Source organism: Rhinopithecus bieti, unplaced genomic scaffold (genome assembly GCF_001698545.2).
Source record: "Rhinopithecus bieti isolate Rb0 unplaced genomic scaffold, ASM169854v2 scaffold_13349, whole genome shotgun sequence".
In the NCBI taxonomy this organism is placed as follows: domain Eukaryota; kingdom Metazoa; phylum Chordata; class Mammalia; order Primates; family Cercopithecidae; genus Rhinopithecus; species Rhinopithecus bieti.
This window is the reverse complement of record NW_016807772.1, coordinates 2,325,277-2,396,430: the sequence shown is the minus strand read 5'-3', so window position 1 is coordinate 2,396,430 and position 71,154 is coordinate 2,325,277. Positions and strand designations below refer to the sequence as shown.

General features: G+C 40.2%; 2 protein-coding genes across 3 annotated transcripts; both read left to right on the top strand.

Moving 5' to 3' along the window:
• Nucleotides 1-11,370: 11,370 nt before the first annotated feature.
• Nucleotides 11,371-41,653, top strand: TLR6 (toll like receptor 6). 2 transcript variants are annotated; one of them, XR_001887619.1, is made up of 3 exons: nucleotides 11,371-11,445; nucleotides 30,507-33,342; nucleotides 41,195-41,653. XR_001887619.1 is itself a non-coding variant. In XM_017883779.1 (2 exons), the coding sequence occupies exon 2, from the start codon at nucleotides 30,571-30,573 to the stop codon at nucleotides 33,022-33,024; it is 2,454 nt and encodes an 817-aa protein (XP_017739268.1). In that variant the 5' UTR covers nucleotides 11,371-11,445; nucleotides 30,507-30,570; the 3' UTR covers nucleotides 33,025-34,075. The 2 variants fall into 2 exon arrangements, 1 of the variants encoding a protein (XP_017739268.1); XM_017883779.1 differs by lacking the exon at nucleotides 41,195-41,653 and having other exon boundaries at nucleotides 30,507-34,075.
• Nucleotides 41,654-53,255: 11,602 nt separating this feature from the next.
• TLR1 (toll like receptor 1) lies at nucleotides 53,256-62,318 on the top strand. Its single transcript, XM_017883780.1, is given in 11 exon segments — nucleotides 53,256-53,437; nucleotides 53,725-53,797; nucleotides 57,642-57,733; nucleotides 59,674-61,117; nucleotides 61,119-61,187; nucleotides 61,189-61,227; nucleotides 61,229-61,258; nucleotides 61,260-61,340; nucleotides 61,343-61,465; nucleotides 61,468-61,623; nucleotides 61,625-62,318. Coding segments are annotated over 8 exon segments (2,376 nt in total). The 5' UTR covers nucleotides 53,256-53,437; nucleotides 53,725-53,797; nucleotides 57,642-57,733; nucleotides 59,674-59,740; the 3' UTR covers nucleotides 62,126-62,318.
• Nucleotides 62,319-71,154: the final 8,836 nt, after the last annotated feature.

Genomic DNA, 71,154 nt, shown 5'->3' with positions numbered 1-71,154 from the left:
CAGAGCGCCCCCTGTCCAACCGAGGGCGGGTGGGTCTCGGGGTTCGCCAGATCCCTTTCCTTTCCTTAAAAGCGCTTGGAAAACCGCCGCCGTGTCACTGGGAAGAGGTCGCCCAAGTTCAGCTAAAGTTTGAGCTTCTGATTCTGCGTTAAGCAGCACTCCCTTGCCCTGTCGGTGGGAGTGTGATAGATTTAAAACAAACAAACAAACCCCAAAGAAACAGCGAAAACCCACTTTCCAGAAGGCCAGTTTGGAGCTGTGGGTCAAAGTTCCGATGTATTAGCTTTGGCCTAGGAATTCCACATTTGCTAATTTGTCCTAAGTAGGCAGTCAAATGGGCAAACATGTATATACAAGGATGTTTGTTGTAGTTGCTTCTGCGGGGGGAAGCTGGAGACAATCTAAATGTCCCCCAGTAAGACTGGTGAAGTAAGCTACAGTAGCTTCAGACATGGAATATGTTGTAGCCCTTAAAAATGAGAATTCGTTGACATGGAAGGAAGGCCATATATTAAGGCCTTCCTCAAATATGGCTTAATATGAACTCAGATGCAGAGGAAGTGCAGTGTTTACAGTATTAACTAGTTTTGTAAACAATTTTGTGTTTTATATAAAAGTCGGGGGAAATACAATTAAAAAACAGTGATTCTTTGTGAGCGATGTGTTTAAGGCAGATTTTCTCTTCTTTCTCCCACTCCATACCCTCTTGTTTTTAAAAAATTATGAATTCAAAGTTAAAGAAAATATAGCCTCACCCTCTCCCCTTCAATATCACTACCATTTTTTATAGTGTGTGGATCCTACCATAGCTTTTCTAAGCGTATATAAATACAAGTGTGCATAAACAGCTTTTGTTTGCTTTTTTATAAAAATGGTGAGATGTTGACATATTTTGTAAATTTTCCCCTATTACATATTATACATATTGTAATCATCGTAAATTTTCCCCTATTACATATTATACATATTGTAATCATCTTTCTTGGTCAATACATATCAACCAAAACCACTCTTCTAAGACTTGTCTTACGTATTGCTATATGTTTGTAATTATATTTCATTCAATCATTCTCTTTTTGACAGACAATTAAGTTGTTACTTATATTCCAGTTTCTTCCATATATATTAATTAATTAATTAATTAATTAATTTTTTGAGACAGAATCTTGCTCTGTCGTTCAGGCGGGAATGCAGTGGCATGATCTCAGTTCACTGCAGCCTCTGCCTCCCGGGTTCAAGCAATTCTCCTGCCTCAGCCTCCCCAGTAGCTGGGATTACAGGTGTGTGCCACCACACCCGGCTAATTTTTGTATTTTTTAGTAGAAACGGGGTTTTACCATGTTGGCCAGGCTGGTCTCGAACTCCTAATCTCAGGTGATCCACCCACCTCAGCCTCCCAAAGTGCTGGGATTACAGGCATGAGCCACCGTGCCCAATTATATTTTTTCTTTAATTTTTCATTAAATATTTTCATATTAATAATTTTTTAAGCTACTGAATATTTATTTTGTTATGTTTTTTAGGGTGACAGAGTCTTGATTTGTGGCCCAGGCTGCAGTTCAGAGGCACCATCTCCATCTCCTGGGTTCAAGCGATTCTTCTGCCTCCCGAGTAGCTGGGATTACAGGCACCCGCCACCATGCCTGGCTAATGTTCATGTTTTCAGTAGAGACGGGGTTTTGCCATGTTGGCAAGGCTGGTCTTGAGCTCCTGACCTCAAGTGATCTGCCCACCTCGGCCTCCCAAAGTGTTGAGATTACAGGCGTGAGCCACCACGCCCAGCCTGTTATTTTTAAATTCACAGAAAAACTAGAAAGTTGTCTTAATGTGAGAATGGGTGGAAACTGCTTTAATTGAGATCAATAGCCTTTTTGAATTGAGCAAGACTTTGAACGTTAACTAACACTTGGCTTCTGTAACTCAGTTTTTCCACCTCTAAAATCAATAGCATTGCTCTACACCATCCCTTCCAGTTCTGGCTTTGTGAGTGTTATCAAATTACGTTCCACTTGCAACAGGTGTGTTTTGGTGTAGCATATACACAAACGTCTGTGACTGGCACTTCTGCTCCTGCCCAGAGACAGCAAGCACCTTTGCTAACTTGCCTTCCCCGCCCTGCTGAGCTGTAACAGCCCAATCAGATGTTCTCCTTTTAGAGGGCTGAGTTTGTCTTCTCCTTTGACCCAAACCACACCTATCCAATGAAGAAAATAAACCAAACTATCCTGGCAACAAGTTTGTTTTTTGTTTTACCAACTGCAAATTTCGCCCTTTTACTCATGTAGCTGCTTCCAGGACTACCAGATTTTATTTCAGATATTTTATTTGTATTGTAAAACATTTTAAGTTCATTTAAAATTTTCTGGACATATAGAAAAGAAAATAATAATATGACAGAGCGCAAAAAAATGTAGGGAATACTATAACATCTAGATTTAACAAATTTTTTGCAGCATTTTAGAATTTTCTTTGCAAAGAAAAAAATGCTAGATATGTTTGAAACCCTATCCATTCCATCTCTGCAGGTAGCCATATACCCCTCCCACCCATATTTCTTTCTTTTTTAGGGATAAGTTCTTACTCTGTCACCCAGGCTGGAGTGCAGTGGTGTGATCCCGGCTCAGTGTGGCCTCAAACTCCTGGACTCCAGCAATACTTCTGCCTCAGCCTCACGATGAGCTAAGGACCACAGGATGCCACTGCACCCTGCTAATTTATAAATTTATAATTTATAAATTTTTTGCAGTGTCGTAGTCTTGCTGTATTGCCCCCGCTGGTTTCAAACTCCTGACTTCAAGCAATCCTCCTGCCTCAAACCCAAAGGGCTAAGACTACACGTGTGAGCCACCATGCACAGACCCCCTTCAACTCATGTTTCTAAACATTTGCTGCATACGTCCTCACCCATAAATGCATATATAATTGCTTTTCAGTGTTTTAGAATATTAAGGACATCCTGTACACTTGTTAACTTGCATTACATTTTTGAGAATCACTCATATTCACACATGTAGCTCTAGCATATTTATTTCAAAGTCTTAACAGTGTGTCCAAAATTGGTTCCTTCTGGTGGGTTCTTAGTCTCACTGACTTCAAGAATGAAGCTGCGGACCCTTGCGATGAGTGTTACAGGTCTTAAAGATTGTGTGTCCAGAGTTTGTTCCTTCCAATGTTCAGATGTGTCCAGAGTTTCCTCCTTCCGGTGGGCTCATGGTCTCTCTGACTTCAGGAGTGATGCTGCATACCTCCCAAGTGAGTGTTACACCTCTTAAAGGTGGTGCCTCAGGAGTTGTTTGCTCCTCTCAGTGGGGTTCCCGGTCTCAAACTCCAGGAATGCAGCGGCAGACCCTTGTGATGTCACAGCTCATAAAGGTAGTAGGGACTCAGCCAGCAGCAGCAAAATTTATTGTGAACAGCAAAAGAACCAATGTTTCCATACCCTGGAAGGGCACCCTAGTGGATCGTGGCTGTTGGCGGGTGGCCTGCTTTTATTTCCTTGTTTAGCCCCACCCACATCCTGCTGATTGGTCCATTTTACAGAGAGCTGATTGGTCCATTTTACAGAGAACCAATTGGTCCATTTTACAGAGTGCTAATTGGTCCGTTTTTACAGAGTGCTGATTGGTGCATTTACAAACCTTTAGCTAGACACAGAGCACTGATTGGTGCATTTACAATCCCTTAGGTAGACAGAAAAGTTCTCCAAGTCCCCACCTGACCCAGAAGCCCAGCTAGCTTCACGTGTCAATAGGAGGGTATGAATATGCCACAATTTATTTCCCGATTGATCTACTTTAATGTGTTTCATATGTCACTCAATTACATATAATGCTACTATTGCCATTTTTGAATGTATTTTCTAGTATCCTAGGCAAGAAATGGAAGAGCTGGTTCCCCTTTACCAGACATTGCTGAATTGCCCTTCATTATGGGTCAACCATTTATTCAACACAACTTTTCTGAAAGCATGCACTGTGTACCAAATACTGCTGTAGGTGCTCGGAATACATAAGAAGCAAAGCAAACTCCTGGTATTCAAGAACTTAGACTCCATAGAAAGGGAGATAGATCCTAACTAGAGGGTCTATATGAGGTGGTGGAGTAAAGCAGGCTATAGAATCTACAGAGTTTAGGGAATGATGGGTAGGACCAACTGTGGTCAAGGAAGTCTTTACAGATAAAGTGACATTGCAATGTAGACTTTAAGGAAGTAAGGAAAGGAACAGTGGCCATATCTGTAGACAGTCTCAGGCAGAGGGGATTACATGAGCAGTTTGGGAGCATGGAGGATGCATTCACAGAAAGGTAAGGTGACCAGTGTGCCTGGAGCAGAGGGAGGATGGGGGAGAGTAGAAGAAAATGAGGCCATAGAGGTAGTGGAGCCTGAGAGATGGGCAGAGGGATTTTGGTTTATACTTTGAGTGAGAAGGGGGCATCCTTATGGCTTTGAGTATGATTCTGGTATCTGACTCTAGTCATATTGGGATGGGGTGAAGGTGGGAGGGGAGAGAAGGATGGAGGCTGGAATACCAGTTAGGAGGCCATTGCAGTTATCCAGGTGAGAGATGATGATGCCTTTGACCACCATGGGAGTAGTGGGGGACATGAGAGGTGTTTGCTTATGGACATATTTCAGAGAAAAATCCAACAAAATTTGCCTATGGATTGAATGTAGAGTTTGAGCAAAGGAGAAAGTAATCATTAATCACTCTAAGGATTTTAGTCTGCACTACTGGAAGAGTAGAAATATCATTTATTGATATGAGGAAGGATGCAAGAGGGAGCAGGTTGGGAGTTAGAGGCAGTAAAGATTCAGGCATTTGGCTTGCAACAATAATGGTTTATCAAGCATTTTTCAGGCTATTGAATGTGAAAGTCTGAAGTTCAGGGAAGTCTAGGCTGGAGATAGTAAGCGAGGAGATACCAGCAAACAGATAGTTTTGAAGGACCAGGATAAGAGTGCATGGAGTTAGAGAAGTGGTCCAAGACTATCTTGGGTATTCCATGCCAGAGATATAAAGAGGACCCAGAAGGAGACTGGGAAGGAATGCCAGTGAGCTAGCAGGAAATTCAGGGAATGGAGACTGGGGAGTGGGAGTATGGGGTCTAAGAAGTCAGGCAAGAAAACATTTCAGGATCTTTCAACTGTGTTAAATGCTGCTAATAGTTCAATTAAGCCAAAAATTGAGAATTGACCATGGATTTGGCAATGTGGTGATCATTGGTGACCTTGAAAAGAGCTATTTCTCCTGACTGGTGGGGAAGGAAACCTGATTGAAGTAGAATTGAGAGAATGAGAGGAGAACAATTACAGACAGTCAGTAAACAGCTCTTGCAAGGAGTTCTGGTATATAGAGGAGCAAGGAGGGGAAGGTTGTGGATTCAAAGGGAGAGTTTTTGTTTTGTTTTGTTTTGTTTTGTTTTCTTAGATGGGAGAAATTATTGCTGTAAAAGGTGATTGGGGGCCGGGTGCGGTGGCTCATGCCTGTAATCCTAGCACTTTGGGAGACTGAGAACAGCAGATCACGAGGTCAGGAGATCGAGACCATCCTGGTTAACAAGGTGAAACCCTGTCTCTACTAAAAATACAAAAAATTAACCAGGCATGGTGGCACGTGCCTGTAGTCACAGCTACTTGGGAGGCTGAGGCAGGAGAATCGCTTGAACCTGGGAGGCGGAGGTTGCAGTGAGCCGAGATTGCACCACTGCCTGAACTCCAGCCTGGGCGACAGAGCGAAATTCCGTCTCAAAAAAAAAAAAAAAAAAAAAGTGATTGGGGCCAGGCGTGGTGGCACAAGTCTGTAATCCTAGCACTTTGGGAGGCTAAGGCGCACAGATCACTTGAGGCCAGGAGTTCAAAACCAGCCTGGCCAACGTGGCAAAATCCCGTCTGTATTAAAATTACAAAAATTAGCTGGGAGTGGTGGCATACACCTGTAATCCAGGCTACTCAGAAGGCTGAGGCATGAGAATCCCTTGAACCTGGGAGGTGAAGGTTGCAGTGAGCCAAAGATCGTGCCACTGCACTCCAGCCTGGGTGATGGGAGTGAAACCTTACCTAAAAGAAAAGAAAAAAAAGATGATTGGAATAATATATCAGAGCAGAAAAATGTTGATGCAATAGAGAGAAGATCATTGCAAGAGTTACTTCCTTGAGTAGATGAGCAGGAAGGGGACCCAGTGCTCAGTGGGAAGGGGATCTTGGCACAGAGTTCATTCCGAAGGACAGGGAGAGTTCATGTAGAACTCGTGCAGGGGAGGCTTGTAGAATTTCAGGGGAAGATGTGGAAATGCTCCTCTGCTAACATCTATTTTCATTGTGAAAATGAAGCATCATTGCATGAGAATGTTGGTTTTCAACAAGAATGTTTTAGCAACTATTTAGTAGGCTATTGAATGTGAGAGTCTGGAGTTCAGGGAAGTCTGGGCCGGAGCTGGTAATTGAGGATACATCAGTAAGCAGATGGTTTTGAAGCCATGGACCCGGATGAGAATGCATGGATTTAGAAGAGAAGTGGTCCAAAACTGAGCCTTGGGTATTCCATACCAGAGAGATAACGAGGACCTAGACACAAGAAGGAGATTTTGGAAGTGTAAGAGACAAGAGGAGGTGTGAAAGAGGAGAGTAGGAGAGTGAAGGGGCTAGGGAAGGGTAGTAAGGAGGGTAGGAGGATTGCTGCTCTCTCTTGAGGCTGGGACCTAGTCATAAATTTCAAGTAAGCCAGTCAGTATGAGTGGGTATATTCTCCAACTGTATTCAGCCACTCAAGCTCAGTGTAGTCCAATGGAGAGCTGGATTTAAACTGGGTTGAGAAAAGAGGAGTAGGTAGCTACAGAAGAATAATGAAGAGGATGGAGCATGATCTTTCAATCCAGTGCAGTGGGGCTGGGGAATCATTGGCATCAGAGGAAGAGTTGGAGGTGACAGATGGAAAGTGGGATTCAGGCAGCTGAGATTATGGAGGGGGTGCAGCCACTGCTAATGATGATATCTAGGATATCATAAGGGAATGCATGACTGAAGTAGGGTGCAGGACAAGATTATTAGAAGAGAAAATTTCCAAGAACTCAGAGGCCAGGTGAATGGAAGAGTCTCTATGTAGCTATGGAAATCACTAAAATTATGAAAAGGATGGTATCGGACTGAAACAGTGAGTGAGTAGTGCTAGAATACTTGATGAAGCAATGGGGCTCAGTAGATGACTGCAACGAGAAGGGGTGGGTTTGGAGGAAGAAAAGTAATCTGGAAGTAGCAGTGAGGGCCTGCACCACCTCCCAAGCCCTGGGATGTGAAGGGTGCGCCCGAGAAAATATAGACCACTAGAGGGCGTTGTGCTCAGGCCAGCCTGTAGGTCTCAGTCCCCTGATCTTCATGCGGTTAGAATGAAACCGACTCACCTAAAGAGCTTTCAAAATGAAACGTATGCCTGGCTCCTCCCAGACCACTTACATCAGAATCTCTGGACATGTACGTGTGCTCCTGTTTCTTCATGTTCTGGCCACCATTTGGTATTACGAGATGTTTTAAATTTTGTCCACTTAGGGGTGTGCAGTAGTGTCTCCTGGTTGTCTTAATTTGTATTTTCCCATGTTCTAATGAGGATGCATACCTTTCCATGTGTTTGAGCTACTTCTGTTTCCTTTTCTGTTATCCATCTGCTGATCTCCTTTGCTCATTTCCGCCCATTGGGGTCGTTAGTCATTTTAAAATTGATTTGTAGGAAATCTTTATATATTTTGTATATTAACCCTTTTGTGATTACACATGTTGCAGATACCTTCTCCCAGTCTGTGGCTTTTTTTTTTTTTTTTTTTTTTTTAATTCAGCAGAGAAGTTTAGGTTTATTACCAATACTTACTATATAAATTATCAATTTTCTTTGTGTGTGTGTGGGGACGGAGTCTCATTCTGTTGCCCAGGCTGGAGTGCAGTGGCGTGATCTCAGCTTGCTGCAACCTCCCCCTCCTGGGTTCAAGTGATTCTCATGCCTCAGGCTCCTGAGTAGCTGGAACTACAGGCGCCAGCCACCACATCCAGCTAATTTTTGTATTTTTAGTAGAGACAGGGTTTCACCGTGTTGACCAGGCTGGTTTTGAACTCTTGACCTCAGGTGATCTGCCTGCCTCGGTCTGCCAAAGTGCTGAGATTACAGGTGTGAGCCACTGCACCCAGCCAAAATTATCAGTCTTATCTCTGTCATATGTGTATCTTATGATATTGATAACTGTCACATAACTTACTTTAAAGCTGTTGGTAGACACTAATATTTATTTATTAATTATCTGGAGAAAGGCAAAGAACATTTTTTAAAAGTAAAATCATCAAAATAATGTTTTGCCTGTGTCTGTATTGGGACAGTATATTTGGTGGCCTTAGATTATATTTATAATACTTATCCCAGTGTGACACTATTTTTTAAAAAATTAAGATATATATACATATATATAGTGAAGAATCCAAACAGGACAAAAAGCATAAAATGGTGAAGAGGCCAGGTGGGGTGGCTCAAGCCTGTAATTTCAGCACTTTAGGAGGCTGAGGTGGGTGGATTGTTTGAGTCCAGGAATTCCAGACCAGCCTGAGCAACATGGCAAAACCCTGTCTCTGCAAAAAAATATAAAAATTAGCCGTGCATGGTGGTGGATGCCTGTGGTCTCAGATCCTTGGGAGACTGAGGTGGGAAGATTACCTGAGCAGAGAAAGTCAAGGCTGCAATGAGCTGTGATCATACCACTCTATTCCACCCTAGGCAACAGAGCAAGACCCTGTCTCAAAAAAAAAAAAAAAAAGCCATTAATCTATTTCTCTTAGTTCTTCTGCTCAAAGGTGAACATCTCTTATGTATCCTTTGAGAGAAAAAGATTCATATGCCTCTATCAACATATGTATGTAGACCCTTGTATTAAGTTTCTTGTGGCTACCATGACAAATCACCACAGACTGTGTGGCTTAAAACAACAAAAATTTATTCTCTCAGCGTTCTGGAGGCCAGAAGTTCAAAATCAAGGTGTTCATAGGGTGATGCTCTCTCTGGCCTCTGGCAGCTCCAGGCATCCCTTGCCTTGCGACTGCAACACCGCAGTCTCTGCCTCTGTTTGCAAATGCTCCGCTTCTCTGTGTCTCTCTTCTCTGTGTGTCTTATGAAGACACAGGGTGTCTTATAAGGCAGTGTGCATGGTGTGATGCTGAAGTGCATAGGCACTGGGGCCAAACTGCTTGGGTTCGAACCCCAGTCCCACCACTGACCAGCAGTGCAAGCTGGAACCATTACCCAGCTGCTCCTGCCCGGGTGCTAAGTGGAGATGATGTAACAGTACTTATCTCACAGCACCTTAATACGTTCATACTTGGAAAGTAGTCACAGCAATGCCTGGCAAGAAGATAACCTGTGTAAATGTATAATAGGCTAGATTTTGTATAATTGATGTCATACTCTTCTTACAGTTCTGCACCTTGATTTTCTTTCTTTCTTTTTTTTTCTTTTGAGCCAGAGTCTCACTCTTTTGCCCAGGCTGGAGTGCAGTGAGGCAATCTTGGCTCACTGCAACCTGCGCCTTCTGGGTTCCAGTGATTCTTCTGCCTCATCTTCCTGAGTAGCTGGGAGTACAGGTACCTGCCACTACACCCAGCTAATTTTTGTGATTTTAGTAGAGATGGGGTTTCGCCATGTTGGCCAAGCCAGTCTCGAACTCCTGGCCTCTGGCAATCTACTCACCTCAGCCTCCCAAAGTGCTGAGATTACAGGCATGAGCCACTGTGCCCAGCCTGCACCTTGATTTTCTTCACTTCATAGTATATCCTGAAATCTTTACCCCTCAGCGTACAAAAAACCGTATGATTTACACCAGACTCCTTACTATTATGACTTCTCTTCTATGTCAGCCACTATTCCAGCCACTTTAAATTCAGCATCTTTCCTAAAAGTACTCCCATTTTGTGGATGAATAAATGGAGGTTAAGGAACTTGTCCCAAGCCTCACAGTAAGTGGCCAAGTGGGGAGTTCGGCCCAGTACTGTCTGTTTCTTTGTTTGCTTAACTGTCATTGCTGTCTTCGCTATTACTTGATTTTTGTGTTTTTGTCATCCCCTTGCAGACGTTTCTGAGTTATGACAGCCTCGACAAGAATGGTCTCCTTGTTCCTGAACGTTGGTGTTGTGATGCAGTCTCCTAATGAGACATGTCAATGTGCCCAGATCTGCAGTGATGGTTGTGTGTTTTCTTAAGACGTTAGTCCACGGTTACTTGAAATTCCCTCAAAGCCACAGCCAGCCCTTTCCTTTGGCTTGTTTCACAAATCTGGTTTCCCAGGGTCACAGATACCTGCTGCTTTCTGGCTGTCTCCTTTTGTCAGTGGAGCAGAGATCCATCCACTTCCTACTGAGCCTCCCCAGAGACTTCCTGTTATGTTTGATGAGTAAGGATGAATCGTAAGAAGTCAGCCTTTCTCTTCCTCCTGAAAGCAGAAGTGATTCTTACCGAGATGTCCAACTTTGTCATTAGCCGAATTGTAAGGTCTTACCTTGTTGTCTTTTTTTTTTTTTAAATAAAGATGAGATCGTGCCACACAGTGAGATAAATTATGGAATGATTGTTTTACTCATGCCTTCTGTTCTTTTCAGAACTCAGTTAAGTGAGAAGTATGGGGAAAAGGGTTTACAGTCCACCGGAAGTCTCTGCTTAACCAGAGACTTCTGGTAATCAGCCTTTGTTGATGTCATTCTGAAATTCTTCTAAATGGTCTTTAGAAAATTGCTTTTTAAATGAGTCCTGTAGGATTTCAGTGTTATTTATTATTCCTAAATTAAAATCTAAACCATTTAATAACACCAAATGTTGATCAGAATGTGGGTATGAGTCCTTCTAGATATGGCTAAATATGTCATCATAAATGTGTATCAACCAGTAAATGGTCCTTAGAAGTTGATTTTTAAAAGCCCCAAATTGTGGAACTATACTTATTTTATTTTATAATATCTCATCCAGCTAAAATAATGCTCAAAATCACTTGGTAAGGGAAACTGCAATTGTTCTTGAAATGTTAAATATGGTGATAATAGAAAACTGGCTGTTTAAAATAACTTTCCACTCGGGTGACAAATGTAATATCCAGGCTGCAAACTCTTACAGAGAAATATTACCTTAGAAAAATATTTTTCTTCACATTGAAATGTTTGTAAGTTGCTTCCTCACACGAATTAGAAAATTTGATCACTGGTTTAGTCTGTAGCCCAGAAAAGGCTGCTAACTCACATACCTTCTGACCTTTCAAAGGGAAATATATACGTAGGAGTAATTCCAGTATGCGCCAATAGATGGCACCAACCTGTTTCTAAGGTATTGCTTTACTCAATTTTAAACTAAGAGCTTGTGTTTGTCAAGCATTTGCAATTGTATTTCTGTTCATTTGCAAGTTATTTTCTCTTCTTCTGAAAAAGAGAACCTGGTAAGTAAAAGACTTATGTGACTTTTTCACATTATGGCACAAGTAAGCAAGTTTGCTAACCATTCATTATATAGGAAATAGGTCGTTTCCTTAAAATTTTTGCAAAATGATTTGAAGTGTTTTTTTCGTAAATGTTGCAGATGTCCTTTGAATTTCACAAGCAGGATAAAGAGCAGTGTCTTTACAGCTGTCTTAAAAAGATGGAAAACAACTAGCGCTTGCGGTGATAAGGAAAAAAATAATGTTATTTCTTTCTTCTGCTTTGACCTAGTGAATTTTCTCTTTTCATCTTTCTCTAGTTTATTGTTTTCAGTAACATTTAACAGTAATTTATATATACCACTGATATGGCACCTATGTATTATATGCTTTTACAGCAGAAGTGTGTTTGATCTCCCTTGTCGTTTGGTACTGTAATAGTTTGCTAGTCTGTGTCTGTCCCTGATTCATAAGCTTTTTGAAAGCAGGAATTATGTCAGTCCGATTCATATTTATATCCCTGGTGCCTAGTGCGTAGCATGGCACTGGCAGAAAAATAGACTCTGAATAAACATTTATTAAATGGAGGAAGTGACCGGGACCAAGCCCTTCACAACCTTGAATCTGGCACAGTCTAGCAATTGCCTTCCTCCAAGTCCCTCCACCTTCAGTTTGACAAATGAAACAATGTTTTTCTTGCCTATTTGTTGACTTGATTATGTGATCTTTCCTCCTCTTATCTCACTTAATTTTTTTTTTTTCTGGTGTCTTCTTCCTTGTAGTTTTAATTTTCACAGGTCTTGTCTACCCTTTTTTTCTGAAATATAGCTTATTTCATCTATTTCCTCACCCTTCTTATTTGATGCATTTAAAAAATCAAGAGCATTTACCTGTTTATTTATTTTTACTTTCTTTAAAAAAAACTGTGAACTCTCTAATCTTCCACTCTCATCTTCCCGTTTTTCCCTCCTTTTTTCCCAATAAATATAAAAGTTACTATCTTGTTCGTTTAGTGTATACCCTAGGAACTGCCTCAGGGTATGAATGCCTCTGGAGGAGTATTGCGTTTTTGTGGCAGGATACTATAGGGACAGCTGACCAGCTTTCCCATCCGGTGGCTGATTTTCAGTCTCGTGAACCCAGACACCATGGGTCTGGTTGCCAGGGACCTGTAGGGTGGGTCCTCATCTACGAATGTCAGTTGTCTACTATTATCTGAAAGTTCTCCATCTTTATATTTTAATATTGCAAATAAAACAAGCATGTTTCTTTAAATATAAAACATTTTTACACAACTATAAAGACAACTCTTAAATTGTCTTATGATAACTTTTTTGGTTTATAAAGTGTGTTCAAAATGAGACATTTTAGGGATATCTGAAAGTATAAGAAAGAAAATTAAATTCATCTATAATTCAGAGATTCAGAGAACCATTATTATTAGTATTTGGTATATTTCATCACATTTTTTGTCCTCTAGCTTTTATGTATATGTCAGGTTTTAATCATATTTTCCAAAATTAGAGTCCTACTACACACATTTTTTTTTATTTTTTTATTTTTTGAGACAGAGTCTCACTCTGTCACCCAGGCTGGAGTGCGGTGGCGCGATCTCAGCTCACTGCAAGCTCTGCCTCCCGGGTTTACGCCATTCTCCTGCCTCAGCCTCCCGAGTAGCTGGGACTACAGGCGCCTGCCACCACGTCCAGCTAATTGTTTTTTGTATTTTTTAGTAGAGACGGGATTTCACCGTGTTAGCCAGGATGATCTCAATCTCCTGACCTCGTGTCCACCCGCCTCAGTCTCCCAAATGCTGGGATTATAAGCGTGAGCCACCATGCCTGGCCATAATTTTCTATTACTGTATTCATTTAACATTATCATTTTTTCAAAGTACAGTATTTGAGGCTGCATGTTATTTAATTATATATAACTGATTTAACCATTTTCTACATTAGACATTTTGATTTTTTCAGTATTTCATTATGTCATGAGTATCCTTATAGTCATATCTTTTGTGTGTTATTTTTGACTATTTCTTTAGAAAATTCCTTGTAGTGGAATTGCTAAAATAAAGGGAGGTATATTTTTAAGAAATTTATATAAATTACCAAATTGCCCTTTAGAAAGGTTGTACTAATTTTTCATTCCTGCCTAAGTGGTGAATGAGGGTTCTTATTTTAGTTCCCACCTACCAACCCAGATATTGTATTTTTAAATTTTCCCTATTTGATAGGTGAAAAAAACATCTTGCCTTTTAAAAAATCTTTTAAGAAACAAGAATCCTTCTTTGACCCCTTTATCTTTTATGCTTAAATGTCTTATAGTAAAATAACAGGCATTCTGGTAACCTATTTCTAAATGCTTTATTGTCTATCTCTAAAAAAATTACATTTTCCTAAAATAGCCAAATAACATTATAAAAAATTAAAATTTATTTCTTAATAGCATCTAATAGCTGGTCCATCATAGAACCTACCCCTCCTCTTGTTACTGAATATGTTTTGTAGCAAGTCTGTCTTAACTGAGATCTAATTCAAGATCATGAGTTTCATCTAGATGTTATGTGCTTTTTTGATTTAATATGCAGTTTTATTTTTTGTGAGATTGGACGTTATTCATATTATTGGCAATTGATTTTTGGCAAATTATTCAGTAAATAGTACAGTAAACTTATTTTTGAATGTTAAAAGTTTGAAAATATAGATAAAATTAAGAGGAAAATAAAATTCCATTATAATCTTACTGTGCAAAGATAATCACTGTTCGTATCTTGATATGTATCTTATTAATTTTTTACTTGCATAGGTACATATTTACTTTGGTACTTTTAAATAAACTGCTTTTGTTACATATAGTGAAAATATTTTCATGCAATTTGATTTTTATTATTTGTAAAGGGTACATAGTACTATTTAATTATACAGAGATACTAAAATTCATTTGACAACCTGCTATTTTTGGATAATTGAGGGATTTTTTTTCAAAATATAATTTATTTTTGCCAGGAGGAGTGGCTTGTACCTGTAACTCCAGCTCTGTGGGAGGCTGAGGTGAGAGGATGGCATAAGCCCAGGATCTTAAGCTATGATTGTGCCACTGCACTCCAGCCTGGGCAGTGGCACAAAACCCTATCTCTTAAAAAGAAAGTATTTAAGAAAATAGTAATGATAATAATTTATTTTGTGCCGGGCACTTTATTGTATTCTTTTATTGGTGCTAACATTTTTTTCAATGACTTCTCTTTGGTTTTCCACATTGACAGTCTTATAATCTAAAAATAATAATGATTTTCTTTCTTCATTTCAGTATTTCTTCCTGTCATTTTTTTCCTTTATTACAGGGTTAAAACTTCCGGAAAGAACAATGTGTGCACTCTTGATGTTGACTTTAACAGGAAGGCCTTGGGGTGGGATATTGATTAAAGTTAGATATTTGAGGTATTCTTTATCAGGTTTTCAAAGTATCTTTTAAATGTCTAAAGTTGTATTTTAATCAAAGATGAGAACTGAATTTTATCAAGTGAATTTTCACCTTTATAGAGATGCTCACCTATTTTTGTTGTTTGACCTACTCATGTGAATTATTGTTACAGACTTGTTAATGATAGACCATTTCTACAATCCCAGAAACATCCTAATTACTCATTGTGTTATTTCTTCAGGACACAGCTAGATTGATTGGGGTTTCTTCATTCTGAGCTCTATCCCTTCCCCACAAATGACTGAAATTTATCCCTTTCATGTGTATTTTCTCATAATTACTCTTAATTTTATAATATATATACTTACAAATATTTTTCTAACAACATCAGGAGTTAATTGGAATCTATAGCTTCCTTTCAATCAGACAAGTATCTTACATGGTTTTAGTGCACTCTCTCCCTTCCTACCCCACCTTCAGCCAACTCCCTTCTTATCATTGGCAGTTTTTAGCTTGAGATTTTCATGAAGATTTTTGTCATCAATGCTTTTGGTACTTAGCACTCAATTTTACTACTTTTCTTTGCTAAATAATCCTTCTTGTATTTTATTATTTTGGAGTCAATTTCTTTTTAAACTCTCCATCCTCTGTGAATTCAGATATGGATCTGTCTTCCATGTCTTTTAGCATTTTAGTATGTTTTCTATCTCTTTAGCCTCCTGTGCTGAGGTTTGGAAAAATTCTCCTTGGTCTTCTCTATCATTAATTTTCTCATTAGAGGTGCTATTTGCAACTCAACTCATTCAATGAGTTTTTCGTTTCAATAGTTGTCTTTGGTTTCCATGGTTCTTACTCTGTTTTTGAAAGAATCTTGCCTCTTTCTGAGGATATCTATTATAAATGCCTATTCTGCTCTTTTATTTCTGTTTTGTTGGATATTAACTTCTTTCATATCTTGAGTTTGGCTCCTTTCTATTATGGTGTTTGCTTTCTGCAGTATCATGCTTCTTGATTGTGCAACTGTATTTAGGGCTTCTTGCGAAAGTGCTTGTTGATCTATTTTCATAGCCTGCTTGTTGGGATGCTGGATCAAACCAGTCTCTACTAATTTTCTCTCTCTCTCTCTCTCTCTCTCTCCCTCCTGAGACGTCTCGCTCTGTGGCCCAGCCTGGAGTACAGTGGCACAATCTCAGCTCACTGCAACCTCCACCTCCCGGGTTCAAGTGATTTTCCTGCCTCAGCCTCCTGAGTAGCTGGGACTACAGGCATCCACCACCACGCCGGGCTAATTTTTGTATTTTTGGTGGAGACAGGGTTTCACCATGTTGGCCGGGCTGGTCTTGAACTCCTGACCTAAGGTGATCCATCCACCTCGGCCTTCCAAAGTGCTGGGATTACAGAGGTGAGCCACCATGCCCGGCCCCCGTCTCTAGTAATTTTCCACTGTTGCTGTAACAAATTACCACAAACTTTGTGTCTTAAAACAATATACATTTATTATCTTACCGTTCTGTAGGATAGGAGTATGACACAGGTCTTTTTGGGCTAAAATCAAGGGACTGGCAAGGCTGCATTCTTTCTGGAGGCTCTAGGAGAGAATCCAGGTACTTGCCTTTTCAAACTTCTAGAGGCTGCTGACATTTCTTGACTCATGGTCCCCTTCCTTTATCTTCAGGGCCAGCAAGGTTGGGCTAAGTTCTTCTCATATCACATCACCCTGGCATCCTCTCTGCCTTCCTCTTCCACTTTTAAGGATGCTGGTGATTACACTGGGGCCACCCAAATAATTCAGGATAATCTTCCTATTTTAAGATCAGCTGATTAGCAACTATAATTTCATCCGCAACATTAATTTTCCTTTGCCATGTGATATACCATATTCACCCATCTGAGGATTAGAAGTAGACATCTTTGGGAGGCCAATATTCTATCATAGGTGAGTCCCTTTCCGGATTTCAGAGACTTCTTGGTTTCAGTCCCCTAAGGGTCCCCTTGCCTTTTAGTGTTTTATGGATCTATCTATTGATCCATTGATATAGATAAAACTTTAATAGATAGATATAGATATAACTTAATATTTTAAAAAATATTTGGTCATTTCAGGAATTAAAAGGCAAGAAGAGGAAGCTGGAACATACACAGACCACCTTTTTGACTATCTTAATTTGTAATGTTTGTATTTGAAAATGTCATTTTGTCACCCAGGCTGGAGTGCAGTGGCACAATCTTGGTTCACTGCAACCTCCACCTCCTGGGTTCAAGCGATTCTCCTGTCTCAGCCTCCCAAGTAACTGGGACTACAGGTGTGCACCACCACACCTGGCTAATTTTTGTTTGTTTGTTTGTTTAGTAGAGACAGGTTTCACCTTGTTGGCAAGGCTAGTCTCGAACTCCTCACCTCAGGAGATCCACCCACCTCAGCCTCCCAAAGTGCTGGGATTACAGGTCTGAGCCACCACGCCAGGCCTCTTAGAACATTTTAAAATGTGATTTTTAAAGTTTATTTTATAGTCAGAAATATGACTTTTATAATTTATGTTTTGGGATACTTAAGATATATGTATTTGACCTAAAAAACCATTGATTTTAGTAAATGCTCCATGAACTCTAGAGACTTAGACATATGATATTCTCTTTTTGTAGGGTACAATTTATGTCTCTATTAAATCCTTTATTAATTATCTCATTCAAATTTCCATATATGTTTATTTTTTGCTACTTGATCTAACAGTGACCCAGAGAAATACGCTAAATACTTTTGCTCACAATGTCTCCTTGTGTTTTGTAACATTTTTTACTTTCTAAATTTTGATGCAATATTACTTGCTGCATAAGTGTTCTTATCTGTTACATCTTCATTGTGAGCTATTTGTTTTGACCATATAACCAGTATAAAGTAGTAGCTGCTTCTATCATTGCCCAGGTCTCTAGTACTTTGACCAATATATACTTTGTATATATTGTGTATACAAACTGCAATTCCTGATGAACATCGCTGCCAGTATTCTAGTTGCTGTCCATATCTGTAAGTATTGTTGTCTGAGTTACACATCTAAGAATGCAGTGTGCTCCCTAAAATGGTTCCCTGCCCCATGTCCAGCTCTTACCTGGTAGTGTCCATCACTAAGTGTAAAGTCTGGAGAGAATGGAGTGTGGCAGTCCATAGAAGGAAAACTCAGCATGCTGATCCACTTATATCAGTACCATTGGGGTAAAAGGGACACTGCCTAATTACTCATTAAGTACTAGTTGGAATTCATCCTCAGTGTTTGAATCAGACAGAGAGAGGACAAATTTCTTCCTGCCTTTCTTCAGGGAGTCTATTTTCCTGAGACAAAGCTTGAGTGTGGCAGGTTTGCCCTAACACAGCTCCAGTTACATTTTTGTGAGTGAAGATGCTCCTGGATCCTGCCATTACATTTCTGTGCTTCCTTTTTTTCAGTGGCAAAGTGGATTTTCAAATGTACGTGTATCTCTGTGGGTGTTCTGATGTGCGGTTGGGAGAAATTATATGGATCAGTGAAGAGCTTTTAACCATATGCCATTCTGTAACAAAAGTTCCCCAACTCAGTTTTCACTCTTCCAAAGAATGGTTGGTTGAAACTCTACTCATCTCTTGCCTGTTTTACTATTTCCAATATATCCTCTGATGATGAAAAGTGGATCCTTTGTAAATAAAGGATTCATCTCTTGCATGTTTTATTATTTCCAATATATCCCCTGATGGTGAAAAGTGGATCCTTTGTAAATAAAGGACTCATCTCTTGCCTGTTTTGCTGTTTCCAGTATATCCCCTGATGGTGAAAAGTGGATCCTTTGTAAATAAAGAACTCATCTCTTGAGTGCTTTGCTAGTTCCAGTATATCCCCTGGTGGTGAAAAATGGGTCCTTTGTAAATAAAACTGAGCAGTAAGTGGTGCTCGTTTTGGTAATCTGCTCTCAATTATTTCTGCAACACAGAGCCCTACTTTAAAAATGTTGGTGACTGCTTTTGTCCCCCAGAAGCTCACAGGCACTTTCCTATGTAGAACAGGGCCTGAAAAGGTTCTGAGCCAGTCTGGCAGTTCCAATCCTTTGTTTCAATCATGAACATGGGGTGTGTGGGCTCATGCACCTGCCTCCATGCCTCAGCCAGGTAATCTTTTCTTGTTCGCTCAGCATCATTGTCACAAACATCAACGTCTATAATCTGTTGTAACGCAATGAGGCTTTCCAGGCCCTGAGAAAGTAGTTATCTCTTCCATACAGCAGCTTTAGCCTAACAAACTTTTTCATTTTGTCAGTGTGTTACCTGTTGGAACTTGGTGTTTTCAGATTATCATGTGCTGAATACTGTCTCTCTAAATTTGTGGCTTGCAGTCTAATCTAGGTTGGAAAAATACCCACTGTAATAGGAATTATGTCAACAATGAGATTCTATAACTAAAACACTCCTGGGATTAAAAAGAGCACAGTATATGTGCCATTGCTATGGCCTGAATGTTTGTGTCTCTCCGAAATTCATATGCTGAAGCCTAATTACCAACGTGATGGTATTAGGTGTGTGGGCCTCTGGAAGGTGATTAGTTCATGAGGACAGGCGGCCAGGATGCCCCTGTGGGAGCTGGGTGGCCATGGAGACTTGTCTGGCCTTGTGTGCTGGCACACAGAGGTATGCTGGCTTTTGCCCTCCATGGGGGCTCACAGATGCTTTTCTGTGCAGATCAGAGCCTAAGGGGAATAGACTCCTAAGCATATATATGAGTTTCTGAGACTGGCTCCTTGCTTTCCCTTTTAAATAATTCTAGTCCTACCCCTTTTTCCCAGTCACAAACATGGGATCTGTGGGCTTGTGTGCCTGCTACCAGCCCCCAGCAAGGCACAAATGCCCAGTTTGGCCTGGGTTAATTGCATTTTCTCACTGGCTCCATGAATGGTGATATTATTTCTGCCAGGCCACTTATAGCTAGTTTTGGTCAGGTCCAATTCATGAAGGTAGAGGAAATAGGTAGTTCCCCTTAAGATATAAATGTAGCCTCATTCCAGTCCTCATCTGCCCTCCCAAAAGGATTGATCCCTCTTGTCCTCCACAGGGCTTTGACCATCACGTTGCAGGCAGATCCACCTCCCAGCCAGCCCTCAATGTCCTGCCAACCACCTTCCTCCCCTTCCTTTTCTTTTGATGTCACCTTGGCCAAATTGGGTTGGGGATCAGAAAGTTGGGTTTGGGTCAGAATCCTGAAAGACACAATCCCAAGTGCCATAATCCTGAATGCTGAAATCCTGGAATATCAAAATCCTGAAAATATAATTCTGAAAAAAAAAATTTAAACATTCTTTAAAAGACATTCATTTACATTTTTGAAAGGAGATTTATTTGAGAAACATATGAAAACATTACAGTATTTTATAAGTCACTTTACACAATAAAATAGATAATAGTGACATACATATTTTTGCAAGCATGAACACTGAGATATGCTAAGGGCAGTTGCATGCATAAACACTCATGAACAGATGAACCGTGCTCACAAATTAATGGCTTATTTAACTGCTGCTGCCATCCACACTGTCAAACCATGATGGGCAACCTAAGTCCTTTGATGTGATTGATCAAAAACTGTGACGGGTCACCACCACATATACAGTTGCCCAGAGAGCTGAGAGCTTGAGAAATTTTATCTTTCATGAATGCAGATGGACAAAAAGGACTTCTCTTCATTTTTTGAAAAAGTCTCCGTTTTTTATTTTTTTTCTCTCTCTCTGTCCTTTTAATCTCTGCTCACTGCAACCACCTCTGCCACCTGGGCCCAAGCCATCTTCTACTTCTTTCACCTAACAAAATGGATTTAAGGATCATCCTCCCTCCCTCCCTTCCTCCCTTCCTTCCTTCCTTCCTTCCCTCCTTCCTTCCTTCCTTCCTTTCTTCCTTCCTTTCTCTGTTTCTTTCTCTCTTTTTCTTTCTTCCTCTCTCTTTAACTTTCTTTCTCTCTCTCCTTCTCTCTCTCCCTCTCTCTCTCCTTTCTTTCCTTCCTTCCCTCCTCTTTCTTTCTTCCTTCCCTCTCCTTCCTTCCTCCCTTCCTTCCTCCCTCCTTTCCTTCTCTTTTTCTCTTTCTTCTTTCCTTCCCCACAAAATAATTATACATATTTATGGGGTAGCTATAATATTTTGACACATGCATACAGTGTGTCAAATCAGGGTATTTAGGATATCCACCATCTCAAACATTTATAATTTTGTATGTGAGTGGGGGAACATTTCAGATCTTCTCTTCTAGCCGTTTTGAAATATACAATAAATTATTGTTAGCTATAGTCACCCTACTGTGTTACTGAACACTAGAACTTGTTCTTTTTATCTAACTGTATGTTTTTATTCTTTAACCAACCTCTCTTCATTCCCCAACTCACCTCTTAGTCTCTGGTAACTATTGTTCTACTCTCTACCTTGCTGAGATGAGTATTTTAGCTCCCACAGATGAATGAGAACACATAATATTTGTCTTTCTGTGCCTGGCTTATGTTGCTAACATAATGACCTCCAGGTCCATCCATATTGCTGTAGATGACAGGATTTAATTATTTTTAGTGACTGAATGCTATTCCATTGTGTATATATATCACATTTTCTTTATCCATTCATCTGTTGATGGACACTTAGGTTGATTCCATATTTTGGCTATTGTGGATAGTGCTGCAATCGGCATGGAGGTGCAGGTATCCCTTTGCTACACTGATTTCTGTTCTTTTAGATAAACATCCAGAAGTGGGGTTGCTGGATTGTATGTTAGTTCTATTCTTAGGTTTTTGAGACACCTCCATACTGTTCTCCATAATGGCTGTACTAATTTACATTCCCACCAACAGTGTATAAGAGTTCCCTTTTCTCTGCACTCTCACCAGCATTTGCTATTTATCATCTTTTTGATGGTAGCCATTTAAACTAGAATGAGATGGTATCTCATTGCGGTTTTGATTTGCACTTTCCTGATGATTCATGGTAAGCATTTTTTTCGTATACCGGTTGGCCATTTGTGTATCTTCTTTTGAGAAATGTCGATTCAAATCCTTTGCCTTCTTTTTCATAGGATTATTATTATTATTGCTGTTGAGTTGTTTGAGTTCTTTGTATATTGTGGTTATTAGTCTTTATTGGATGAATAGTTTGCAAATATTTTTGCCCATTTAACCCTGTTATCTCTTCACCCTGTTGATTGTTTCCTGTGCTGTGTAGAAGTTTTTAGTTTAATATAGTCCCATTTGTCTATTTATGTTTTCATTGCCTGTACTTTTGAAATCTTAGCCATAAAATCTTTACCTAGACCAATGTCCTGAAGCATTTGTTCTGCTTTCTCTTAGTAGTTTTATACTTTCAAGTCTTACTTTTAAGTCTTTAATCCATTTTGAATTGATTTTTGTATATGGTGAGAGATAGGGGTCTAGTTTCATTCTTAGACATATGACTGAATATGAAGAGTGGCCTTTCCCCAGTGTATGTTGTTGGCACTTTTGTTGAAAATTGGTTGACTGTAAATATGTGGATTAATTTCTGGGTTCTATATTCTGTTCTGTTGGTCTATGTATCTGTTTTTGTACCAATACCATGCTACTTTTGCTTTGTAGTATCTTTTGAAGTCAAGTAGTATGATCTCCTCAGTTTTGTCCTTTTTCTTCAGTATTGATTTGGCTATTTGGGGTGTTTTCTCGTTCCATATGAATTTTGATATTTTTTATATTTCTGTAAATAATATCATTGGTATTTTGATAGGGATTGCACTGGATCTGTAGATTGCTTTGAGTAGTGTGGTCATTTTAACAATATTAATTCTTCCAATCTATGAACATGGGATGTCTTTCCATTTTTTGTGTTCTCAATTTCTGTCATCAGTATTTTGTAGTCTTTTTGTAGGGGCCTTTTGCCCTCTTGATTAAGTTTATTCCTAGGTATTGTAATTGTAACTATGCAAATAGGATTACTTTCTTGATTTCTTTTCTGTTTTTTTTTTTTTTTTTTTTTTTTTTTTGAAACCGAGTCTCACTCTGTCACCCAATGTGGAGTGCAGTGGCACAATCTCAGCTCACTGCAACATCTGCCTCCCGGGTTCAAGTGATTCTCATGCCTCAGCCTCCTGAGTAGCTGGGATTCCAGGTGTCCGCCAACACGCCTGGGTAATTTTTTGTATTTTTAGTAGAGATAAGGTTTCACCATGCTGGCCAGGCTGGTCTTGAACTCCTGACCTCAGGTGATCTGCCCGCCTCAGCCTCCCAAAGTTCTGGGATTACAGATGTGAGTCATGACACAAAACTCTTGTCTGGTTTTGGTATCAGGAAAATGCTGGCTTTGTAGAATGAGTTAGGAGGAATACCTTCATCTTCAATTTTTTTGAATAGTTTGAGAAAACTTTGTATTAATTATTTGTTAAAAGTTTTGCATAATTCAGCAGTAAAGCCATCCAGTCCTGAGATTTTCTTTGTTGGGAAATGTTTTATTACTGATTCAAACTTACTACTTATTATTGGTCTGTTCATTTTTTTCTGTGTCTTCTAGGCTCAAACTTGGTAGATTGTATGTATCCAGAAATTTACACATTTCCTGTAGAGTTTCCAATTCGTTAACATATGGGTGTTCATAATAGTCTCTAACAATCTTTTGTATTTCTGTGGTATCAGCTGTAATGTCTCCTTTTTCATTTCTGATTTTATTTATTTTGGTCTTCTTTCTTTTCTTGTCTTGGTTAGTCTAAGGTTTATTGGACATTGGTTTATTAAGGTTAGCTAAAGTTTTATTGATTTTATCTTTTAAAAAAATAATTTTTTTGTTTTATTGATCTTTTCTATTTTTAAATATCTCTTTTGTTTAGTTCTCTGAGCTTTAGTATTTATTTCCTTCTACTAATATTAGGAAGTGTTTGTTCTTGCTTTTCTATTTGTTCTTGCTTCCTTGAGGTTCATTGTTAGGTTGTTTATTTCAAATCCTTCTACTTTTTTTAATGGAGGCATTTATTGCTATGAATTTCCATCTTAGCACTGTTTTTGCTGTATCTCCCAGGTTTTGGTGTGCTGTGTTTGCATTTTAATTTTTTTCAAGAAATTTTTTTACCTCCTATTTAATTTCTTCATTCACCCAATGGTTGTTCAGGAGCATGCTGCTTAATTTCCATGTATTTATACAGTTTCCAAAGTTCATCTTGTTATTGATTTGTAGTTTTATTCCATTGTGATCTGAGAAAATACTTGATATGATTTGATTTTTAAAACTTTGTTGAAACTTGTTTTGTGTCCTAAGATATGGTCTATTCTGGACAATGTTCCATGCACTGATGAGAAGAATGTGTACTCTACAGCTATCAGATGAAATGTTCTGTAAGTATCAGTTAGGTCCATTTGGTCTAAAGTGCAGTTTAAATCCAATATTTCTTTGCTGATATTCTGTCTAAATGATGTGTTCAGTGCTGAGAGTGGGATGTTGAGGTTCCCAACTATTATTGTATTGGAGTCTATCTCTCTCTTTTGATCTAATAATATTTGCTTTATATATCTGGGTGTTCCTGTGTGGGACACGTATATACTTAGAATTGTTATATCCTTTTGCTGAATTGATCCCTTTAACATTATATAATGGCTTTTTTGTCTTTTTTAATAGTTTTATACTTAAAGTCTGTTTTATCTGATAAGTATAGCTATTCTTGCTTGCTTTTGGTTTCCATTGGCAGAGAATATCTTTTTCCTTTCCTTCAATTTCAGTCTATGTGTGTCTTTGAAGGTGAAGTGAGTGTCTTGTAGGCAGCATATAGTTGAATAAGTAAAAAAATCTATTCAGCTAGTTTATATCTTTTAAGTGAGGAAGTTAATCTTTTTACATTCAAGGTTATCACTGATAGGTAAGGACTTATTTCTGTCATTTGGCTCATTGTTTTCCGGTTGTTTTGTATTTCTTTTGTTCCTTTCTTCCTCTCATTGTTTATCATTGAACTTTGGTGGTTTTCTATAGTAGTAACTTCAACTCTTTTCTCTCTTTCGTTTATGTATTTGCTCTACTAGTGAGTTTTATACTTTTGTATGTTTTCATAGTGGTAGATATAATCTTTTCACTTCCAGATGTTCTACTCTCTTAGGCTTTTCTTGTAGGCCTTGTCTAGTGGTGATGAATTCCCTTAGTTGTCCCTTGTCTGGGAAAGAATATTTCTCCTTCATTATGGAAGGATAGCTTTGATGGGTATAGTCTTCTTGGCTGACAGTTTCTTCTTTCAGCACTTTGAATATATTGTCCCATTCTCTCCTGGCCTATAGTTTCTGCTGAAAAATCTGTTAGTCTGATGGGGAGTCTCTTATATATGACTTGACTTTTTTATTCCTTGCTGTTTTAGGATTCTCTTTTGTCTTCAACTTTTAAGAGTTTGACTGTGATCTTCCTCAGAGAGAACATTTTTGAATTAAATCTATTTGGGAATTTTTTGAGCTTCTTGTATCTGGATGTCTATACCTCTTGCAAGACCTGGGAAGTTTTTAGCTATTATTTCATTAATTAGGCTTTCTATCCCTTTGCTCATCTCTTCTCCTTCTGGAACTCCAAAAATGTGAATTTTGTTTGCTTAATGGTGTCCCATAGGCTTTCCTTATTCTTTTTTATTCCTTTTTTCTTTCTTTCTTTCTTTCTTTTTTTTTTTTTTGCCTCACTGGGTTGTTTCAAAAGATCTTTCAGTGTCAAAAATTCTTCTTTTGGCTCATCTAGTCTATTGTTTTCTTGAATATATATATATATATATACTATATATATTATATATATATTATAGTATTGTTTTTTTTTTTTTTTTTGAGATGGAGTTTTGCTCTTGTCACCCAGGCTGGAGCATAATGGCAACAATCTCAGCTCACGCATCTCCGTCTCCCCAGGTTTCAAGTGATTCTTGTGCCTCAGCCCCACAAGTAAGCTGGATTACGGTGCCGCCCACACGCCCAGCTATTTTTTTTTTTTTTTTTTTTTTTTTTAGTAGAGATAGGGTTTCACCATTTTGGCCAGGCTTGTCTCGAACTCCTGAACTCAGGTGATCCACCCACCTCGGCCTCCCAAAGTCCTGGGGTTACAGATGTGAGCCACTGCACCTGGCCTAGTCTATTGTTTGCACAAGCTCTTGATTATATTTTTTATTTCATTTATTGACTTCTGTAGTTCCAAAATTTCTATTTGGTTCTACTTTTAATATCTATTTCTTTGTTGAATTTCTGACTCAGATCACAAATTGTTTTTCTGATTTCTTTGTATTATTTATCTATGCTCTCTTGTAACTCACTGAGTTTCTTTAGTATCATTATTTTGAATTATTTTTCAGGCATTTTGTAGATTTTCTTTTTGTTGGGATCTGTTATTAGACAATGATTGTGTCCTTTGGAGGTTTCATGTTTCCTTGCACTTTTGTATCTCTTGTGTCCTTATGTTGATATCTATGCATCTAATGTAATAGCTGCTGCTTCCAATTTTATGGATTGACTTTCACAGGGAAAGACTTTTGCCTCTAGGTGTTTTTATAGTGTTAGTTGAGTATAGGGTGCTTTGGCTTTGATTCTGAGTGGGCACAGCAGTGTAGTTTCTGTATGATTTCTTCAGCTGTCATCAGTGTCGCTGGCATTTGGGTTCCTCAGTGGCTTAGGTTGCAGTCGTTAGCAGACGCCATGGCAAAGCTTTGCTGGGAATGGGGAAACCAGGCAGGCCTGTTCTCAGGCACCAGTGGTGGCAGCAGTTGCCTAGGCTTGCTGGTTCTCAGGCCCCAGTGTGATGTATGTGGGCCTGGTGGTGAGGGGTCCTTGAGCCTACAGGAGATTTAGTTGGATGCGTGCAGTGGCAGTAATGGACCAAGTGGGAGGGCAGGTTCTTGGGCCCCTGTACAATTTGCGTAGCATCAACTATGGCAGTAGCAAAAGTGGGCCAACCCTCTGGCCCCCAAGTGGTATGCACAGGCAGCAGCAGTGGCAGCAGCAAGCTGGGCAAGCCAGTCCCCAGGAACCCATGTGGCATTCGTGGATGAATGTTGGCCATGGCAGTGGCAGGCAGGCACTAGTAGCAGAGGGCGTGGTGAACCTGTCCTCAGGCCGCTTGGAGGCATGTGTAGATGTGTGGTAGTCCTGCTGCTAGAGAAGGTGGGGTTGCTGTAAGCGGTGGTGGCCCTGAGCAGGTAGCTCTTAGGCTCTGGGGAATGCACACGTTGACTCCCTTTGTCCCAGGGAGAGCCACTAGGTGCACTGTGCTTCCTGTTTCCTGGGATGTAGGGCATTGCATGGGCTAGAGTGCTGAGGACCTAGCTGCACTGCTGATCTTAGCTGGCATTACAATGCTGTAGCCCTCTAGGTGGATGTAGGAGAATATCAGTGGGGCTTCAGGGGTATGGAGAATCAGGGTTGTTGGGCCCCAGAACAGGATGTGTGTGGTGAGGGCTGGACTCTTAAAAGAGCCTTATGCTGAAGCTGTTTGGGTCTCAGGGTATGGGGTATGTGGAACCCAATGTGAAGTCTCATTGTGGAACAATGCCACTGCATAGGTTCCAGAGAGCCTCAGGGCATGTGAGGGCCAAGGAGCTAGCTCATGGCTAGGATTACAGGAGTCCATAGTGGAAATGTGGACCTCTGAAGATCTCTCAGTTATCCTTTCCCTGGAATGGGAAGTTCCTCCTGGTTCTGAGCTAGTCCCAGCTGGGCTGGCTGCTTCACTTCCCTCTTCTCCCATGCCTCAGAGGTGCACTGTCACTTCTCTGCTGAATTCCAGTGTTCTCTCTTAGATGCTCATTCAATGTGTGATTATCTGCTCACTGTTTTGGTCCTTCTTTGCAGAGGGGGTGAGTGCTAGGTGCCTCTATTCAACCATTTTAATGCTTCTCCAGCTCGTTTTTTTAATTGTTGAATAGTATTTTATTGTGTGAATGTACCAGTTTGTTAATCTTTTTACCTATTGAGGGATATCTTGTTGCTTCCAATGTTTGGCAGTTATGAATAATGCTTCTATAAACATCCACATGGAGTCTTTTATGTGGACATAAATTTTAGGTTCTCTTGGTTAAATACCCAGGAATGTAATTTGCTGGATCATATAAGACTATGTTTAGTTTTATAAGAAACTGCCCTCCATAGTGGCTGCACCATTTTGCATTCCCATCAACAGTGAAAGAGAGTTCTTGTTGCTCCACATCCTTACCAACATTTGATGTTGTTTTTGGATTTTACCCATTCTCATAAGTGTAGTGTAATTTCATTGCTGTATTTATCTGCAAAACCATGATGAAATATGATGTCGGATAGCTATTTATATGTGTATTTGCTCTTTATATATCTTCTTTGGTGAGGTATCTGTTTAGATTTTTGTGCCCATTTAAAAACTAGGTTGCTTGTTTTCTTATTGTGGAGCTTAAGAGTTCTTTGCATATTTTGGATACAAGTCCCTATCATATATGAGTTCTGCAAATATCCTCTCTCAATCTATGGTTTGTCTTTTTCACTCTCTTGTAGTGTCTTTTGCAAAGCAAAAATTTTAATTTTAATGAGGTCCAACTTAACAGTGTTTTCTTTCTTGGATTATGTTTTTGATGTAGTATCTAAAAAATCATCAACAAATCCAAAGTCACCTAGATTATTTTCTCCTGTGTTATCTTCTGGAAGTTTTATAGTTTTGCATTATACATTTAGGTCTATGGTTAATTTTGAGCTAATTTTTGTGAAAACTGTAAGGTCTGTGTCTAACTTCTTTCTCCTTCTCCTTCTTCTTCTCCTTCTTCTTCTTCTTCTTCTTCTTCTTCTTCTTCTTCTTCTTCTTCTTCTTCTTCTTCTTCTTCTTCTTCTTCCTTCCTCCTCCTCCTCCTCCTCCTCCTTCTTCTTCTTCTTCTTCTTCTTCTTCTTCTTCTTCTTCTTCTTCTTCTTCTTCTTCTTCTTCTTCTTCTTCTTCTTCTTTTTTGGCATGTGGAGGTCTAATTGTTCCAGCACCATTTGTTGAAAAGACTATCCATTCTCCACTGAGTTGCCTTTGCTCCTTTGTCAAACAGCAGTTGATTATTTTTGTGTGGGGCTATTTCTAAGCTCTGTATTCTGGCCATTTGATCTATTTGTCTATTCTTTCACCAAAACCACAGTGCCTTGATTGCTGTAGCTTTGTAGCAAGCCTCAGTGTTAGGTGGTATCAGTTATCTGACTTTGTTCTTTTAATTTCTTTTCCTGTGAATAAACAATACTTTCTTGTTTCTTTGCATGGCTATTTTTTTTAAACAAATAAATTAGAGATTCCTTTAAGGCCAAGTTGCACAATCAAAAAGACAACAATCTCTTTCCATTTGCTTTTTGCAAGGCTTGTGTTATTTCAGGGCAAAACCCAGAGCAAGTCCACTGGCAAATCTGGGGCCAGTGATTATTTTTTGATTTTATTTTTTAAAATCAGACATTTAAAACACTGTAATGAGGTAAACTCTAAAAATCAAATTCTGTCCCCCTTTCCCAGAAGCTATTTTTTTTTTTTTTTTTTTTTTTTTTTTTTTTTTTTACCAGGGTCTCATTCTGTCACCCAGGCTGGAGTGCAGGCTTATTGGAGCCTCGACTTCCCCAGGCCCAAACAGTCCTCCCACCTCAGCCTCCCAAGTAGCTGGGACTATAGGCATGTGCCACCATGCCCAGCTAATTTTTGTATTTTTTGTAGAGATGGAGTTTCACCATGTTGCGCAGGCTGGCTTTGAACTCCTGGACTCAAGCGATCCCCCTGCTTTGCCCTCCCCAAGTTCTGGGATTACAGGCTTGAGCCACTGTGGCTGGCCTCCCTTTCCCAGAGTGTGTTGCTGCTTTTTGTGGCTTCTAGTTGCTTTTTTATTGACTTTTCTAAATATTTTTTATAAAGACTATTCTTTATCATGTGTGGCTATTACATTTTCTGTCCAATTAGCTTAGTGGTCAGCCAGTGACGTGAGATTTCTTTAAACATCTGCAACTAAAACAAAAACAAAACAAAATACCAGGAGCAAAACAAAAACTCCCCTGATCTTTGCAGATTGGCTGTGTTGGATCACTTTCTCAATGCTTAGCCAGCTTATTCACAGCTCTGCCTTAGCCTTCACTTTCTGCATGCATGGAAGCTGAAGATGAGCCAGAGGTGAAGTTTAGGATTTTCTCAGGTCTCCTCTGAACATGTGTCCAGCCTTGGGCACGTGAGTGGACTTCTAGACTACTTGGTAAATACAGAGATTTCCAAAGCCTTTTTTTCTCCCACGTATCTTTTTCTGTATATCTTTGCGTATTTCCCAGGCTTTTTGATGTGTCTGCTGCTTGCCCCCTCTGTTAGCCCTTGCTCAGGTGGCTGCAGCTAGTATATTTGCCTTTTTAAGTGTTTACAGTAACCACCACCCAGAAGGCTGTTCCAGCCCTGAGAAAGTTCTAAGGTGTACAAAACAAAGGCAAGCCCCTGAGTGTGAATCCCTTAGGCAGCAACCAGACAGGTCAAAACACACAACCACAATTCTTTGATAACAAGACCTATATTGCCTCTTCTGGTGTGAGCAAGCACTATAACTGGTTATAAAAAGTATCATATTAAATTATGGGAACAGAAACGACTCTACTAGTGAATGAAGAAATCGTTTAGATTTTATGGTTAGTAAGTGGAGGTTTGAGAGTAACCACCTGATCTTTATTAATCTTAGTGTATATTACATTTCTAGAATTTGGACTCATATCAAGATGCTCTGAAGAACAACAACTCTTTAGGATAGCCACTGCAACATCATGACCAAAGACAAAGAACCTATTGTTAAAAGCTTCCATTTTGTTTGCCTTATGATCATAATAGTTGGAACCAGAATCCAGTTCTCCGACGGAAGTGAATTTGCAGTAGACAAGTCAAAAACAGGTCTTACTCGTGTTCCAAAAGACCTACCGCCAAAAACCAAAGTCTTAGATATGTCTCACAACTCCATAGCTGAGCTTCAGGTCTCTGACATGAGCTTTCTGTCAGAGCTGAAAGTTTTGAGACTTTCCCATAACAAAATCCAGCTACTTGATTTAAGCATTTTCAAGTTCAACCAGGACTTGGAATATTTGGATTTATCTCATAATCAGTTGCAAAAGATATCCTGCCATCCTATTATGAGTTTCAGGCATTTAGATCTCTCATTCAATGACTTCAAGGCCCTGCCTATCTGTAAGCAATTTGGCAACTTGTCACAACTGAATTTCTTGGGGTTGAGTGCTATGAAGTTAGAAAAATTAGATTTGCTGCCAATTGCTCACTTGCATCTAAGTTACATCCTTCTGGATTTAAGAAATTATTATATAAAAGAAAATGAGACAGAAAGTCTACAAATTCTGAATACAAAAACACTTCACCTTGTTTTTCACCCCTCTAGTTTATTCTCTATCCAAGTGAACATATCAGTTAATACTTTAGGGTGCCTACAACTGACTAATATTAAATTGAATGATGACAACTGTCAAGTTTTCATTAAATTTTTATTAGAACTCACCAGAGGTCCAACCTTACTGAATTTTACCCTCAGTCACATAGAAACAACTTGGAAATGCCTGGTGAGAGTCTTTCAATTTCTTTGGCCCAAACCTGTGGAATATCTCAATATTTACAATTTAACAATAATTAAAAGCATTCGTGAAGAAGATTTTACTTATTCTAAAACGACATTGAAAGCATTGAAAATAGAACATATCACGAACCAAGTTTTTATCTTTTCACAGACAGCATTGTACACCGTGTTTTCTGAGATGAACATTATGATGTTAACCATTTCAGATACACCTTTTATACACATGCTGTGTCCTCATGCACCAAGCACATTCAAGTTTTTGAACTTTACCCAGAATGTTTTCACAGATAGTATTTTTGAAAAATGTTCCACGTTAGTTAAGTTGGAGACACTTATCTTACAAAAGAATGGATTAAAAGACATTTTCAAAGTAAGTCTCATGACTAAGGATATGCCATCTTTGGAAATACTGGATGTTAGTTGGAATTCTTTGGAATCTGGTAGACATAAGGAAAACTGCACTTGGGTTGAGAGTATAGTGGTGTTAAATTTGTCTTCAAATATACTTACTGACTCTGTTTTCAGATGTTTACCTCCCAGGATCAAGGTACTTGATCTTCACAACAATAAAATAAAGAGCATTCCTAAACAAGTCATAAAACTGGAAGCTTTGCAAGAACTCAATGTTGCTTTCAATTCTTTAACCGACCTTCCTGGATGTGGCAGCTTTAGGAGCCTTTCTGTGTTGATCATTGATCACAATTCAGTTTCCCACCCATCAGCTGATTTCTTCCAGAGCTGCCAGAAGATGAGGTCAATAAAAGCAGGGAACAATCCATTCCAGTGTACCTGTGAGCTAAGAGAATTTGTCAGAAATATAGAGCAAGTATCAAGTGAAGTGGTAGAGGGCTGGCCTGATTCTTATAAGTGTGACTACCCAGAAAGTAATAGAGGAACCACACTAAAGGACTTTCACATGTCTGAATTATCCTGCAACATAACTCTGCTGATCGTCACCATCAGTGCCACCATGCTGGTGTTGGCTGTGGCTGTGACCTTCCTCTGCATCTACTTGGATCTGCCCTGGTATCTCAGGATGGTGTGCCAGTGGACCCAGACCCGACGCAGGGCCAGGAACGTACCCTTAGAAGAACTCCAAAGAAATCTCCAGTTTCATGCATTTATTTCATATAGTGAACATGATTCTGCCTGGGTGAAAAATGAATTGGTACCTTACCTAGAGAAAGAAGGTATGCAGATTTGCCTTCATGAGAGAAACTTTGTTCCTGGCAAGAGCATTGTGGAAAATATCATCAACTGCATTGAGAAGAGTTACAAGTCCATCTTTGTTTTGTCTCCCAACTTTGTCCAGAGTGAGTGGTGCCATTATGAGCTCTACTTTGCCCACCACAGTCTGTTTCATGAAGGATCTAATAACCTAATCCTCATCTTACTGGAACCCATTCCACAGAACAGCATTCCCAACAAATACCACAAGCTGAGGGCTCTGATGACGCAGAGGACTTATTTGCAATGGCCCAAGGAGAAAAGCAAACGTGGGCTCTTTTGGGCTAACATTAGAGCCACTTTTAATGTGAAATTAACACTAGTCACTGAAAACGATGTGAAATCTTTAAAAAAATTAGAAAACTCAAGAAACCATATTTACTTGGATGATGGTGAACAGTACAGTTCTAAGTAACCTCCATTATCCTCATGCCTTCAGGAAAGACTTAACAAAAACAACGTTTCATCTGGGGAGTTGGGCTAGGTGGTGAGGTGGTACTCAACTTGCCAGTTAGAGACAGCCCGGTCTCTTCCGGTTTAGTCATTATGTCTCAAATTGGAACAGTCTCTTTTGAGTAAATTCTCAGTTTTTCAGCTCCTCTCCACTCTGCTTTCCCAAATGGATTCTGTGTGAGCAAGAGTTTATATGGCTTCATGGCAGTAAGGAAACAGTCAACTTCAGTGTCATATGCACTGGTCCTCAGAGTGCCCTGTGAATCCTATTGGTTTCTGGGTCAGCATCATCATTCTCTTCAAGTTTGGGCTTGGGGAAAAAATTAGATCAGCTACGGCATATAAAAAAGTCTTTTGTTTCACATATGTGTAATAACTTATTTATTTTTTTATCCTGCTACACAAATATGTAATTAACCAATGAGAACTCATGATGTAATAGTGTATGTATGTAAAGGGAAATATGGACTTCGTCATAAGCTGTTGAGGTGAAAGACGTGGATTTACCTGCTTTCCAAGAAAACTCAGGGCCAAATTTATTTGTAACTGGGTATTGAATGGGACTTTTCTGGTTGTCTTAGAATTCTGGCTAAAGCCTCAAAGCTAACAAGACAGTAACTGCACCCACATGATACTAGACACAGCCAGCCTGGAAGAGCAGAAGGAGACCAATGACTCCCAGTCTGTATTATCCATCTCTAGGAGACTAGAGTCAAAAGCATGATTAAAGAGTCATTAAGCGGAGGTTCTAGACCATAGGGAGGTTGCTTTGAATTTCTTGCAGACAAGTGTGAGGGACTCTAAGCACAGTAGAAGGTAGCCTGGCATCCCACTCCAAGACTGAAAGCTTGCAGAGTAACAGGAGCACACGGGTTCAGTGCAGCAAATGTGGTGTGGCTTGAGAACTCTTGGAAGAGCTTGATGAGTGTTTGCTGGAGTTTGGGATGAGGGTGGGCACTGGGAACACAGAGACTGGTAAATAGTGCTTAGCAAATACAAGTGCTTGATAAATATTTGTTGAATGAATAGATGAGTTCTTCCCACCTGGGGAATTCAGAAGGTGAAAGGTTGGCTTGAGCAACCCAAAATGGCAGGATGAGGGAAGAGAAGTAGTGATAGCAACCTGTCCTTCCATTATTGGCATGGTAAAAGGATATGAATTTCTTCACACGGCTTTGACTATGGAAGAGTAGCTGGGCTTGTGTTGTCATGATGGGATATCAGTCAATAGGGTAGCCTGTTGTGCAAAGAGACGATAGCAGTAAGAGGACATGGGGTTAGGCAGAAGAGGGGTTTGGGGTGGAGGTTGCTGCAAGAGGTCAGCCAGATAATGTGCCTCTGCATCATGGAACTGTGCAATGTGGGGTACACTGAAGACCCTCCAATAACTCACAGACATACCCTGTGAAAAAACCAGCATTTGGACTCTGCCATAGTAGCTGGCAGGAGCATGTTGGCCTGTTTGCCTTATTCAATAGTTAACTACAGGAAGATCTGCTCCTCTTTGTGTAATGCCCTCTTCCCTTGCAATGGCATGGGGTCATCTAGAATATAGAGAAGACAGAGACAATAGAGGAAGAGTAAACTGACTGTATTCCTTCTTCATTTCACTGCAAGGAAGGCTAAGCAGAATTTTGAATGAGGTGTGAGATTGCTGTTAAATTGGACTGGCCTGGACATTTTAATTCCTTATATAGAGGTGCAAGGACTAAAATAAGATTTGTCACTAAAATTTATGGTATCTGCCCAAGATTCAGGAGTGATGATTGAAGGAGATCCAACAGAACTTTGTTGTAAGGCAGTGGTTAGCGAAAAATGAAGCCCTTGCTTTCTGGACTTAGCTCATTCAATAAACTGGTTTCAGCCAGGCACGGTAGCTCACATCTATAATCCCAGTACTGTGGGAGGATGAGGCAGGTGGATCACTTGAGGTCAGGAGTTCGAGCCCAGCCTGGCCAATGTGGTGAAACCCCGTCTGTACTAAAAATACAAAAATTAGCCGGGTGTGGTGGTGCACACCTGTAGTCTCAGCTACTCGGGAGGCTGAGGCAGGAGAATCACTTGAACCTGGGAGACAGAGGCTGTAGTGAGCTGAGCAACAGAGTGAGACTCCATCTCAAAAAAATTAAAAGAAAGAAACTGTTTTCATAATAGCTGTAACAAAATAAGCCTTAATGACATTTTATTAGCATCATCATCTGTCTGCATTAGCCCTTCCTTTCTCTTCAGGAAAACAACATTTATTTTCCTCCCTAGGCTCAATCCCAAACGGCACATTCTTCCACAACCCCTGTTGAACAGATTTGTTGAACTGTTGCCTAAAACAATAAAACAATAAACAACCACAATAACAACAACAACAACAACAAAAATTGCCACAGATTCTAAATAATCAAGTATTTTTAAATGGTATCAATGTTTCCCACAAAATATTGTTGACATTGAAAATACAGAATTTTAGCATTAATTTTTTTTTTAAACATACACCCCCTCAGCGGAGGGGCGTCCCTTCATCCTAGTGGAAAGTAGGGTCCTCACAGTCTTTCTCCGTCACATTCCTCCCGTTTCTTTTCTTCACAGTACACATAGCTGTCTAAAATTATCCTGTTTGCTTAGTTGTTTACTCGTTTTCTCTTTCTCTCCTCTAAAGTATAAGCTCCAGGAGAACGGGAGCCTTCTCCATCTGTTCCCTGCCCCTCCTCAGTGCCGAGGGGACCCTGCGCACCCCATTGTAGATGCGCAGTAAAAACTCGTGGGATGAGCAAATGAAACGGCCCCATGCAGGAAATGTCCATGAAGTCCTGGATTTTATCCAAAAATCCCAGGCAGGCGGGGACAGGGGTGGCGGGGCTACAGTTCCACGCTGAGCTGCCCGCTGGCCGCTAGTCCCCGCCGCAGTGCCTGGGCTGCCCGAGTGCCTGACGTTGGCCATGGACACCTTCGCGGTGTCCTCCCCATCCGCCACTGGAAGACGCTGGGGCGACGTGGCTCCAGGTTTAGCAGGACACTGAGAGAAGGGAACGACTGCCTTTCCGAGGCTGGGTGAGCCCTTCCCTGTTCCTCATCTGCCCGCCCCACAGCGGCCCTGCAGCTCGCCCCACCGGACCCATTGCCCGGTAGGACGCGCGCTTTTGTTTTGAGGGTCATGCATCTTCCCTGCCATCGTTTTGGGAGGTTGAAAATGGATCCAGAAATACCTAAAACAAAATACAAAACAAAACAAAAAACAAAAGCAAAAGGAGACAAAACAAAACAAAATCCATACATATAAAGTATCTCCTCCATCTATGTTTGCGCTGTTCCTTCTCATTCCCCCATCCAATGCCACAATTTGGTAAGTTTGCCTCAGTACATTTTCAGTTCTTAACACTGGGATAAGAATAAACAGTAGATCCCGTAGTAAGATGACCTGTTAAAAGGAATGGGGCTTGTCAAAGACGGGCTTGGATGAGGAAAGGTGTCAGTCCGTTTGGGCTGCGCTACTACCTGTGTTCTGAGATGTGTGTTGTTAGGTAATTTTGCCTTTGGTTGAACATCATAGAGTGCACTCACACAGACATAGATGGCATAGCTTACTACCCACCTAGGCTTATTGTTTAGCCTGTTGCTTCTAGGTGATTGTAACACAATGCTAAGTATTTGTGTATCCAAACATATCTAAACATAGGAAGGGTACGGTAAAAATATGGTAAAAAAGATAAAAATTGGTACATCTGTAAAGGGCACTGATGTGGGTTGGCTGTGTCCCCACTCAAATCTCATTTTGAATCTCTACGTGTTGGGGAGGGACCCAGTGGGAGGTGATTGAATCATGGGGGTGGATCTTTTCCTGTGCTCTTCTCCTGATAGCCTATGGGTCTCATGAGATCTGATGGTTCTTTAAGGGGGAGTTTTCCTGCACAAGTTCTCTCTCTTCCCTGCTGCCATGTAAGATGTGACTTGCTCCTCCTTGCCTTCTGCCATGGTTGTGAGGCTCCCTCAGCTCCATGGAACTGTAAGTCCAATAAATCTCTTTCTTTTGTAAATTGCCCAGTCTCAGATACGTCTTTATCAGCAGTGTGAAAATGAACGAATACAGGCACTTATCATGAATAGAGCTTGCAGGACTGGAAGCTGCTTTGGGTGAGTCAGTGAGGGAGCGGTGAGTGAATGTGAAGGCCAAGGACATTACCATATCCCACTGTGGACTTTATAAACACTGTACATATAGGCCACACAAAATTTATTAAAATTTTTTTCTTTCTTTAGTAAGAAGTTAACCTTAGCTTATTGTAATGTTTTTACTTTATCAACTTTTTGTTTTAAATTTTTTTTTGGCTCTTTAGTAATAACACTTAGCTTAAAACACAAACACATTCTACAGCTATATAAAATATTTTACTTCTTTATATCTTTATTTTCTGTTTTTTCTATTTTAAATTTTTTTTATTTTATTTTCACTTTTAAACTTTTCTGTTAAAAACTGAGACACACACACACACACACAGACACACACTAGCCCAGGTCTACATAGAGTCAATATCAATATCATTGTCTTCTACCTCTACCTCTTGCTCCTTTGGAAGGTCTTCAGGGGCAATAACATGCATGGAGCCATCGTCTCTGATAACAACAATGCCTTCTTTTGGAAAATCTCCTGAAGGACCTGCTTGAGGTTTTTTTATAGTTAGCTTTTAAAAAACAAGTAGGAGTACACTCTAAAATAATTATTAAAATTATAGTCTACTAGATACAGAAACCAGTAACATAGTTGCTTATTATCATTATCAAGTATTATGAGCTGTATGTAATTGTATGTGCTATGCTTTTATATGACTGTCAGTGTAGTATGTTTGTTTACAGCAACATCACCACAAACATGTGAGTAATACATTGCACTACAATGTTACTAGGGCATAGGAATTTTTTATCTTCATTATTATCTTATAGGGCCATGGCTGCTGAGTGAAATATTGTTATGCAGTGCATGACTGTACCACAAATTGAGTAGCTTATAAACAATAGAAATATATGGCTTATAGTTCTGGAGCTGTAAAGTCCAAGGTCAAGCTGCTGACAGATTTGGTGCCTGGCGAGGGCCCACTTCCTGGTTCATAGACGGCTTGTCTTTTCACTGTATCCTCACATGCGGGAGGGCACTCATCCCATTCATGAAGGCTCCACATTCATGACCTAATTGTCTCCCAACATCCCCAACTCTTAATACAGCTGTTCCTCCATATCCACAGGGGATTGGTTCCAGGAGCCCTGTAGATCCCAAAGTCTGTGAATGCTCAAGTCCATATATAAAATGGCATACTTTCAGCCTGGGCATCATAGTGAGACTCCACCTCCTCAAAAAAAAAAATACAAAAATTAGATGGGCGTGGTGGCACATGCCTGCAGTCCCAACTACTCAGGAGGCTGAGGTGGGAGGATTGCTTGAGCCCAGGAATTCCAGGCTGCAATGAGCTATGATCATGCCATTGCACTGTAGCCTGGGCAACAGAGCAAGACACTGACTCTGAAAAAAAAGTGTACTATTTACATAAAACCTATGTACATCCCTCCATATGTTTAAATCATTTCTAGATTTCTTACAATACGTAATACAATGTATGTAAATGTTATGTAGCTGTTATACTATATCGTTTTTTATTTTTATTATTTTGTATTATTGTATTATTATTTATTTATTCATTTATTGAATATTTTCAATCCATGGTTGTTTGAATCTATGGATGTGGAACCCATGGATATGAAGGGCTGACTACATTATCCCTTTGGGGGCTAGGATTTCACCATATGAATTTTTGGGGAACACAAACATCCAGACCATAGCAAAAGGGAAGAGAAACCTAGGTTAGTGACCAGGGAGGACTACTAGGATGAGCCTTGATGAAAGGTCTTTCATCAGGGAGGTCCTGGGCATGTGGCTGGAAAGGGTCCTGGGCATGTGGCTGGGAAGACCCTTCAAAGGGGAGGGCACAGTGGGTGCAAAGTTGGAAGTGAAAGAACACCATAAGCAAAGAAAGCATCAAATTGGCAGTGTTGTTGGATGTGTTAGTTTCCTGTGGCTACCAAAAAAATTACCATGAACAGGGTGGCTTAAAACAACAGAAATGTATTTCTCCCATTTCAGGAAGGCAGAAGTCAGAAATCAAGGTTGGCAGGGTTGGTTCCTTCCAGAGGCTGTCAGGGAGAAATCATCCCTTTCCTCTCTCCTAGCTTCTGGTAGTTGCTGGCAAACCTTGGCGTCCCTTGGTTTGCAGATGTATCAGCTGCTTGTTAGAATGCCCCAGTTGTTAGCAGCTTTCTATAGAATGTGGCACATAATACTTCTTTGTCTTTAGTTTTGGACCCAAGTCATAAGAAAAGTTCCAGTCAACACCCTGTTATGTAATCAGTAGAACCAACAGATGAGAAGAGAAACAAAAAATATTGGTAGGCTATTGAATTACATGGCAGATATGCAATCTGAAAAAAAAAAAAGCATCCTAAATTTGGGTTAAATAATCAATAATTTGTGCCTGTGTCTTCACATGGTGTTCTCCTCCGAGCCTCTTTTTTTTTTTTTTCTGTCTCTTACAAGGACACTCTAGTTGGATTTAGGGGCCTTCTTAATCTGATGCCATCACCTCTTGGTCCTTAACTTACTTAGATCTACGAAGACTCTTTTTTCAATGAGGTCACATTCTGAGATTTCAGAATAAATCTGAAATAAATAGACATAAATGCTTGGAGGGTGGGTGGAGGACACTATTCAACCCAGTCCTCCGGGGTTGGCATGACCATCTCTGATGCCCTGGAGACTCAGTTCTGAGTGTGGTAGCAGAAAAGAAATGCTATCCTGGAAAGAGTGAAGACTCTGAAAGAAGCTGCTTGGAAAGTCAGAGGTACAAAGAAAGGTGTAATAGGCAAAGAGAATAGAGTGGATGGATGTAAGAGCATAGGAAAGAGACAGTGGATAGAGACCTGGGATAGAAATGGTGAGAGTGTGTGAGTTTTAAAGAGAATGAGGCCACAAATATGGGGAAAGGAGGAAGTATTTCTGCCTAGGTTTCTGGAGACTGATTTGAGTAGAAAGGAATGAGACTAAACTACAGGGAGTAAAAGACCTGAGGGGATTTCTAAAACCACAGGGACTTTCTGAGAGTTTCAATTACAGTTAGTTTATGAGGAATCTCAACATCATCTAGTCCAAATATGGAGTAGTTTTTATTTTTCTCAGTCATTCCATCAACTGGATTTTGAAATTCTCCCTTTGTCACTTCTCCAGTCCTTTTGAGATATTGATACTGCAATCTAGTTTAAAATTCTAAATCTCCATCTCCATCTAAAGCTCAACTTCTTTCTGCATATCACAGGCTAGGTCTGTAGCTCAACCTTGGCATATATTTTGGAGGTAGGCATGGTTTATCTGAGATACACTCTTCTTGCCCCTCCCTCTCCCAGATCTAGCTTTTCTGGTGTGGAGACCAGGGATCAGTGGTAAGAAGGAGGATATCCTTTTCTGTAATTGTGTCGATTAAGGTACAGGCTAAGCTGCAGGACAGGGAGACCTCAAATACAGAGGCTTAAATAAGATTGAGGTTTATTTCTTCCTCATATAATAGAAAAAGTATAGCTAAAAGGTCTAGAATAGGTAAGCTGTCTCTATGCCACAAAGTCATTCAAGGGCTTGGGATGATCAGATGGCTGTGTTTCCTATAGCTCTGGTCTTATCCTATGGCCTCCATTCTCCCTTGCATGGAGCCACAGGAGCAGATGAAGCCTTCCTGTGCCTTTTTGTGTGTGTGTGGCCCAAGGGATGCTGAGATGGAGATACACCCCCTTTCCCAGGTACCTAATACCACAGTCTCTAATTGCCAGTTGGCAAGGGTTGGTCCAATGGAAATCTCCAACAGAGTAGACACCAGTTCCTCTACTAACTTACACTCCTGAACCCCCAGGGGGCACGTGTAATGTTCTCTAAGACTGCTCAGAGGGGCAGGGGGGATCAGCCTCAGAGGGTGATCCTGCACATTGCTGCATCAAAACAAGCATCCTCTTGAGTAAAGAAATGCCTGATTTGCCTGTTCGGTGTCTGTGAGTAATTTTACTGTTATTCCCCCTTCACTTGGCTTGAGAAAGAGATGTCATCTCTTGCACAGGGAGAAGAGCTTGCTGGCTTACATCATAAACACTCATCTCCTGGTGCTGCTGACTCTCCTGCCACCCTCCCCAGCATTCTCAGGTGAATGAGGGAAGGTAGGGTGAGGCGATGCTGTGGACAGTGCTATCTGGTTTAACTGCTTCTTAGAATGCCCTGGGGGATGTGCTCCAGTTGTTAGCAGCTTTTATAGAATGTGGTACATAATACTTCTTTGTCTTCAGTTTTGGACCCAAGTCATAGGAAAAGTTCCAGTCAACACCTTATTGTGTAATCAGTATGACCAACAGATGAGAAGAGAAACCAAAATTGTCAGTAGGCTATTGAATTATATGGCAGATGAGCAATCTAAAAAAAGTATCTTAAATTTGGGTTAAATAATTAACAAAAAAGACATTTCATGTGTAGTGATGAAAAAAAGGCAAAGAATACTGGTATTGGTTTATGTCTATTGGTTCAAAAAGTCCACTTTATAAAATATATATTTAAAAAAATTGTTCAACCGGGTGCAGTGGCTCATGCCTGTAATCTCAGCACTTTGGGAGGCCAAAGTGGTGGATCACCTGAAGTTGGGAGTTAGAGACCAGCCTGACCCACATGGAGAAACCCTGTCTCTACTAAAAATACAAAATAAGCCGGGCGTGGTGGTGCATGCCTGTAATCCCAGCTATTCAGGAGGCTGAGGCAGGAGAATCGCTTGAACCCAGGAGGTAGAGGTTGTGGTGAGCCGAGATCGTGCCATTGCACTCCAGCCTGGGCAGCAAGAGCAAAACTCTGTCTCAAAAAAAAAAAAAAAAAAAAAAGAAAAGAAAAGAAAATAATTGTTCCTACACATCCCAAGGAAATATTGCTGCTTATTGCAAAATTATTTCTAATTGTGAAAATTGGAAGCAATTTAAATATCCAACAACAGAAGATAGGTAAAATACATTATAAACTAAAATATTAAAAATTGCATTATAAATAAAATGTTATATTATCCAGCCAATAATCATGAAATTGTAGATGGATAATTACTGGCATGAAAAAATATTTATGATAGATTATAGATTAAGACAAGCATATTACAGACAGTATACATAGTATGATGCTATGTGTGTGTGCATGCACTTGGGCATGTGTAAGTAGATACATTGTTATAAACTTTCTGAACCACAATTTGCAGTAGGAGCCAAGAATCTAAAGTATGTTAATATAGAGAGAAAAATGACCGCATGGTTGCTCTAAAAATGATATTGGTATGATCCTATTTGGTGAGATTACTATTTATTTAAATATTTTAACATTTATTTATATTTCCTGATTTTTCTTCAGTAAACATTTATTACTTGGATAACTGAAAATTAAAATAACTAAAAAAATACATTTGAGAAGAACACATACACATATATCTATCTTATCTTGTTATGGAGAAAAACTTTCTAAATCTAAAAGCTGGGTAGCCATGGTGTGCTGGAGCTTGCTTGTACAGATTTGTTAAATCTGATTCTAAAGTATTCAGGGCCAGGCACGGTGGCTTACGCTTGTAATCCTAGCACTTTGGGAGGCTAAGGCGAGTGGATCACTTGAGGTCAAGAGTTTGAGACTAGCCTGACCAACATGGTGAAACCCCATCTCTTCTAAAAATACAAAATTAGCCAGGTGTGGGGGCACATGCCTGTAATCCCAGCTACTAGGGAGGTTGAGGCAGGAAAATCACTTGAACCTGGGAGGCAGAGGTTGTGGTAAACCGCGATCATGACATTGCACTCCAGCCTGGGCAACAAGAGTGAAACTCCGTTTCAAAAAATAAAATCAAATATAAATAAATACATAAATAAGAATAAAATATTCAGGAATTTTGCCAAAAAATAAGTTGGTAGCTAGCCCTCAGCAATAGTGGGAATATTGATACTGCTGATATCAGCAAATGCTACAGATCAGACTTTTCTTTTGAACCTGCTTTACCAGCACACATCTGAATGACAGTAATAGCAAAGAAAAGGGGAACTTACTTGTTTATATAAAAATGAAATGTGGAGCCTAGTGGGAAGTGATTAGATCATGGAGGAGGAGTTCTCATGAATGGGTTGACATCATTGCCTTAGTGCTGTTCTTGTGATAGTGAGTGAGTTATTGTAAGATCTAGTTGTTTAAAAGTATGTAGCACCTTCCCACACTCGCTCTTGCTCCTGTTCGGGCTATGGAAGACACCTTGCTCCCCCTTTGCCCTCCACCATGATTGAAAGCTCTGTGAGGCCTCCCCAGAAACAGAAGCCACTATGCTTTCTGTACAGCCTGTGGAACTGTGAGCCAATTAAATCCCTTTTCTTTATAAATTAGTTAGTCTCAGATATTTCTTTATAACAGTGCAAGAACGGACTAAAACAGAAAATTGGTACCGAGGAGTGGGGCATTGCTATAAAAATGCCTGAAAATGTGGAAGCAGCTTTGGAATTGGGTAACAGGCAGAGGATAGAAGAGTGTGGAGGACTCAGAAATAGACAGGAAGATGAGGGAAAATTTGGAAATTCCTGGAGACTTGTTAAATTGTTTTGACCAAAATGCTGATAGTGATAGGGACAATGAAGTCCAGGCTGAGGAGGTCTCATACAGAAATGAGGAACTTATTAGGAACTGGAACAAAGGTCACTTTTGTTAAGTGTTAGCAAAGAACTTGGAAACATTGTGTCCCTACCCTAGAAATCTGTGGAACTTGGAACTTGAGAGAGATCATTTAGGTATCTGGCAGAATAAATTTCTAAGTATTAAAGTGTTCAACGTGTGGTCTGGCAACTTCTAACAACCTATGCTCATATGTGTGAGCAAAGAAATGACCTGAAACTTGAACTCATATTTAAAAGGAAAGCAGTGCATAAAGGTTTGGAAAATTTGCATCCTGGCCATATGGTAGAAAAGAAAAGCCCACTTTCAGGAGAGGAATTAAGCACGTTGCAGAAATTTTCATAACTTAAAGAAAGGCAAATGCTGATAGCCAAGACAATGGGGAGGTGGCTTTGAAGGCATTTCAGAGACCTTAGAGGCAGCCACTTCCATCACAAGCCTAAGGAGGCTTAGGAAGGAAGAATGGTTTCCTGGGCCAGACCCAGGGACACTGCTCCTCACATCCCAGCCACTCTAGCTCCAACAATGGCTCAAAGTGGCCCAGGTACAGGTCAGGCCACTGCTTCAGAGAGTGTAAGCTATAAGCCTTGGCAGCTTCCATGTGGTGTTAAGCCTGCAGGTGTGCAGAGTGCAAGAGTTGAGGCTTGGAAACCTCCACCTAGATTTCAGAAGAAGTATGTAAAAGCCTGGATGTCCAGGCAGAAGCCTGCTGTAGGGCTGGAGCCTTCATGGAGAACCTCTACTAGAGCAGTGTGGAGGGGAAATGTGGGGTTGGAGCCCCAACACAGAGTCCCCACTGGGGTACTGCCTAGAGAGCTGTGAGAAGAAGGCCACTGTCCTCCAGACCCCAGAATGGTAGATCCACTGGCAACTTGCACCTTGTGCCTGGAAAAGCTTCAGGCAGTCAACACCAGCTTGTGAGAGAAACTGTGGAGACTGAACTCTGCAAAGCCATGGAGGAGGAGACGCCCAATGCTTTGGGAGCCCACCTCTTGCACCAGTGTACCCTGGATGTGAGGCATGGAGTCAAGGGAGATTATTTTGGAGCTTTAAGATGCAATGACTGCCCTGCTGGATTTCAGACTAGCATGGGGCCTGTAGCCCCTTTCTTTTGGCTGGTTTCTCCCTTTTGGAACAGTTGTATTTACCCAGTGCCTGTACCCTCACCTTTTGAGAGCAACTAACTTGCTTATGGTTTTACAGGCTCATAGGTGGAAGGGACCTACCTTGTCTCAGATGAGACTTTGGACTTCTTCTGAGTTAATGCTCAAATGAGATAAGACTTTGGGGGACTGTTGAGAAGGGATGATTGTATTTTGCAATATGATAAGAACATGAAATTTGGAGAGGCTGGGGGTGGAATGATATAATTGGGATCTCTGTCCCCACTAAATTTCATGTCCAGTTGTAATCCCCCATGTTGGAGGTGGGTCCAAGTGGGAGGTGATTGGATGGGGGTAGAGTTCTCATGAATCTGTTAGTATCACCTTCTTGGTGCTGTTCTCATGATAGTGAGTAAGTGAGTTATCATATTATGAGATCTGGTTGTTTAAAAGCATGTAGCACTTCCTCTCTCTCTCTCTCTCTCTCTCTTGTTCCTGCTCTGGCTGTGTTCCTGCTCTCTTGTTCACTTTTCACCATGATTGTAAGTTTCCTGAGACCTCTCCAGAATCAGAAGCCACTGTGTTTCCTGTACAGCCTGCAGAACTGTGAGCCAATTAAACCTCATTCCTTTATAAATTACCTAGTCTCAGGTAATTTTTTCAGCAGTGCAAAAATGGACTATTACACAATTAAATAGTAAAAAACAGAACCCTGAAAGAAAATACATAAATGACATGAAGAGGTAATTCACTAAAAAGATACATATTGCCAATAAAAGAAGAAAATAAAAATAAAACAATAATGAGATGTCACTCTACATGTATCCAATTAACAGATCTCTAAAGTATTATTTTTATGGAGGATGCATAGAATGTCTACCCCAGCACACTCTTGGAGGGCAGGTAAAGTGGAACAAACTTTATGGAGGGCATTTGGTGGTATGTAGCATAACAATGCTCATGTTCTTCAACCTAGTTATTCTTTCCCAGAAATTTATCCTAAAGCAATAGTAAAAGATTCAGACCAAGATTGTGTACAAAGGTGCTTATAACATTTTGTGAAATGGAAAGGGCAAATCTCCCCTCAGACAGAGCTGAGGATGACTGGTCGTGATCTAAGATTTACTCAGATACTGATACATCAGTGGCAATTTCAAACATTTGGCTGGAAAACTTTAGGTCATTAAGGGAGAATTTATTAAAAGGTAAATGTCCAAGTGATGACATTTCTCATTCCCAACACATTTACAGGGTGCAATTTTGAAGTTCTAGGATCAGGTGGATAAGAGAAACTATAGGATTGTGTAGGGGCAGTAGGGAGGAAAAGAGGGAAAGGAAGATCACTATTCTGCACATTGATGTGAGTGCTAACCTCACTGCGAGAAGCACCTCACAAATTATGACACTGTGCCCATAGCATTTGTTTCCTTCCTTATTGATTAATAAACCATACTATCTACTCCTTCATGATAAAAATATCTAACAAGCTAGGAATAAAAGAAGATTTTCTCAACTGATAAAAGCATCTATGGAAAACTCAGTTAACATTATACTTAATGATAAAAGATATACTTAAAGCTTTTACCCTAACATCGGGAACAAGATAAGGATGTCTGCTCCCACTACTTTTTTTGAGACTAGATCTCATTCTGTTACCCAGGCTGGAGAGCAGTAGTGTGATTATAGCTCACTGCAGCCTCGACCTCCAGGCTCAAGCAATCCCCCAACCTCAGCCTCCCAGGTAACTGGGAGTTTAGGCACACATCACTTTGCCTGGCTAATTTTTTTTTTTTTTTGTAGAGATAGAGTCTCCCTATGTTGCATATGCTGATCTTGAACTCCTGGCCTCAAGTGATCCTTCTGCCACAGCCTCCCACAGTTCTGGGATTACAGGTGTGACCCACTGTGCCTGGCCCTGCTCTCACCACTTCTATTCAACATTTGACTGGAGGTGCTAACCAGGGCAATTAGGAGTTAAGAATCCATATTGGAAAGGAAGAAGTAAAACTGCCTCTATTTGCAGATGATGCTGAGACCAGCTCAGTCGAGGAGACCCTCACCCAGCAGCACTAGAGGAATTAAAGACACACATACAGAAATATAGAGGTGTGAAGTGGGAAATCAGGGGTCTCACAGCCTTCAGAGCTGAGAGCCCCGAACAGAAATTTACCTACATATTTGTTAATAGCAAACCAGTCATTAACATTGTTTCTATAGATATTAAATTAACTAAAAGTGTCCCTTATGGGAAATGAAGGGATGGGCGGAATTAAAGGAATAGATTGGGCTAGTTAACTGCAGCAGGAACACGCCTTTAAGGCATAAATCGCTCATGCTATTGTTTGTGGCTAAAGAATGTCTTTAAGCAGTTTTCCGCCCTGCCCAGGGTGGGCCAGGTGTTCCTTGTCCTCATTCCCATAAACCCCCAACCTTCCAGCTTGGGCATTAGGGCCATTATGAACATGTCACAGTGCTGCAGAGATTTTGTTTATGGCCAGTTTTGAGGCCAGTTTATGGCCATATTTTGGGAGGCCTGCTCCCAACAGATGACATTATTTTCTTTATAGAAAATACTTAGAAATCTACTTGTCTTAGTCAATTTGGGCTGCTGTAAAAAGTGCTAGAAACTGAGTGGCTTATAAACAACATAAATTTATTTCTCATTGTTCTGGAGCCTGGAAGTCTGAGGTCAGAGTGTCAGCATGGTTGGCTTCTGGTGAGGGCCCTTTTCTGGGTTATAGACTGCTGTCTTTTATTGTACCCTCACATGGCAGAAAAAGGACTAGCAAGCTCTTTGGGTCTTTTTTTATAAGGGCACTAATCCCATTCATGAGGGCTCCACTTTCAAGACTTGATTACCTCCCAAATGTCCCACCTACTGATATTATCATATTGAGGGTTACGATTTCAACATATAAATTTTGGGGCAGTACACACATTTAAGTCTATAACACCACTAAAAGACCATTAGAACCAATAAACAAGTTCAGAAAGATTGCAAGATACACATCCCTATATAAAAATCAATGATACTTCTATACAGCAGCAATGAACAAATCAAAAATTTGAAGAACAGTGTATCAAAAAATACTTAGAAATAAGTTGAATAAAAGAAATACAAAACATATACTCTGAAACTATAAAAGACCATTGAAAAAAATTAAAGTCCAAAATCAATAAAAGACATCCCATGCCTGTGAATCAGAAGACTTTTTTTTTTTTTTTTTTTGAGACAGAGTCTTGTTCTGCTGCCCTGGCTGGGGTGCAGTGGTGCAATCTCGGCTCACTGCAACCTCCACCTCCTGGGTTCAAGCGGTTCTCCTGCCTCAGCCTCCCAAGTTAGCAAGGATGTAGAGAAATTAGAGCTCTTAACTATTGCTGATGGGAATATAAAATGATATCAAGACAAAAGTGGCTCCATCTTGGGTGCTAATCCACCATGTTGACTTCTGATTAGCCTCAGTCCCATGAATGTCTCCTGATTCCTACTTTATTTACTATCCTTAATGTTCTCACTATGGACAGTAGGAAGGGGTCTAAGCTGTTGATCAAGAATCAGGTCTTTCAAAGGCCCACTATTCTGGCATTGGGTTGCTCATCTATTTTTTCTTTGCCTACTGCAGCTGAGATCAGATCATACCACATTTGTTTCCTGGTAATTCTAACTGGGCCTTTCAGGCCTCCCTTTTTAAGTTCAGCAGAATTGGCTTCTCCCTTTTTCCAGGAAATAATTCAAGCCGGAGGTAGAAGAAAACAGTTTTATTGAACAGGCAGTGTTATATCTCTGGTGGTGTTACAGTTCCATGACTGCTCCCACAGAACAGGGCTACCCCATATGCAGAGTAGCAACTTAGGGCAATTTTGCAGTCATATTTATACCCACTTTTAATTGCATGCAGATTAAAGGGCAGTTTCTGCAGAAATTTCTAGGGAAGGGTTAGTAATTATTGGGTCATTGCCATGGAAACGGGTGGTAATGTCTGACTGTTGCCATGGCAATGGTAAATTGACATGGCACACTGGCGGGTGTGTCTGATTGAAAACTGCTTTCACCCCATCCCTGTTTTAGCGAGTCCTCAGTCTGGTCCAGTGTCTGAGCCCCGCCCCTGGAGTCGAGTCCTGCCTTCTACCTCAAAGCCATTAAAAACTTTAATTCAGTTGAGACAAATATAGGGCTGGTACCACACCAACAACTCAGGACTATCATAGAGGATGGTCCATTAACCATAGTGGCAAACAAAGTCCAGCCAGACAAATTTCTACTGGAGCTGGTAAAAGACCAACAGCAAATATTATTTGGGACTCCTCAAGACCTTGAGGCAGAGGAGGGAACACTTGAATGGAAGTTTGACTGGCAATCTTCCCCAGGTTGGATAAGGTTTTTTTTGGTTTGTTTTTGGTTTTTTTTGTTTTGTTTTGTTTTGTTTTTTTGCTAGAGAATGGGGAATTCCTTGGCAACTACAGAGGTCTTCATTGATCCTGCTGGAGTCTGGACCAAGATGCTCCACATAGCCATACACTGAACATGGCCCTTTTTAAAGGACACTCTTGGTGGCCGCTTGGTATAGTCCTTTGCTGCCCCTGTGACCTTACCCTTGCCCCTCAGGCAACACGTTTGGTGTGCACCCTCAGCCCATAGTCCTCGGGCTGCCTGTGTCATAACTAAAAGAGATGAAGCTACCATAGCCATTTTGCTTGATGGGGAAGAACTGCCCTGCCAAGTACCTACTCGACACTCATATTTCCTCCCATAGTCTTCTGTTCCTGCTGCTGCTCTGCCCTGCAAAATGCCTCTTGGTTTGGATTCTGGAAAATACGGTGTCAAAGGCATGATTAATTCTGTGTCTCACACTTGGCACAGGTATCATTGCCTGTTGTTTGTATTGTTGCTGCAGCCTCTGCTTACAAGTAGAAAATAAACTGATGCAATGTGTCACCTACATCACCAAAATGACTGCAGCAACTGCTTTCCCCCAGAGGCTCAGGACCCACCATGGAAGAGGTGGGCACTTGAGGTTGTAAGAGCTGGATTAGAGGGGTGGAGTGTGGAGGCAAAAGTGGCTCCATCTTGGATGCTAATCTGCCATGCTGACTTCTGATTAGCTCCAGTCTCCTGAATGCCTCCTGATTCCTACTTTATTTACTATCCTTAGTGTAAGAACATGAACTCACTATAGATCCTGACTTTAGATCAAAGCAACATTGATGTTATTACACATGTTATAGGCTATAGTGCACATAGCAGTCTTGCCTGTTCTGGAAGGTGGCCTTTAGCTGTCTCTATAGAGCATGTACTTCCTTTCCCTACATAAGGTGTCGGTAAGTCCTGGGTCTCGACAGGAATGCTGCAGAGATCTACCTGTATTGCTCCTGTTTTGGCCATGCTTCTGTGGGTAAGTTCCCCAAGTAAATCACCCTTTACTGACAAACTGGATTTGTCTGCTTAGTTCTTTGATTTCTCAGCTCCTAGGGCATTTGGGGGCTGCTTTGCCTATATGGCTGTTTCATAGAACAAATGGTATAGCTGCTTTCAAACAGTCTGGCAGTTCCTCAAAAGGCCAAATGCAGAGTTACCATATGATGCAGCAGCAATTCCACTCCTAGGTATTTACGCAAGAGAAAATATGTCTACACAAAAGCTCGTATGTGAATGTCAATGGCAGCATTATTCATAAGAGCCATAATATCCATCAACTGATAAATGGATAAATAAAATGTACACATATACACTTGAAAATCATTTGGCAATAAAAAAATGAAATATTGAATGGATGAACCATGGAAACATTATACTAAGTGAACGAAGCCAGTAACAACACGCCACTTTTTATATGATTGCATTTGTGTGAAATATCCATAATAGACAAATCTATAGAGATCAGTATGATCTATAGAGTAGATTGGTGGTTGCCTAGGGCTGGGATGCATGGAGAAGTGGAGGTGATGACTAAGGAGTATAGTGTTTCTTTTCAGTGTAATGAAAATGTTCTAAATTGATTTGGGGATGGTTGCACCACTCTGTGAATATGCCTAAAGTCATTGAATTACACATTTTAAATGGGTGAAATTTTTTTATGGTTTGTGAATTATAACTCAATAAAGCTTTGTTAAAAAAAAAAAAAAAAACAACAACTAATTACAGGTCACATCTAATTGACAACATATTTTTACTGTCCTGAATCCAAAAAGAAGTGCCTAGGTATGGGATAGGGGTGGGCAGAGAAACTGCTATGAAGAGATGTACGGGGTTGCTTAGAGTATAAAGTATGAAGTCTTTATTTTGAATTAACTCCATGGGCTGCTGCGAACTGGAATTAGGCTTGTACTTATTTGCATGACTGTGATAATGCTATTCTAGACCCTCATTGTCCAAGGTGGTAGTAGCCTCTGGCCAAACGTGATTGAGTGCCTAAAATAGTATAGCCCAATTGAGATGTTCTGTAAGTATAGAACACACACTGGATTTTGAAGACTTAGAATGAAAAAATATAAAATATCTCATTAATAATCCTTTATAATCATTGCATGTTTGGATATATTAGACTAAATAAAATATTTTTAAAAATTTAGAAAGAAGCTGTATTCTCTGAGAATGGAGGTTCTCCCTGGGAGATGAGGCTGTGTCAATGCATGGGTGTACATGATTAGAAGTGTGTGTTTGTTGAGTGATGGGTGTACATGATCAGAACTGTGTGTTTATTCAGTGATGGGTGTACATGACTAGAAGTGTGTGTTTGTTGAGTGATGGGTGTACAAGATTAGAAGTATGTGTTTATTGAGTGATGGGTGTGCATGATTAGAAGTGTGTGTTTGTTGAGTGATGGGTGTACAGGATTAGAAGTATGTGTTGAGTGATGGGTATACATGATTACAAGTGTGTATCTGTTGAGTGATGGGTGTACATGATTACCAGTGTGTGTTTGTTGACTGATAGGTGTACATAATTACACCTATCACTGTGTTTGTTCCATGGTGACCCACTGGACAACAGGGGGAAAAAGAGGCAGGTGGGTGCCTCTGAATTAGACACTTTATTTTATTTTATTTATTTTTTATTTTTTGCAATGGAGTCTCGCTTTGTCACCCAGGCTAGAGTGCAGTGGTATGGATCTTGGCTCACTGCAACCTCCAACTCTTTGGTTCAAGCGATTCTCCCACCTCAGCCTCCTAAGTAGCTGAGATTACAGGCATGTGCCACCAAGTCTGACTAATTTTTTTTATTTTTAGTAGAGACAGGGTTTCACCATGTTGGCCAGGCTGATCTTGAACTCCTGACCTCAGGTGATCTGCCTGCCTCAGCCTCCCAAAGTGTTGGGATTATAGGCATGAGCTACTGCACCCGGCCTGAATTATACACTTTAAACGGGTGAGGGTGAACTTTTTTATGGTTTGTGAATCATATCTCAATAAAGTTTTGTTAAAACACACACACACACACACACACACAACTAACTACAGATCATATCTAATTGACAGCATATTTTTACTGCCGTGAATCCAGAAAGAAATGCCCACATATGGGCTATTGGTAGGCAGAGACGCACACACTTGTAATCATGTACACAACTGCTAGTGGTGGAGATGAGTCTGTGGGGAAAATAACAGGAATTCAGAGTGCTGAGGAGCTTCCCTTACTGCTCTGCCCACTTCCCTCCCCTGGGCATTGCTCTCTTGGCCTGGTTTCACAAAGTTAACGCTTTTGGGAGCCAGGAACTAATTTCTTAGTCAAAGACACCTCCCTCCTGTCCAGTTAGGGGTCTCAAGGAGGAAATGGCAGGCGGGCAGTTTCATTCTTTCAGTTCCAGAAAATGTTTATAGCCATAACATATTTCCTCAATTAAACAAATTCTGAGGTAAGGGGAAACAGAGAGAGACAGTGAGAACATTACAAGTCAAAAAGAATCTCAGCGCTCTTAGTTTAGGGAAGTTGGCCTTGCTCGCTGTGTGGTAGAAAAGCTGATTATGGGAGAGAACTGTGGAGGGAAGGAAGGGAGGCAGTTTTGTCATCCCCACATCCGGTTTTGACTGGACACCATGCAGGCTGAGATCAACTTCAGAGGCAGTCAGCTGGAATCCCTTAACTTTATTTGCCCATTTATTGTGTCGTTATTTTGTTGTTATTACCGGAAAAGGCAAGAGTAGAGCTATCAGAATGGCTTCCTTGAACATGCTGTCCACAAATCCCAGGATTTTTATAAACCCTATGTGAAAAACATGCTAAGAATCTGTTTTCTTCTTAGCATGTTTTCACTTAGGTTTACAAAATATGTTTTGAAGAAAGCTTGAAAAGATCAGTGGAAAAAAATTCAGCATCAAATTTTCTCTGCAAATCAACTTGCCAAAAAAGACATGGTTAACATCCATCCTGTAACTAGCACATGAATGATCTTCCCTCTTTACGAATGTGTTTCAGCACAACTTTAATCTTGATGCCTCCCTCTTTCCGCTTTTAATAGTGGATAGATGAAAAGGCAAGAGGAAAAACAAAGCAGCTGAAACACACCCAGACGCACACTTCTGCCAGCATAGCCACGACGGTAAGCATTTTGAATTCAGCCAATTATGATCTGTGGATTATTACCACCACCTCATTTACATCATCAGTGTAGACAATAGGAAACTGACTGTAGTGAAATTCGGAACCATAGAAACATGATTCTATTTTAATACAGGCCTATCGGTTAACCCACAGACTATGCTACATATGAATAAGAGAAAATAAGTTTATTCTTGATTATGTAATGTAATTCCAGTGGAATTCGGTAGGTGGCATAAAAGAGCCTTTTTGTTATGTTTTGTTTTCAACACTAAATGTGGTTAACAGTGAAATAAAGCTTCAAGGAAGTGCTTGAATTTCTTATGGACTGCCAAACGGAACAGACAAGCAGGTTGTCTTGGTAAGCAACATATTATTTTATTTTGTAAAAGAAAATAATTGTATGGCTAGTTATTAAGTACAGAATTCTCAAAAATCTGTGTAAGTCCTGGGTGTTTTTCTAAGTGGGTTATATTTCTGATATGTACATAGTTACTGTGTTGTTTGTACTGGCATTTGTGTATCAGTTCTGAGTCCTAAATCAGAGAAAGTCCTCCCGCTGCTCTGGGAATAACACCTCGTGTGTGATTTGCTTACAAGAAATATTTTTGAGTTGGGAAATAAATATCTGGGTCACACATGTCTTCTGATTTTCTTCCAGAGCAGCTGCTAGTTGTTGATTTTGACGGCATTTCTCTTCACCCCATCCAACCATTCGTATTCTCTTCGCAGTGTTAAGGAAAATGAGATATAAGTCAGTTACTCCCAGAGGTAATGCTGCTGTTCAGCTCTTCTGTTTTTGTGGGCAGGTTTGTTTCAGTATTTTCTCTGGGCTTTCCCACTTGCTAGTCCTTCTGTTTCTCAGACCACTAACATGGTTCTGGCGAGCTAGAAGTCAGGTGGAATTGCAGGTTTTGAAAATGTTTCCCAGGCTACACCCAATTTGGTCAAAAGACTTGAAAGCGAATGTGTTTTTATAACAAACAAAAAGCAAAGCTTCTCAAAACCGCATAGAAAACAAAGCAGAACAAACAGTTCTTGAACTGTCTCAAGTTCTTTTAACCTGTGGCTAATAGCTAGTAGGGTTGTGCAGAGAAGGCCCTTAGTAAATATTTACAGGACTAAACTTAATGGGCCAGATAGATTGCATGGGTATTGTCCATTAAGACGAGTCAAAGCCTTGATTTGATGCCTCCAAAATCTCCAAACAAAGACAAATTAAATGTGTTGATTCATTGTATCATATAATGTGAGGCTAAACCTATCATAATAATGAAAATTGACAGAAGCACACCTAGAGGCATTTTACACTTTCAAATTAAAGCATCCTTTACTGCTCAGCTTATTTTCTGGGTAGTAAAAGAGTTTTAAGGTTCTAAAATAGATGAGGCTCAGTCATGGTCGTTAAGACTTTGATCAAAAAATGCTTTGGTCTAGGAAACTGAGACATTGATTTTCATTGATTTAGCAAGTTTGGTACATAAAATTCAAAGATCCTGGAAATACTAAAAATCAGTTATTCCTGTATATAACATTTTGATTTCTTAATTATAGAAATAAGAATGGTTTTGTAAACTGAGTACTTGAAATTAATGGCTTTAAACGAAAGGGCAAGATGGAGGTTGGGCAAATAGAAGATATGTGAATCAATTAATTTAACTCGACATAAAACTGAAGCTATGCTTTCATTAAATGCTTGCGTTAGTTGTGGCAAATCCATATGGGTCTGTTGGAACTTGATTCTTGCCTCCTCAGTGGAAAGAATTTGTCTGAGGGGCATAAGGCAGAGTGAGAGACTGAGGCAAGTTTTAGAGCCAGAGTGAGAGTGTCACGCCCAGGGCCAGGTTCCAGCCCATACTGAGGTCTGAGGGGAGTGGGTGGATGAGCAGATAGCTGAAAGAACACTCAGGGGGCCGTAGGCAGGTGAAAGGTGATTTTATTCATCAGCAGCTCTCATCAGCAGCTTACTTACAGTAGTTCTCTCAGACTGTCTGCCTTGTCCTGGCTGCTTAGTTTGGCAGATTCCACAAACAGCTGTGCGTCTGGCTCTCCCTTGCCCTCAGGGTCAGCAGCTTAACTCTTTCTCTTGGCTGGGCACGAGCATGCCAAGCTGTGTCCTGGCTCCCCTCAGTCCGTCTACAAAGACAGACAGCGTTGGCTCTCTCTCTCTCTCTCTCTCTCTCTCTCTCTGGGTGCCAATGCACCTGTCCAGTGTCAGCAGGGCAATTATACCATTTACAGACAACAGTGGCTTAGAGCCAAGGGATGAACCTTACCTGTTATGGCTATGGTGGTAAGCTTCTCTATGCTATGTCTACATGGCTATGATAAAAAGTGAGTTACACGCCTGCACTCTAAATTCACTGAGTTACTCTGGATGTTTACCTCAGCCTTCCTTGACCAAAGCACAGCCATATTCCTTACAGAGAGTTTATTAAAAAGTTTTAGATCAGGAACGAAAGGAAGTAAAGTATACTTGGAAGAAGACTAACTGGGCAACTTGAGGGATCCAAGTGCCCAGTTTAACCTTTGACGTGGGGCTTATTCACTGGCAGGCTTCTGGAGTTTTGCATCTCTTCTTCCCTGATTCTTCCCTTGGGATGGGCTGTCTGCATGTGCAGTGGCTTGCCAGCCCTTGGGAGGGGCTGCATGCACACTGTATTTACTGAAGTTGTGCACATGCTCACTGAAGACATTTTTCCCTTGCCAGACAAGGCTTCTTAGAGGAAGGTCACATACCTGTTGAAGTCTGCCGTTTTGCCTCTTGGCATGCATGCTCCAGCCTGCTTGCCCAACTCCTGAGACTTTATCAGGAGGCTGCTAGCCACCAGCTTCAGGCGTGTTTTCTATCTATTAGGAGATCGACTTTCCCTGGTGCTGGCTGCAACCAATTATTATTCTAGAGAAACTGTTTTTTGTTTGTTTGTTTGTTTGTTTGTTTTTGAGACAGAGTCTCGCCGTATTGCCCAGGCTGGAGTGCAATGGCATGACCTCAGCTCACTGTAACCTCTGCCTCCTGGATTCAAGCAGTTCTTGAGTAGCTGGGATTACAGGCGCCTGCCACCATGCCCGGCTAATTTTTGTATTTTTAGTAGAGACAGGGTTTCACCATGCTGGACAGGCTAGTCTCGAACTCCCAACCTCAAGTGATGTGCCCGTCTCGGCCTCCCAAATTGCTGGGATTACAGCATGAGCCACGGCCCCCGGGTTAGAGAGACTGTTTGACAACTGCCTGATCATCACCTGATGGTCGCCTGATAATCCTGGTTGGGGGGCCCCTCTCCTGTCCTGCTCATGTCTGCCTAAGTACCTACTCTAACACTTGTGGACAGGCAGTTTTATAAATGTATGTATTTTTGTGACGATGGCTGTTGTCAAGGAAAAAAGGACAACTTTCGTCTTGTTTGTGGTAGGTTCTGTGAGCCAAGCACTTGCATCCATACATGGCGTCCTGTCTGCCCCTGTCTCTCTGATCACTTTTGCATACCACGCCTGACATGCTGATCACTTATTCCATGAACTCTGCAGTTGGCTAGGAGGTGGAAAGAGCCCTGATCTGGATTCAGGCATAGGAATAAGCAGGGAACCCCACTTGGGCCTCAAGGCCAGGCCACTTTTGTTTCGACCTATCTCGTAACAGATAGCTCTGTTTTGAGATATTAGGCACTGCCCCAGGGTATTATTTTTATTCCCATTATTTGAGTCCGTTTAAATTGCCATAAAAAGTACCAGACTAGGTGGCTTATAAACAACAGACATTTGTTTCTCACAGTTCTTTAGGGTAGAAGTCTAAGATCAGGATGGTAGTGTTGTTGGGTTCAGGCGAGGGCCCTCTTCTGGTTTGCAGATGCCTCCTTCTTCTTGTATTTTCACATGGCAGAAAGACAGCCAGAGAGCTCTCTGGGGGCATTTTTATAAGGGTACTATAAAGGCTCTGTTCTTATGACCTAATTACTTCCCAATTTTCTCCTGCTAATACCATCACATTGGGGGTTAGGATTTCATCATAAGAATTTCACAGGACACAAACATTGAAGCTATAACATCCATTGAAGTATTGCTCCTTGTGTGAGTAGCTCTTTCAGGAAGCTGGAGAGGAAGAATTGGGAAATTTCTGGGTCTTTCAGCCAAATACAATCAATGTCATAAAACACCACCTTGATTTTAACATGAACGTTAATGTCTGCATCATCTTCCTTGCTCAGGGTCTTCATGAACACTAATGGGGGTATCAGGCCCTTTTCCATGTTAGAAGAAATCAGGATAACAAATGCATATTGGGCACCTCTACAAAAGGGTAAGTCCAAGGAAGGCTCAAAACACCCAGATAAGTTTGCATGTCTAAATTGGGGAACTTTTGTAACTGAAGATTGTTTCTAGAAGCTGAATTATTTAGATTCTCTGTGCTCATTGAGATATGGGAGGGGATATGTGAAGAGGAATTTGGTGCTTAGCTGATACTGACAGCCTGCTTGTCTGATGGTTCTAGGGCATTTTGAATACGTTCTTTGTGAGAACTGGGTAGCTGTGTAATCGCAGCTGAAAGGGTCTCTGGAGGTGAGTAGTACACTCTCTAGAGTTCATCCCAACACAGCTCCCTCTGTTCTCATATGCCACTGGAATGCTGACCACGAAATAGTGTCTGAGCTAGAGCAGTTTGAATACTGGTACAATAGGCATAACCTAGAACAATACCTGCCACTGCATAGAGAATAAATACATATTTGATGAATGAATGAAAAAAAGTATTCTGAATAAGAGAGAGGAGGAAACAACTCCCTTTCTCAAAACCTCCCAGTGTTCGCCACCCTCTCATCATTTTTGGGGTAGAATCCCAACTCCTCGCAATGATCAACAAAGCCTGAGTGATCTTGGCCCTAACTCCCCTCATCTTCCCTAACTCCATGCTAACATTGAACTTCCCATTCCTTCTCAGACAAGCCAAGCTCAATTCCATCTCAGGTCCTTTATACTTGCCTTTTCTTTTGCCAGAAATGCCATCGGTTACCCAGATCTTCCCATAGGTTACTCATTCGCTTCATTCTGATTTCTACTCTAGTGTCATCATCTCAAAAAGGCCTTCTCTAACTCATCACTCAAAATAGCCACCCCAAGCACTGTCTTATACCTACAATTTACCCTGATTTATTTTCTCTGTAGAACTTATCACTACAGGAACTTGAGTTTAATCATTTGTTTATTTTCTGTCTCCCCACTAGACAAAAACTCCTTGAGAATTCAGACTTTATCTTGTTCACTGCTCTATCTCCAGTTCTTAAAACGTGGCCAGTAGGTGATCAATAAATACTGGTTGAATAAATAAATGGATGAATAAATGGATCTTCTGAGAGACCTTTTATTATGATCGAATTACCTTTTGAGTAAGACCAAAGTTAGACCCAAACCGTGTATAGGTCATAAAGGGTAATAGAAGAGCAGTCCCAATACCACCATTTGAGACATCTCTTGAGAAAGTCATGGGGAGACACATGTCGAAGAGTGAAAGTACACCAGTCAAGTCTTAGCTAGAGTTCTAAATAATTTTGGGAAGCTTGGGGCCCGAGAACTTTCTATGAACCCACCTGTATTAGCTTCCTGAGGCTGCTGTAACAGATGATCACAAACGTGGTGGCTTTGCCCTCAACGTTCTGGAGAGCAGAAGTCGAAACTCAAGGCATCAGCAGGGCTGCCCTCACTCCAGAGCCTCCTCTAGCTTCTGGCGGTCTGTTGCTGTTCCTTGCCTTGTAGCTGCTGCACTCCAGTCTCTGCCTCCACTGTCACGAGGTCTTCTCCTCTGTTTCTCAGTCGTCTCTTCTCTTGTCCCTCTGCCTTTCTCTTAGAAGAGCACTTGTCATTGGAATTATGGACCACCTGGATAATTTGGGATGATCTCTTCATCTCAAGATCCTTAACTTTATTATCTCTGCAAAGACCCCTTTTCTAAGGAAGGTAACATTCATGGTTTCTGGGGATTAGGACATGGTTAAGATGTAGACGTATCTTTTGGTGAGCCACCATTCAATCTATTACACCATCCATATTAAAACTTACTTGATTAGTTTTTATTTACCAGTATATATACTTCTCTAGTTTTAGGCTGTGTAACCCAAAAGAATGTATCTTCCATTTTATGAGTCTCTAATAAAAAAAAAAGTTTAGTATCAGCCATGACTAATTTCATGTATTTAAAAAATGTATGTAATATATTTCATCATTTCATGTTTTTTTTTTCTCTAGAATCTGTATCTGTATCAAGATGATCTGAAGAACAGATTCTACCTTTAGGAATGTCTAGTGTTCCAGAATGACTAGCATCTTCCATTTTGCCATTATCTTCATGTTAACACTTCAGATCAGACTACAATTATCTGAAGAAAGTGAATTTTTAGTTGATAGGTCAAAAAACAGTCTCATCCATGTTCCTAAAGACCTATCCCAGAAAACAACAATCTTAAATATATCACAAAATTATATATCTGAGCTTTGGACTTCTGACATCTTATCACTGTCAAAGCTGAGGATTTTGATAATTTCTCATAATAGACTCCAGCATCTTGATATCAGTGTTTTCAAATTCAACCAGGAATTGGAATACTTGGATTTGTCCCACAACAAGTTGGCGAAAATTTCTTGCCACCCTACTGTGAACCTCAAGCACTTGGACCTGTCATTTAATGCATTTGATGCCCTGCCTATATGCAAAGAGTTTGGCAATATGTCTCTACTAAAATTTCTGGGGTTGAGCACTACACACTTAGAAAAATCTACTGTGCTGCCAATTGCTCATTTGAATATCAGCAAGGTCTTGCTGGTCTTAGGAGAGCATTATGGGGACAAAGAAGACCCTGAGGGCCTTCAAAACTTTAACACTGAGAGTCTGCACATTGTGTTCCCAACAAGCAAAGAATTCAATTTTATTTTGGATGTGTCAGTCAGGACTGTAGCAAATCTGGAACTATCTAATATCAAATGTGTGCTAGAAGATAACGAATGTTCTTACTTCCTAAATATTCTGGCAAAACTTCAAACAAATCCAAAGTTATCAAGTCTTACTTTAAACAACATTGAAACAACTTGGAATTCTTTCATTAGGATCCTCCAGCTGGTTTGGAATACAACTGTATGGTATTTCTCAATTTCAAATGTGAAGCTACAGGGTCAACTGGACTTCAGAGATTTTGATTATTCTGGCACTTCCCTGAAGGCCTTGTCTATACACCAAGTTGTCAGCGATGTGTTCAATTTTCCACAAAGGGATATCTATGAAATCTTTTCAAATATGAACATCAAAAATTTCACAGTGTCTGGTACACACATGATCCACATGCTTTGCCCATCCAAAATCAGCCCATTCCTGCATTTGGATTTTTCAAATAATCTCTTAACAGACACAGTTTTTGAAAATTGTGGGCACCTCACTGAGTTGGAGACACTTATTTTACAAATGAATCAATTAAAAGAACTTTCAAAAATAGCTGAAATGACTACACGGATGAAGTCTCTGCAAAAATTGGATATTAGCCAGAATTCTGTAAGCTATGATGAAAAGAAAGGAGATTGTTCTTGGACTAAAAGTTTATTAAGTTTAAATATGTCTTCAAATATACTCTACTGACACTATTTTTGCAGATGTTTACTGCTCCAAGGATGCAAGGTACTTGATCTTCACAGCAATAAAATACAAGAGCATTCCCTAAACAGAGCTGCATAAAAACTGGAAGCTGCAAGAACTCAATGTTGCTTTCAATTCTTTTAGACGACCTTCCTGGATGTGGCACTAGGAGCCTTTCCTGTGTTGATCATTGATCACAATTCAGTTTCCCCACCCATGCAGCTGATTTCTTCCAGAAAGCTGCCAGAAGATGAGGTCAAAAAAGCGGGAACAATTTCCATTCCAGTGTACCCTGTGAGCCTAAGAGAATTTGTCAGAAACATAGAGCAAGTATCAAGTTGAAGTGGTATGAGGGCTGGCCCCTGATCTTATAAGTGTGACTACCCAGAAAGTTATAGAGGAACCCCACTAAAGGAGCTTTCACATGTCTAATTATGCCTGGCAACATAACTCTGCTGATCGTCAACATCGGGCCCACCATGCTGGTGTGGCTGTGACCTGTTACCTTCCTCTGCATCTACCTTGGATGCTGCCTGGTATCTAGGAGTGTTGGCCAGTGGACCCAGACCCGGCGGCAGGAGGGCCAGGAACGTACCCTTAGAAGAACTGCAAAGAAATCTCCAGTTTCATGCATTTATTTCATATAGTGGGCACGATTCTTTCTGGGTGAAAAATGAATTATTACCAAATCTAGAGAAAGAAGGTATGCAGATTTGCCTTCATGAGAGAAACTTTGTTCCTGGCAAGAGCATTGTGGAAAATATCATCAACTGCATTGAGAAGAGTTACAAGTCCATCTTTGTTTTGTCTCCCAACTTTGTCCAGAGTGAGTGGTGCCATTATGAGCTCTACTTTGCCCACCACAATCTGTTTCATGAAGGATATAATAACTTAATCCTGATCTTGCTGGAACCCATTCCGCAGTACTCCATTCCTAGCAGCTATCACAAGCTCAAAAATCTCATGGCCAGGAGGACTTATTTGGCATGGCCCAAGGAAAAGAGCAAACATGGGCTTTTTTGGGCTAACCTAAGGGCAGCCATTAATATTAAGCTGACAGAGCAAGCAAAAAAATAGATTACACATCAAGCGAAAAATATTCCTCCTGTTGATGTTGCTGCTTTTGGAAGTTCCAACAATGACTTTATTTTGCATCAACACAAATGTAAACACAATTGTGAGTGTATGATGTAGGTAAAAATATGTACTTTCGGGCCCCAGTTCACCATTTATATGTGGTATTAAAAATTAACGAATGATATAACTTTGATTTAAGCAGTTGATTTCTGACACATAAGGTATCCACTTGTTTCTTTGCTATAACTGAGTTCTGAATTTATCATGAAGTCAAGGGAAGCATTTCTCTTCAGTGATGTGTGTTCCGGCGTATCATGGTCAATATTGGAAAATGCCATGACTTTTATGAGTATAGCTGGGTTTGTATAGCAGATTTCTATAGCTTTTGATGCTTTCCTCAGCTCCATGGTGCATTCAACTCAACCTATTGATGGCTGCTCACTGATAATGCTGGAGACACTATGCCTGAAGGTCCCCCCCCAACCCCCGACCATGATGCCCACACAAAGGGCAGTCCAGAAGTGCTGGAAGTTGTCCTTGGAAACAGCCCTCAACCAATGTCAGAAAGAGCCGGGGGATAAATACCCCAACTTTCTCACCCATTTTTTAAGACAAATCTTGGGTATACTTTGCACTCTCCCTGAGTTCCCCAGTAAGATAAAATTCCGGTTGTCCACTGTCTTGATAAAGTATTCTCAATTGGCTTCCTTCCCATTTTTTTCTCACTTACTTATTCCTCTATGTGTATTCCATGGGATCACCTCTGTGATAAACTACTTGCCACTGAATATCTGTCTCAGGGTCTGCTTATGTGGGAGCCCATACCAAGAAAGTGTTCCACCTCAGTCCAAATGGAAATTCTGAGTCTGGTTTTCTGTGGCTGGAGATCTCACTGAGATTCTGGTTGTATGAACTAACATGCACAAGAGCCTTTGGTCTTTTGATTAGAAGGAAGAATATAGTTGATGTATAGTGCTTCTATATACAGCATCTGTCTCTTTGGGGAACTATTAAAGTTGAGCATGAGCAGATGGGGCAGTGTAAGGAATGGATATATCTGATGCTTTTCATACCCATCAAACATCCTGCCAGTCTACCTTTTTACTCCAGGAGCCAGCTCTGGGCAGGTGTAGTCATGACTACATGTTCTTGTCATGACTACACCATGTATCTTTCACTTTATGCCCCCCATGACTTCACTGATACCATTGCATGGGATGCTTGTAGAAGCCTGTTCAACCATTCTGATACATGCACAAACCTGGAAGCACCAGGGATATCACTATGGGATGGGAGGCATTATATACATGCTCCTTTCTTCTATTCTTGGGTTTAAAAATGAGGTATAATCGATACCTTTTCTCAAACAATCCCCAGTGGCTTTGTGGTTTACTTCCCCACAGGGTAACCAGCTCAGTAACTTGCTTTTGCATTGACTTTCCATTCTTCCTTGGTCACTCTTCCCATTCCCCTCACTCTTGAGCCCTGAGATTACTTCTCCAAACAAGCAACCTTCCCTTAACTCAAGGAGTCTAGAAAAAAATAAAATAAAATATAAAATAAAATAAAATAAAAAACAACAAACAACAAAAAGCCTACAAATGACCAGCACACAAAGCTGTCGTCTCAGTCTCTACTTTTTTGAGTGGGAAGGAGCCCAAATAACACATACATATACTATTAGCTTCTTGGCCTAAAGAACTTGTAGTCAATCAGGGAACACTACACATATCCAAATAACTAAAATAAAATCAATGAAACAAAGCTATAAAATGGAAGTTCAGAGGTTGCTTAAATTTAGTGAAAAAAAAATCTTCTTAGAAATGATGGGTTTTGTTTTGTTTTTTTCCATTAGTTCTTGAAGGAAGACTTTAACTTTGAATTTTTCAATGTGTAATAATGAAGAATGAAAAGGCCATTCTAAACAGAAAGATAAAGAGAGCAAAGGCAGGAATACGCGGGCCTATTCTTGGACTGGTGTTCCAGTTTGACTGGACCATGAGGTTCATGAAAAACAACAGTAGGATAGGAGTGTGGAAAGTTATATTAAGACTATATTGTCAAGGATCTTGAAAGTCAAACCATGAAGTTAGAGCTTGGGGATATGGGAAGGTCATTATTTAAACTTCTTTGAAGCATAATAGTGGGAGGCAAATTCAAACCACGAAATGTATGCTAAAAATAGGAAAACTACTGTTCTGTAATGGAATTGCAAAAATTGTAAGAACTGGATTTTCCCATTTTCTCTAGGATGGTTGCACTTTCTGTACTGAACTTCAAGACTTCATAACCAAGTTTCAACTACTCAGCAAGCAGTTGTGTATTCATTTTTAAGGTCTATTTTAACAAGCTGGGTGTTGTTAAACTGAAATTTATTTCCATAGTTCTGGAGGCTGAAAGTCCAAAATCAAGGTGTTGGCAGGATTGGCTCCTTTTGAGAGGAGAGAGGAAAGGATCCATTTCTACTGGGGACAACCCAGTCTCTTTTCTTAATTCAGAGATGGTTGTCTTCTCTCTGTCTCTTCACATCATCTTCCCTCTATGCCTGTCTGTCTCTTTGTCCACAATTCCTTTTTTTTTTTTTATAAGGACACCAAGTACATTGGATTAGGGCCTACTCTAATGACCTCATTTTAACTAAGTACATCTCCCGACAACCTTATTTCCAAAGAAGGTCTAATTCTGAGGTTCTGGGGTTCAGGACTTCAACATATGAATTTTTGGAGACACAATTCAACTTACTACACCCTGTAAATCCAAAAAAGAATTCCCTGAAAGGAACATAAAGTCACTGAGAGTTTATTTAACAAATTCAAAATTTTTAGGCATTAGATCAGTCCTATACATAAATAGCTGATCTCAAAGTGGTTTTAAGGACGCTGGAGGGAGGTTGAAATTGTATTGGTGGAGTCTCCTGCCAAAGAATTCAAAGTTGGAAGATAAAGAATTCAGGACAAAGTATAGATAAATATCAACAATAATAAGAGCGATTTCACAGATAAATGAGAGGAAGTATTACAGAATGGGTAAATATGCAAGCCCTGAATCAAGTCTGGGTTTCAATTCTAGCTCCGTCATGTATTTGCGGATGATCTTGGACAAATTACTTAAACGTTCTAAGCAGAGATTTCATTATTTGTAAAATATAGTCTTAGAGTATGTAGCTAAGACCTTTAGATTTCCAGCTATAAATTAAAAGACTGGTCAAATATGTCCCCCAAACTACAGTTTTCACATAATGAGCTTTCCAAGTGGTACTGTTGAAGCCCTTTCCCTAGAACCTAGGTCCGAGGGAGCACACCCCACCCACCCTTCTTGAGGGTAAATGAAACTCGTAATATACGAAAACCTCTCCAAAATCCTCTCGTAATGTATAACTCCTCTCAGTCTCTCCAATCCCCTTCTTTGGCTAGAGATGGGTAGTTAGCAAAGGTCACAAAACCAGTTGTCTAGTCTCACACCTCACTTGGGGGACCTCCACCAAAATTGAGACTAACCTAGTTCCATTTTATCAGCCTGCTGTACTAGCGAGACTGCAGTGGGATGGGCATTTCATATGGCAATAATAGGAGGGCAAAGTAATTTGGAGATATATATATCATTTGAAAATACTCATGCTCTTTGATCTGTCAGTTCTACTTTTAGGAATGTATCCTAAGAAAATAAGTTTAAATGTGAACAAATATTTATTTGTAAGTACATTCACTGTAGGGTCATTAGCAACCATGGAAAATTTGAGACACTCCAAATTTCTAACAATGGAGGAATGTGTTTAATGACATATTGCACAACCATTTAATATAATGTATAAGATTAAGATGGTAATTTTTATGTTATGTCATTTTCACTACAATTTTTAAAAAATGTATAGGGCCTGGTGTGGTGGCTCAGTTTCTGTAATCGCAGCAACTCAGGAGACTAAGGCAGGAGGATTGCTTGAGCCCAGGAGTTCGAGGCTGCAGTGACCTAGGCTTATGTTACAACATAAATAAAAAGTGTAGGATACAAAAAGTATATGTACACTATGATTTCAACTAGGTTAAAATATGCATAGAAAATGATCTAGGTGAAATATAAAAAAATTATCACTGCTTGCCTACAACTGGTGTTTGTTTTGTTTTATACTTTTGGCACCTAAAAAATTTACAACAAACAAATAAGGAAATGGGGCTTAGGAGACCAAAAATAGGTCTCTCCCAGTGGAACAGTAGAGAATAAAGGTTATAAAGCTGGGCTTTGTAAACCAGCATGCTGGGATTAAATCCTGGCTCAATTTCTCTGTAGAAGAGAAAAGAGAGGGCACAAATCCTCTGTCCATAGATAAATTCCTTAACTCTTCCTAACCTCCTTTTTCTCATCTGTAAAACAGGCATAATGCTGGTACCTCTCTCATACAGTTGTTTTAGAAATCAGTGGTACAATGTATGTAATTGACTTATCTTAGGGTCGTGGCTATTCACTCTAGAGGTGGCAGACACAGTGGGGAGGAGGAGCTCTCAGATCTCCGCCTGAATTTGGCTTCTTCTACCTTCTTCTAGTGACTTTGGATGGTTATGTACTCCTTCTCTGCTTTATTATTGTGGAGCTATAAAATGAGAGTAATGAAAATACCTGTCTCATACTATTGTTACAAGGATTAAATGAGTTAATACAGATAATGTCTATAGAACAGTTCCTGGCATTAAGCAAAAGCTCAATAAATGTTAGAGTTATTATTATGTCATTATCATCATTCTTCTTGTCCTTATTATCTTATACCACCAGATATGGAACTGGAGCTGAGGTGCTGATTATGTTTCATCTAGATTATCCTGGGCTTTCTAAGATGAAATAAAATCAGAAAAGAGACAAAAGTTACAGAAAAACGGGGAACAGCTCCATGTTAAACAAGCAAATGAACAAATGAGGCAAACAAAACAACTAAAAATGGCAAATGGGGAAATAAGAAATTGGGAAGTAAACTGTTAGCAAATACCAGAGACAGAATTCATATATGTCAAGAACTAATAGAGTGAAGTAGAAAAGCACTAAGATCTCCATTGATATGTGGGCAATAAGCATGGTCAGCTCAAAACAGGATCCAGTTAGAAACAAACTTATGGAAAATTTCAGCCTCATTAATGCAGCCCAAGTGTCCCCAAGGTTTCTCATTTTCTGGGTTACCACTTCCTTTTCATTTTGAGTAAAATGACTCAAGTCCCCAACCCTTATGGTTACAGGAAAACAGTTCCTCCTGAGGATTTCAGAGAAGAGCCGGACTTCCTGGCTGACTCTCACATTCTCTCCTTCTGAACTGCTTCTTCTGGTAGCTCCCTGTCACTTTGGACCAGCTCGCACTGCCCTCCTTGACTGTTCTGGAACTGTGTGATGGACTTCATCCTACTAGGACCCAGTCGCTTCTTGAATTCCCCGAATAAACACCCACCCGTGTGAATGACAAGCCTTAATAAAAATTCATTATCCAAGTTAATCAATAAGGTCCCAAACAAGATTGAGAGCCGGGGGACAGAAGTACCACCAGTAATGATATAGTCACAGGCAGACCTACAAGAATGTTCATCTTTCCTCTAAGACAACTTTAAGTTACAGATACTTCTTAGAACTTAAAAAGTTTGGCCGGGCGCGGTGGCTCAAGCCTGTAATCCCAGCACTTTGGGAGGCCGAGACGGGCGGATCACGAGGTCAGGAGATCGAGACCATCCTGGCTAACACGGTGAAACCCCGTCTCTACTAAAATACAAAACTAGCCGGGCGAGGTGGTGGGCGCCTGTAGTCCCAGCTACTCGGGAGGCTGAGGCAGGAGAATGACGTAAACCTGGGAGGCGGAGCTTGCAGTGAGCTGAGATCCGGCCACTGCACTCCAGTCCGGGCGACAGAGCGAGACTCCGCCTCAAAAACAAACAAACAAACAAAAAAACTTAAAAAGTTTGATAGCCCCTTACCCAAAGAAATAGAAACAGAAAATATGTTAAAGAAATTTCTATGAAATTAGAACAAAATGACTAATTGCCAATGCAAGAGAAAAAATAAGTTAAAGCCTAAGTCTGATAAATCCACATCCATCTAATAGGTATTCCAGAATCAGAAAAAGAGATGAGGTGAAGACATTATAAAAAAATAAACAAGTAAAACAGAGAAATCCCACTGAAGGACATGAATCTCCTAAAAGTACCCAGCAAAACGAATAGTTCAAAGACCCAAACCAAAGCACTTTCTCTTGAAATTTTAGACCATTGGGGACAACAATAGTAAAAGCTTCCAGAGAGAGAGAAAGAAAAAAGAAAGCAGGTTACATACAAAGAATCAGAAATCAGAATGATCATGCATCTCTCAGTACAATGCTAGAAGCTAGAAAATAATAGAACAATACCTTCAAAATTATATAGAAAAATCATTTGCAACTTATAACTTTATATTCAGCAGAATAGTCAATCAAATATGAGGCATGACATTTAAGTTCTGCCTCCAAATTAACCATCAATGCATTTTCGGGAGACTACTGGATGATGAATTCCACTATAACAGATGAAAACCAAGAAAGAAGATGCTGTGCATTCCAAGAAACAAGGGATCTAATGCAGCAGAGAGGAACAACGGCTTTCTAGGGGAGCAGCAACTCGAAGTCAGAGGATGTCAGCTCTGCAGAAATCTAATGCATACTGGAGCAAAATGACAGACAGTAATTTGAGAGAGGTGATTGTTTATTTGATAAATTTCATTATATTTCATTTTTTGACTTGAGAGCTATTTGGGAATGTGACAAAAATTATCATAGACACATTGAAAACTAACAAAACAAAATACAAGGCAATTATTAACTACAAGAAAACCAAAAAGTACAATCATAGATTGTAATCATAGTGTATAATGTAGCTTTTAGTGAGGCCCAATATTACGTAGGTCATAATAATGTAAACACTGAACATTAATTTAACCAAAAGTAAGAGTTCATATCTAAATCTCTGCCAAAATATTGCTCTTTTAAAAAGTAAACCATTGAGGCCTGGTGCAGCGGCTCGTGCCTGTATTCCCAGCACTTTGGGAGGCTGAGGCGGGTGGATCACCTAAGGACAAGATTTCAAGACTAGCCTGGGCAACATGGTGAAACCCCGGCTGTACTAAAAATACAAAAATTAGCCAGGCATGGTGGTGCGCACCTGTAATCCCAGCTACTTGGGAGGCTGAGGCATGAGAATTGCTTGAACCTGGGAGGCAAAGATCACATCATTGCACTCCAGCCTGGGCAGCAGAGCGAGACTCCAGCTCAAAAAAAAAAAAAAAAAAAAAAACAAAAGAAAAGAAAAAAGAAAAAAACACCATTGAGTTAGATAAATGCTTTCTTTTTAAAATCAGATATAAATGATACCAGCTGCTGTAGTGTGCCAGTAAATGGTTAACAACAAATTCACAGAAAAAGAAAATGCTTTGACAAATTATTAACATTTTCTTCATTACTTTTGTAAGTCTAGAAAATTAACAAAACAATAACTAAAGTCCTAATTTATAGTGTTTGCCAATTTTATGGTGTAAATATTCCTACCTTGGTTGATTTCAAAGCACCAACATGACATCACTGAAAGTGGAATTGGAAAGAGAAGTGCAGTATACCATTCATTGTAAAGTGTTTCCACCATACAGATATGGTAGACATAAATAGCTCCCAGAACATAATGATAGTAAATATACAGTCAAATAATTAGGAATTGATGAGTTCTGAGTATTTACTACTTTTGTTTTAAATATAGCTTTATTTATTTATTTATTTATTTATTTATTTATATATTTTAGAGATGGAGTCTTGCTGTGTCACCTGTGCTGGAGTGCAGTGGCACAATCATAGCTCACTGTAACCTCAAACTCCTGGGCTCCAGAGATCCTCTTGCCTCAGCCTCCCAAGTAGCTAGGAATATGCACATGCCACTACATATGGCTCATTTTAAAAATTATTTTGTAGAGATGGGGTCTTGCTATCTTGCCCAGGCTGGCATTGAACTCCTGGCTTCAAAGGATCCTCCTGCCTTAGCCTCCCAAAGTACTGGGATTACACACATGAGTCACTGCACTTGACCCTAAATATAGTTTATTTAAATGCAGGTATATATAATTTCATTTTTAATAATGATTATTTTTAACAACTGACTCACAAAATTCTTGAAAATTAAAAATTGGCTCTTATGAGCTGGTATAAGCTGGCTCTAGTGGAGCCCTGGATGTATTGAAATATATCTTAGTAAGCATGATTCAGTGTACAATTTTTCATATTCAGTGCAAGCATCAGTGGCATGTGGCTTGGATGCAAATGAAGAAGTCCAGGGGAATTCCTCGTGCTGACATGTCTTTTTGGATATTTGTTACATGATTGAGTCTTGGAATTCTGCCTAAGAGCAACGCTAAGCAACTAATTAACAAACTTATAATAATACCTAGACCTGGAAGAGAAATCCAGACTTTCCTCTTTTTCTCTGTACTCTTTCCTCTTTACCGCTCCCTTGTTTGGCCTTGTATTTTATTTTCTCCCTTCCTTTTCTCTCCATTTCTCTCTGGTTCTTTGCCTTCCATCCCAATTTTCTCTATTTGTGTCTCCCCTGTTCTTTCTCTTTTTTGCTTTCTCCTTTTGATCCTCTCCTTCTGGTGCTTTTCTCTTCCATTTCTCTTTTGTTCTCTTTAAATTTTCTTTAATATTTATTTGTCCTCCTTTTCTCCCCCATGACACCTCTAACAGATACACATATTCCTTCCTAAAGCCTTTGGGAGAATTTCTGAGAATGCGGGTTCTGAGTGATGGCTCTTACAACAGGACGATTCCCAGAGTGAGTGGGTCAGTTGAGAGGGGAAGTGGGAGCGGGAGTCAGGGGGTAGCACACGGGGACATGAGAGAGGAGAAATATCAATATTTGGTGTCATTAGGAAAAGTTTTTTGGGTGCATTAGAGTTCAAGTTTGTAGGACTGTCATTTATTAACCTAAGGCTCTAGTCCTGTTTGTCCATTATGGTAGCCACTAGTCGTGTATGGCTATTGAATGCTTGAA

What these genes read in the sequence shown, in the direction of transcription:
- TLR6 (XM_017883779.1), top strand. Translation starts at nt 30,571, where the DNA reads ATGACCAAAGACAAAGAACCTATTGTTAAAAGCTTCCATTTTGTTTGC.